Source organism: Rutidosis leptorrhynchoides, chromosome 4 (genome assembly GCF_046630445.1).
Source record: "Rutidosis leptorrhynchoides isolate AG116_Rl617_1_P2 chromosome 4, CSIRO_AGI_Rlap_v1, whole genome shotgun sequence".
NCBI classification, from domain to species: Eukaryota; Viridiplantae; Streptophyta; class Magnoliopsida; order Asterales; family Asteraceae; genus Rutidosis; species Rutidosis leptorrhynchoides.
Genome location: NC_092336.1, coordinates 632,694,075 through 632,766,163, shown reverse-complemented (window position 1 = coordinate 632,766,163; position 72,089 = coordinate 632,694,075). Strand labels below are relative to the sequence as shown.

General features: G+C 34.0%; 3 protein-coding genes across 4 annotated transcripts; 1 reads left to right on the top strand and 2 right to left on the bottom strand.

Moving 5' to 3' along the window:
• The first annotated feature begins 22,587 nt into the window (after positions 1-22,587).
• LOC139904250 (ABC transporter G family member 32) lies at positions 22,588-32,092 on the top strand. The gene is made up of 25 exons (XM_071886196.1): positions 22,588-22,648; positions 22,748-23,042; positions 23,665-23,785; positions 23,918-24,006; positions 24,090-24,174; positions 24,257-24,416; positions 24,517-24,593; positions 24,694-24,747; positions 24,863-24,953; positions 25,056-25,357; positions 25,431-25,712; positions 26,176-26,492; positions 26,561-26,721; positions 26,819-26,922; positions 27,057-27,213; positions 27,289-27,408; positions 27,891-27,982; positions 28,059-28,391; positions 28,582-28,872; positions 28,956-29,039; positions 29,329-29,462; positions 29,540-29,767; positions 30,316-30,487; positions 30,590-30,844; positions 31,591-32,092. Exons 2-25 carry the CDS (start codon positions 22,765-22,767, stop codon positions 31,861-31,863), a joined length of 4,260 nt encoding a protein of 1,419 aa, XP_071742297.1. The 5' UTR covers positions 22,588-22,648; positions 22,748-22,764; the 3' UTR covers positions 31,864-32,092.
• A 734-nt stretch (positions 32,093-32,826) lies between these two features.
• On the bottom strand, positions 32,827-38,095 carry LOC139904249 (sodium/pyruvate cotransporter BASS2, chloroplastic-like). Its single transcript, XM_071886195.1, has 13 exons — positions 37,898-38,095; positions 37,503-37,602; positions 36,654-36,783; positions 36,538-36,579; positions 36,338-36,451; positions 36,198-36,260; positions 35,722-35,849; positions 35,540-35,621; positions 35,389-35,440; positions 35,198-35,295; positions 34,290-34,448; positions 34,104-34,193; positions 32,827-33,153 (listed from the first exon to the last, which is right to left on the bottom strand). Exons 1-13 carry the CDS (start codon positions 37,995-37,997, stop codon positions 33,076-33,078), a joined length of 1,236 nt encoding a protein of 411 aa, XP_071742296.1. The 5' UTR covers positions 37,998-38,095; the 3' UTR covers positions 32,827-33,075.
• Positions 38,096-40,032: 1,937 nt separating this feature from the next.
• LOC139904248 (phospholipase SGR2-like) lies at positions 40,033-50,828 on the bottom strand. 2 transcript variants are annotated; one of them, XR_011778713.1, is made up of 22 exons: positions 50,362-50,828; positions 49,881-49,981; positions 49,526-49,711; positions 49,255-49,413; positions 48,726-48,797; positions 48,489-48,641; positions 47,986-48,036; positions 47,706-47,876; positions 47,445-47,594; positions 46,813-46,878; positions 46,347-46,703; positions 46,213-46,264; positions 45,666-45,784; positions 45,468-45,540; positions 45,078-45,180; positions 44,641-44,734; positions 44,326-44,388; positions 43,740-43,788; positions 43,458-43,567; positions 43,098-43,144; positions 42,501-43,005; positions 40,033-40,148 (listed from the first exon to the last, which is right to left on the bottom strand). XR_011778713.1 is itself a non-coding variant. In XM_071886194.1 (21 exons), exons 1-21 carry the CDS (start codon positions 50,555-50,557, stop codon positions 42,765-42,767), a joined length of 2,613 nt encoding a protein of 870 aa, XP_071742295.1. In that variant the 5' UTR covers positions 50,558-50,828; the 3' UTR covers positions 42,481-42,764. The 2 variants fall into 2 exon arrangements, 1 of the variants encoding a protein (XP_071742295.1); XM_071886194.1 differs by lacking the exon at positions 40,033-40,148 and having other exon boundaries at positions 42,481-43,005.
• Between the last annotated feature and the right edge of the window lie 21,261 nt (positions 50,829-72,089).

Sequence of the window (72,089 nt, the reverse complement as noted above, 5' to 3'; positions counted from 1 at the left end):
AAAGTCTCAAATGGGTCGCTAGCTATACACTTTGGAAGGCTAGGAATGATGTAGTGTTCAACAAGAAAGCGTGGAATGTTTCGTCTATCCTTACCTCCATTCAAACTACAAGTTTTGGTTGGATCTCTAAACGTTGAAAACAACTTTCCTTGGAATGAAATTAATGGTTAATCAACCCGGCTTCGTATGTTTCATCCACGTCATCTAGAACCGGGATTAGCTGATTTGCACAACTTTATCTACTAATTCAAAAGTCATGTATATAGTTTTTTCATGTCTAATGCTTGTATCACAATAGGGTAGTATAACCTCTCGTAGGTTTTTCTTTGTTTCCTTGTACTACTCTCCTTGGTTTCTTAATACAATTTTCGCTTTCAAAAAAAAAAAAAAAAAAAAAAAAAATTATATATATATATATATATATATATATATATATATATATATATATATACGATGAAACTACTGGTTTAAATTATAAGCTTACTAGCTATAAACTTTCTTTCCAACCACATTTACATTTACATTTACATTTACAATAAGTATATTAGCCAACACTTAGGAATAGTAATTGAGTTACATCATGATGACATCACCTATTTTGTCATTAGCTTTTTCCAGTTTTTTTCCTTCCGTTTTTTCTTTTTACTTACGAAACTCTGTTTGTCCGGCCTAACGAAGTAGGCTAACCGGCCACTTCCTAGTTTACAATTATCAGACAATTTCATCCAACTCCTGTACACAATTTTATTTTTTTTTATAATTAAAGTAGCAGCTTCCCAACAGACTATTGAATTCCCCCTACAAAGCTTGCCCACACGCATTCCTTTAATCGTCGAAGACATCCACATTTTCTTAGCCACTAATTGTCATGTTTTATCCACGTGTCATTTTAAGAACGCGAGGTTGATACAAGTCACCAATTGCAAAAGCACATTAACAAATATTTTTACTTATTTTAAACTGAACCGCCATTTCTAATTTTCTCGGCACATTAAATTTTGCTTATTTATTCCAGAAATGTAACGTTATCAATCCTGTTTTGTAGACGTAATTAGGATCTTAGATTAATCGTTATAACTAGATTAAAGGCGGAAATCACTAATCTAGGTTGAAAAGAATACTTTGACACTTCGGGTTCAATGAAACCAACAAACATTGATGAAATCGACGCCTAAGAGGGTGTATTCGGTTGGGGTTTGGTCAAGGACAACTACAGAATCGATAAAGGTCGGCCACAGGGTGTAGGGTTTGTAACCTATGAATGAAACCCGACACCCATATTTATATATGTCTACAGTGTCCATCGGTCGATGGTCTCTGACCTTCGGTCGATGGCCTTTGTCCCTCGGCCGATGGTCCCTACCATCGGTCGATGGTCTGAGCTGCCAACCATTCAGCTCTAAACCATTTCACGACATTGGTTAATTATATCAAACACATACATCAACCAATATTGTTCATACATGACTGAAATATAAACGACATTACAAATAAAAACCATTACAATATAGAACTTGAGATTATGCACCAACACCTGTTTTCTTTGAGCATAGTTATTCACATACGGAGTACTTTTTTTTACATATGTCAGCATAAAATAAGTACGAAATTGAAAGTTATCACATTGTAAACTAATCAAAATTTGTCTTAATAATTGAATACTCCAATATTTTAGTTGATTATATTAATAAATACTTATTTTCAGACACACACATACAAAAAAACTGAATCTAATTTAAGATCGAAAGAAGAACGCCAGTTGGCGAAGTGACGTTAAGCTTTCCTAACAGTACGAAAAGAGAGGTCGCGATTCTCAAATCATAAATTAGATGGTTACTTTCATTTAAGAATACACACCAAAAAATGCTAAATCTCTAATTTTTGATTTGTGATTTTATTGCAAGAAACACAATTTGTTCCTTCTGTATAATTTATGTATGATTTCATGAACTTTTTCTATAAATCTACTCATGTCTAATAAATATATTTGTACTGAATTTTCAAACGCATATAGTTACCACCTTACTTCTATTATAGTAATGTAATATTGAAACATTTGATTATAACGTACAAGTTTTGTCATTTCTATTAGTAAAAATGAAATTAGGATCCTTTAAAGTAATTTAATTACATGATAAGTAATGTTATAAATTTTGTGACTCGGAATTGTAGGGGCAATTAATATAATTTTTCATTTTTTCTTCTTCCTTAATTTCATCACTTATATGCAAATAATACGATATGTCATGTTACTTAAGAGAATTTCAATCCATAAAAATTATAAACATTGCATATAAACATAAATAGTGTATAATATACTTTCAAAACAATTTCGATTAGAGCATCCGGTGTTTGCCGTCTTCTTTCGGCGTCGCCCAAAATCGACGATGAGATCGACGGTCGGTCGACACCGACGGCGTTGATCTCGGGATCGGTTTCCAAGGTCGAGACGTGGACGGTGGGAAAACTAGCCGTTGTTGACTGTTTTTAAATTTTTAGCCGTTTGAAAGCGGCTATTTTCTTCTTCCTAATTTCATTTTATTCCTATATATATACATCTATATTTTACATACACTTCAAAACTACATTTCATTTCTAATTCATATTTTCTCATTCTATATCTTCAAATCCTATATTTTTAATCAAACATGAATCCCAACTCAAACAACCTAAAAAAAATCCAACTACATTTATAGCAAATCTAAAACGTACCGTCACAATTTTAATTGGTACGGATTTAACGAATGCATCCCGAAGTACCATCACAAACCCACGTACCACAAACTTAAATTTCACCCGAGGAGTACGCAAGTTACATGGAATGACAAAGGAAAAGGAGTATGCAAGCGAATATCAATCAACGAAATGTTCAATCACACGAACAATGATTCAGTCGATCCGTTGAAGACGATTCCTACACCAACATCCACAAGGGCAAAGGGAAAGAGAAAGGAAAAGGGTAAAGAAAAAGTTGGAGAAGGTGCGTCTAGGCGAAACACGCCCGCACATGTCACTCAAAACAATTGGAACAAATGGTACGAGTTACGATTGATGGAAAGTTGGATTATCGTTTTTGAAGATTCGGTGGACGGGAATAGGGATGGCAAAAACACCCGAACCCGGCGGGGAAAACCGAAACCCGACATAATTGGGTCGGATCTGGTCCGGGTCTACGGGTCTCGGGCAGGGTATGGGATTGATTTTTAAAAAATATTCGGGTTTGGGTTCGGGTCTGGGTTTAAATAAAGACCCGTCTACCCGGCACGTTTACCCGGCACGTATACCCGCATAATAATAATAATAATAATAATAATAATAATAATAATAATAATAATAATAATAATAATAACTAAAAATGAATAATAACAAAAATTAAATTAAAAAATATGTTGATTGCAAGGTCAATATGAATTTATATATTTATTTATCATCTATCAACTTCACATTTTCATCTGCATTCAAATCAAGAATCTGATTTATAAAAATATTTAAAAATTGATAGTGATAATAATTGGAAATAGGAAATAATATGTACTGTATAAATATACACATATAAATAAAGCATATAATTTATAGAGTTATAGATTGTATATGCTTTTGGTAATCTATTTATTTGCTAAAAAAAAAGTAAACGGGTAAACCCGTTTACCCGCTAGTTAGTAAACCCGTTTACCCATCGGGTATTTGGTCTGGGTTTGGGACTAGTTTTCCTTATCGTGTTCGGGTCCGGGATTACCTAAACCCGGCCCGATGCCATCCCTAGACGGGAACGCAAGGACGGGTACATATTATTTAATATTTACGTTTTGTATACATATACATATATATATATATATATATATATATATATATATATATATATATATATACACACACATTTATATTTATTTATTAAACTATATGTATATATATTATTACGTATATATATATATTTACGTATATGTATATATGTTATAGTAACATTTTAAAACGTTTATAGAACAAAGTTTTTGGCAAATGGTGTACCATGAGTATCACACACGGAGACCACCATTTACTCGAACAAAGGATGCTTTGTCATCCAAATGGACAAAGTTGAATGCCGATTGCAATAAATATAACGGTGTTGTGAAGCGTATGCTTAATGAAAGAAGGAATAGAGAGAATGATCTTGATTTTCGTGATAGGTGTGACGTAATGTATAGGATTGAAGAGCACAAAAATTTCACGAGTCATCGGGCGTGGACCTTTTTGAAAAACAAGTCAAAGTGGTTACATCCGGATCCGATTGTAATTGGTACCCGAAGCGAAATAAGAGACGTGAATCGATTGTTGAAGAAGTAATTTGTTTTATATATTATTATTATATAATTATTTAAATAACTAAATTAAATATTAAAACTTAATTAAAAAATAAAAAATAAAAAAGATACACTGTGGACACCTCCACCTTATACACTGTTAGTGAAAGGACCCGTTCATATACATTATAAACGATTCACAATAGTTGATTACATCGCGAGGTATTTGACCTCTATATGATACATTTTACAAACATTGCATTCGTTTTTAAAAGACAAACTTTCTTTACAACAAAAATTGACGGTATGCACACCATTTCATAATACATCCAACTATAATTGACTTAATAATAATCTTGATGAACTCAATGACTTGAATGCAACGTCTTTCAAAATATGCCATGAATGACTCCAAGTAATATCCTTAAAATGAGTTAATGCACAGCGGAAGATTTCTTTAATACCTGAGAATAAACATGCTTTAAAGTGTCAACCAAAAGGTTGGTGAGTTCATAGGTTTATCATAACAATCACTTCAATATATTAATAGACCACAAGATTTCCGTTTATAAATATATGTACACTCGTAAGTGTATAAAATTATTCTATAAGTTGTAGGTACCCGGTAACAAGCCTTAACGTTCATGTTTTACCCTCTGAAGTACATCAGATCAGGTGTGTTTAAAATAACCTCGAAGTACTAAAGCATCCCATAGTCAGGATGGGGTTTGTCAGGCCCAATAGATCTATCTTTAGGATTCGCGCCTGAAATATCCCGTTCTTATTGATTAAAAACGTTCCATATTAATTGATTTCGTTGCGAGGTTTTGACCTCTATATGAGACGTTTTTCAAAGACTGCATTCATTTTTAAAACAAACCATAACCTTTATTTCATAGATAAAGGTTTTAAAAAGCTTTACGTAGATTATCAAATAATGATAATCTAAAATATCCTGTTTACACACGACCATTACATAATGGTTTACAATACAAATATGTTACAACAAAATAAGTTTCTTGAATGCAGTTTTTACACAATATCATACAAGCATGGACTCCAAATCTCGTCCTTATTTAAGTATGCGATAGCGGAAGCTCTTAATAATCACCTGAGAATAAACATGCTTAAAACGTCAACAAAAATGTTGGTGAGTTATAGGTTTAACCTATATATATCAAATCATAATAATAGACCACAAGATTTCATATTTCAATACACATCCCATACATAGAGATAAAAATCATTCATATGGTGAACACCTGGTAACCGACATTAACAAGATGCATATATAAGAATATCCCCATCATTCCTGGACACCCTTCGGATATGATATAAATTTCGAAGTACTAAAGCATCCGGTACTTTGGATGGGGCTTGTTGGGCCCGATAGATCTATCTTTAGGATTCGCGTCAATTAGGGTGTCTGTTCCCTAATTCTTAGATTACCAGACTTAATAAAAAGGGGCATATTCGATTTCGATAATTCAACCATAGAATGTAGTTTCACGTACTTGTGTCTATTTTGTAAATCATTTATAAAACCTGCATGTATTCTCATCCCAAAAATATTAGATTTTAAAAGTGGGACTATAACTCACTTTCACAGATTTTTACTTCGTCGGGAAGTAAGACTTGGCCACTGGTTGATTCACGAACCTATAACAATATATACATATATATCAAAGTATGTTCAAAATATATTTACAACACTTTTAATATATTTTGATGTTTTAAGTTTATTAAGTCAGCTGTCCTCGTTAGTAACCTACAACTAGTTGTCCACAGTTAGATGTACAGAAATAAATCGATAAATATTATCTTGAATCAATCCACGACCCAGTGTATACGTATCTCAGTATTGATCACAACTCAAACTATATATATTTTGGAATCAACCTCAACCCTGTATAGCTAACTCCAACATTCACATATAGAGTGTCTATGGTTGTTCCGAAATATATATAGATGTGTTGACATGATAGGTCAAAACATTGTATACGTGTCTATGGTATCTCAAGATTACATAATATACAATACAAGTTGATTAAGTTATGGTTGGAATAGATTTGTTACCAATTTTCACGTAGCTAAAATGAGAAAAATTATCCAATCTTGTTTTACCCATAACTTCTTCATTTTAAATCCGTTTTGAGTGAATCAAATTGCTATGGTTTCATATTGAACTCTATTTTATGAATTATAAAAGAAAATTATAGGTTTATAGTCGGAAAAATAAGTTACAAGTCATTTTTGTAAAGGTAGTCATTTCAGTCGAAAGAACGACGTCTAGATGACCATTTTAGAAAACATACTTCCACTTTGAGTTTAACCATAATTTTTGGATATAGTTTCATGTTCATAATAAAAATCATTTTCTCAGAATAACAACTTTTAAATCAAGGTTTATCATAGTTTTTAATTAACTAACCCAAAACAGCCCGCGGTGTTACTACGACGACGTAAATCCGGTTTTACGGTGTTTTTCGTGTTTCCAGGTTTTAAATCATTAAGTTAGCATATCATATAGATATAGAACATGTGTTTAGTTGATTTTAAAAGTCAAGTTAGAAGGATTAACTTTTGTTTGCGAACAAGTTTAGAATTAACTAAACTATGTTCTAGTGATTACAAGTTTAAACCTTCGAATAAGATAGCTTTATATGTATGAATTGAATGATGTTATGAACATCATTACTACCTTAAGTTCCTTGGATAAACCTACTGGAAAATAAAAAAATGGATCTAGCTTCAATGGATCCTTGGATGGCTCGAAGTTCTTGAAGCAAAATCATGACACGAAAACAAGTTCAAGTAAGATCATCACTTGAAATAAGATTGTTATAGTTATAGAAATTGAACCAAAGTTTGAATATGATTATTACCTTGTATTAGAATGATAACCTACTGTAAGAAACAAAGATTTCTTGAGGTTGGATGATCACCTTACAAGATTGGAAGTGAGCTAGCAAACTTGAAAGTATTCTTGATTTTATGTAACTAGAACTTGTAAAATATATGAAGAACACTTAAAACTTGAAGATAGAACTTGAGAGAGATCAATTAGATGAAGAAAATTGAAGAATGAATGTGTTTGTAGGTGTTTTTGGTCGTTGGTGTATGGATTAGATATAAAGGATATGTAATTTTGTTTTCATGTAAATAAGTCATGAATGATTACTCATATTTTTGTAATTTTATGAGATATTTCATGCTAGTTGCCAAATGATGGTTCCCACATGTGTTAGGTGACTCACATGGGCTGATAAGAGCTGATCATTAGAGTGTATATACCAATAGTACATACATCTAAAAGCTGTGTATTGTACGAGTACGAATACGGGTGCATACGAGTAGAATTGTTGATGAAACTGAACGAGGATGTAATTGTAAGCATTTTTGTTAAGTAGAAGTATTTTGATAAGTGTCTTGAAGTCTTTCAAAAGTTTATGAATACATATTAAAACACTACATGTATATACATTTTAACTGAGTCGTTAAGTCATCGTTAGTCGTTACATGTAAATGTTGTTTTGAAACCTTTAGGTTAATGATCTTGTTGAATGTTGTTAACCCATTGTTTATTATAACAAATGAGATGTTAAATTGTTATATTATCATGATATTATGATATATAATATATCTCAGTATGATGTATATACAGTTAAATGTCGTTACAACGATAATCGTTACATATATGTCTCGTTTCGAAATCATTAAGTTAGTAGTCTTATTTTTACATATGTATTTCATTGTTAATACACTTAATAATATATTTACTTATCATTTAACATAATTAACCAAGTGTATCAATATCTTAATATGATTCATATGTACCTAGTAAGACGTTGTTATAACGATAATCGTTATATATATCGTTTTCGAGTTTCTTAAATTAATAGTCTCATTTTTATGTATATAACTCATTGTTAAAATACCTAATGAGATACATACTTATAATAAAAACATGTTAACTATATATATAACCATATAAATGTCATCGTATAGTTTTTACAAGTTTTAACGTTCGTGAATCACCGGTCAACTTGGGTGGTCATTTGTCTATATGACACATATTTCAATTAATCAAGTCTTAACAAGTTTGATTGCTTAACATGTTGGAAACATTTAATCATGTAAATATCAATCTCAATTAATATATATAAACATGGAAAAATTCTGGTCACTACAGTACCTACCTGTTAAATAAATTTCGTCCCGAAATTTTAAGCTGTTGAAGGTGTTGACGAATCTTCTGGAAATAGATGCGGGTATTTCTTCTTCATCTGATCTTCACGCTCCCAGGTGAACTCGGGTCCTCTACGAGCATTCCATCGAACCTTAACAATTGGTATCTTGTTTTGCTTAAGTCTTTTAACCTCACGATCCATTATTTCGACGGGTTCTTCGATGAATTGAAGTTTTTCGTTGATTTGGATTTCATCTAACGGAATAGTGAGATCTTCTTTAGCAAAACATTTCTTCAAATTCGAGACGTGGAAAGTGTTATGTACAGCAGCGAGTTGTTGAGGTAACTCAAGTCGGTAAGCTACTGGTCCGACACGATCAATAATCTTGAATGGTCCAATATACCTTGGATTTAATTTCCCTCGTTTACCAAATCGAACAACGCCTTTCCAAGGTGCAACTTTAAGCATGACCATCTCTCCAATTTCAAATTCTATATCTTTCCTTTTAATGTCAGCGTAGCTCTTTTGTCGACTTTGGGCGGTTTTCAACCGTTGTTGAATTTGAATGATCTTCTCGGTAGTTTCTTGTATAATCTCTGGACCCGTAATCTGTCTATCCCCCACTTCACTCCAACAAATCGGAGACCTGCACTTTCTACCATAAAGTGCTTCAAACGGCGCCATCTCAATACTTGAATAGTAGCTGTTGTTGTAGGAAAATTCTGCTAATGGTAGATGTCGATCCCAACTGTTTCCGAAATCAATAACACATGCTCGTAGCATGTCTTCAAGCGTTTGTATCGTCCTTTCGCTCTGCCCATCAGTTTGTGGATGATAGGCAGTACTCATGTCTAGACGAGTTTCTAATGCTTGCTGTAATGTCTTCCAGAATCTTGAAATAAATCTGCCATCCCTATCAGAGATAATAGAGATTGGTATTCCATGTCTGGAGATGACTTCCTTCAAATACAGTCGTGCTAACTTCTCCATCTTGTCATCTTCTCTTATTGGCAAGAAGTGTGCTGATTTGGTGAGACGATCAACTATTACCCAAATAGTATCAAAACCACTTGCAGTCCTTGGCAATTTAGTGATGAAATCCATGGTAATATTTTCCCATTTCCATTCCGGGATTTCGGGTTGTTGAAGTAGACCTGATGGTTTCTGATGCTCAGCTTTGACCTTAGAACACGTCAAACATTCTCCTACGTATTTAGCAACATCGGCTTTCATACCCGACCACCAAAAATGTTTCTTGAGATCCTTGTACATCTTCTCCGTTCCAGGATGTATTGAGTATCTGGTTTTATGAGCTTCTCTAAGTACCATTTCTCTCATATCTCCAAATTTTGGTACCCAAATCCTTTCAGCCCTATACCGGGTTCCGTCTTCCCGAATATTAAGATGTTTCTCCGATCCTTTGGGTATTTCATTCTTTAAATTTCCCTCTTTTAAAACTCCTTGTTGCGCCTCCTTTATTTGAGTAGTAAGGTTATTATGAATCATTATATTCATAGATTTTACTCGAATGGGTTCTCTGTCCTTCCTGCTCAAGGCATCGGCTACCACATTTGCCTTCCCCGGGTGGTAACGAATCTCAAAGTCGTAATCATTCAACAATTCAATCCACCTGCGCTGCCTCATATTCAGTTGTTTCTGATTAAATATGTGTTGAAGACTTTTGTGGTCGGTATATATAATACTTTTGACCCCATATAAGTAGTGCCTCCAAGTCTTTAATGCAAAAACAATCGCGCCTAATTCCAAATCATGCGTCGTATAATTTTGCTCGTGAATCTTCAATTCTCTAGACGCATAAGCAATCACCTTCGTCCGTTGCATTAATACACAACCGAGACCTTGCTTTGATGCGTCACAATAAATCACAAAATCATCATTCCCTTCAGGCAATGACAATATAGGTGCCGTAGTTAGCTTTTTCTTCAATAATTGAAACGCCTCCTCTTGTTCATCCTTCCATTCGAATTTCTTCCCTTTATGCGTTAATGCAGTCAAGGATTTTGCTATTTTGGAAAAATCTTGGATGAATCTTCTGTAGTAACCAGCCAATCCTAAAAATTGACGTATATACTTCGGAGTTTTTGGGGTTTCCCACTTTTCAACGGTTTCGATCTTTGCCGGGTCCACCTGGATACCTTCTTTGTTCACTATGTGACCGAGGAATTGAACTTCTTCCAACCAAAATGCACACTTTGAAAACTTAGCGTACAGTTTTTCTTTCCTCAATACTTCTAGCACTTTTCTCAAATGTTCTTCGTGCTCTTGATCATTCTTTGAGTAAATAAGTATGTCATCGATGAAAACAATGACAAACTTGTCAAGATATGGCCCACACACTCGGTTCATAAGGTCCATGAACACAGCTGGTGCGTTAGTCAATCCAAACGGCATAACCATAAACTCGTAATGACCATAACGCGTCCTAAAAGCAGTTTTTGGAATATCATCCTCCTTTACTCGAATTTGATGAGATCCAGAATGTAAATCGATCTTCGAATAAACCGACGAGCCTTGTAGTTGATCAAATAAGTCGTCAATTCTCGGCAGTGGATAACGGTTTTTGATGGTAAGTTTGTTCAACTCTCTGTAGTCAATACACAACCTAAATGTACCATCCTTCTTCTTGACAAACAAAACAGGAGCTCCCCACGGTGATGTGCTTGGTCGAATGAAACCACGCTCTAAAAGTTCTTGCAATTGGCTTTGCAGTTCTTTCATCTCGCTGGGTGCGAGTCTGTAAGGAGCACGAGCTATTGGTGCAGCTCCTGGTACAAGATCTATTTGAAATTCAACGGATCGATGTGGGGGTAATCCCGGTAATTCTTTCGGAAATACATCGGGAAATTCTTTTGCAATGGGAACATCATTGATGCTCTTTTCTTCAGTTTGTACTTTCTCGACATGTGCTAGAACAGCATAGCAACCTTTTCTTATTAGTTTTTGTGCCTTCAAATTACTAATAAGATGTAGCTTCGTGTTGCCCTTTTCTCCGTACACCATTAAGGGTTTTCCTTTTTCTCGTATAATGCGAATTGCATTTTTGTAACAAACGATCTCTGCTTTCACTTCTTTCAACCAGTCCATACCGATTATCACATCAAAACTCCCTAACTCTACTGGTATCAAATCAATATTAAATGTTTCGCTAACCAGTTTAATTTCTCGATTCCGACATATATTATCTGCTGAAATTAATTTACCATTTGCTAATTCGAGTAAAAATTTACTATCCAAAGGCGTCAATGGACAACTTAATTTAGCACAAAAATCTCTACTCATATAGCTTCTATCCGCACCCGAATCAAATAAAACGTAAGCAGATTTATTGTCAATAAGAAACGTACCCGTAACAAGCTCCGGGTCTTCCTGTGCCTCTGCCGCATTAATATTGAAAACTCTTCCGCGGCCTTGTCCATTCGTGTTCTCCTGGTTCGGGCAATTTCTAATAATGTGGCCCGGTTTTCCACATTTATAACAAACTACATTGGCATAACTTGCTCCGACACTACTTGCTCCGCCATTACTTGTTCCGACACCATTTGTTCCTTTCGTTCTATTAACCCCTGGTCCGTAGACCTCACACTTCGCCGCGCTATGACCATTTCTTTTACACTTGTTGCAAAATTTGGTGCAGAACCCCGAGTGATACTTTTCACACCTTTGGCATAGCTGCTTCTGATTGTTGTTGTTGTTGCGGTTATTATTGTTGTTGGGATGATTGTTGTAGTTGCTGCTGTTGTTGTTGTTGTTGTTGTTGGGCCGTTTGTTGTAGTTGCGATTGATGTTGCGATTGTTGGGATAATTGTTGCGATTATTGTTGTAATTGCTGTTGTTGTTGTATTGGTGATTCTTATCACCGTTTTCCTCCCATTTTCTTTTGACTTGCTTCACATTGGCCTCTTCAGCAGTCTGTTCTTTAATTCTTTCTTCAATCTGGTTCACTAGTTTGTGAGCCATTCTACATGCCTGTTGTATGGAGGCGGGCTCGTGTGAACTTATATCTTCTTGGATTCTTTCCGGTAATCCTTTCACAAACGCGTCGATCTTCTCTTCCTCATCTTCGAATGCTCCCGGACACAATAGGCACAATTCTGTGAATCTTCTTTCATACGTGGTAATATCTGGGTTCGTAACCCTCTAAGTTCTGTCTTGAGCTTATTGACCTCAGTTCTGGGACGGTACTTCTCGTTCATCAAGTGCTTGAATGCTGACCACGGTAGTGCGTACGCATCATCTTGTCCCACTTGCTCTAGATAGGTATTCCACCATGTTAACGCAGAACCTGTGAAGGTATGCGTAGCGTACTTCACTTTGTCCTCTTCAGTACACTTACTTATGGCAAACACCAATTCGACCTTCTCGGTCCACCGTTTCAATCCGATCGGTCCTTCGGTTCCATCAAATTCCAAAGGTTTGCAGGCAGTGAATTCTTTGTAGGTGCATCCTACACGATTTCCTGTACTGCCAGATCCAAGGTTATTGTTGGTATGTAGCACAGCCTGTACTGCGGCTATGTTTGAAGCTAGAAAAGTACGGAATTTCTCTTCATTCATATTCACGGTGTGTCGAGTAGTCGGTGCCATTTCCTTCAAAATAGTCAAATGGAACAAGTTAATCATACAGAATATTAAGAGTAGTTAATAGTATTTCGTAGCATAATATGAACTCATTTATAAAAGCTTTTTCTTCATATTAGCGTTTTATAAGTTTAAATTCGGGTAGTACCTACCCGTTAAGTTCATACTTAGTAGCTAATATACAATTCAAATACTACAATTCTATATGAAAAACTGATTATAATAATATTTCGCGTTCAAACTTTTATATAATATTTTACAAACTTACAATACCGCTTATTTTACATAAAGCATGAAATATAGCACACAATAACTTTGATACAAGATAGTTGTGAAGATAATTCTAGCTAGTACACAATTCGTTCAGCAAAGGCAATAAAGACACGTAATTCATACGTCCAGAAACAAGTCATGCATTCTGGTTTTACTAGGACTACTTCCCATCCTTGGTCTTGTGGAACATAACCGTTATGGCCGTTGATAAGACAGCGTGTTGTAACGTCGTCAAAGGGACGAGGGTTACGTAATGTCCAACAGTCCCGTAACAATCTAAAAACCTCATTTCTTACCCCAATTACAGACTCCGTCACTTGTGGAAACGTTTTGTTTAATAGTTGTAGCCCGATGTTCTTGTTCTCACTTTGGTGAGAAGCGAACATTACTAATCCGTAAGCATAACATGCTTCTTTATGTTGCATGTTAGCCGCTTTTTCTAAATCACGAAGTCCAATATTCGGATATATTGAGTCAAAATAATTTCTTAACCCGTTGCGTAAAATAGCATTTGGGTTCCCCGCAATATATGCGTCAAAGTAAACACATCGTAACTTATGGGTTTTCCAATGTGATATCCCCCATCTTTCAAACGAAAGTCGCTTATAAACCAAGACATTCTTGGAACGTTCTTCGAATGTCTTACAAACTGATCTCGCCTTAAATAGTTGTGCCGAGGAATTCTGGCCGACTCTAGACAAGATTTCATCAATCATGTCTCCGGGTAGGTCTCTTAAAATATTGGGTTGTCTATCCATTTTGTGTTTTTAAACTGTAAAATAGACAAGAGTTAGATTCATAAAAAAATACTTATTAATACAAGCAATTTTTACATATATCATAAAGCATAAGAACACTATATTACATATATTACACCACACGAATACAACTATCTTATTCCGACTCGCTCGTTTCTTCTTCTTCGGTTTTGGTTCGTTTTGCCAAGTTTCTAGGGATATATGATGTTCCCCTAATACGAGCCGTCGTTTTCCACATTGGTTTAGAAAAACCTGGTGGTTTAGAGGTTCCCGGGTCATTGTTACAACTTAAGGACTTCGGGGGTTGACGATACATATAAAGTTCATCGGGGTTGGAATTAGATTTCTCTATTTTTATGCCCTTTCCCTTATTATTTTCTTTTGCCTTTTTAAATTCAGTTGGGGTAATTTCTATAACATCATCGGAATTCTCGTCGGAATCCGATTCATCGGAGAATTGGTAATCCTCCCAATATTTTGCTTCCTTGGCGGAAACACCATTGACCATAATTAACCTTGGTCGGTTGGTTGAGGATTTTCTTTTACTTAACCGTTTTATTATTTCCCCCACCGGTTCTACTTCTTCATCCGGTTCCGATTCTTCTTCCGGTTCCGATTCTTCTTCCGGTTCCGACTCTTCTTCCGGTTCCTCTTCGGGAACTTGTGAATCAGTCCACGAATCATTCCAATTTACATTTGACTCTTCATTATTATTAGGTGAGTCAATGGGACTTGTTCTAGAGGTAGACATCTATCACATAATATCAAACGCGTTAAGAGATTAATATATCACATAATATTCAAATGTTAAAAATATATAGTTTCCAACAAAATTTGTTAAGCAATCATTTTTCAAGTAAACACGGTCGAAGTCCAGACTCACTAATGCATCCTAACAAACTCGATAAGACACACTAATGCAAAATTCTGGTTCTCTAAGACCAACGCTCTGATACCAACTGAAATGTCCCGTTCTTATTGATTAAAAACGTTCCATATTAATTGATTACGTTGCGAGGTTTTGACCTCTATATGAGACGTTTTTCAAAGACTGCATTCATTTTTAAAACAAACCATAACCTTTATTTCATAGATAAAGGTTTTAAAAAGCTTTACGTAGATTATCAAATAATGATAATCTAAAATATCCTGTTTACACACGACCATTACATAATGGTTTACAATACAAATATGTTACAACAAAATAAGTTTCTTGAATGCAGTTTTTACACAATATCATACAAGCATGGACTCCAAATCTCGTCCTTATTTAAGTATGCGATAGCGGAAGCTCTTAATAATCACCTGAGAATAAACATGCTTAAAACGTCAACAAAAATGTTGGTGAGTTATAGGTTTAACCTATATATATCAAATCATAATAATAGACCACAAGATTTCATATTTCAATACACATCCCATACATAGAGATAAAAATCATTCATATGGTGAACACCTGGTAACCGACATTAACAAGATGCATATATAAGAATATCCCCATCATTCCGGGACACCCTTCGGATATGATATAAATTTCGAAGTACTAAAGCATCCGGTACTTTGGATGGGGCTTGTTGGGCCCGATAGATCTATCTTTAGGATTCGCGTCAATTAGGGTGTCTGTTCCCTAATTCTTAGATTACCAGACTTAATAAAAAGGGGCATATTCGATTTCGATAATTCAACCATAGAATGTAGTTTCACGTACTTGTGTCTATTTTGTAAATCATTTATAAAACCTGCATGTATTCTCATCCCAAAAATATTAGATTTTAAAAGTGGGACTATAACTCACTTTCACAGATTTTTACTTCGTCGGGAAGTAAGACTTGGCCACTGGTTGATTCACGAACCTATAACAATATATACATATATATCAAAGTATGTTCAAAATATATTTACAACACTTTTAATATATTTTGATGTTTTAAGTTTATTAAGTCAGCTGTCCTCGTTAGTAATCTACAACTAGTTGTCCACAGTTAGATGTACAGAAATAAATCGATAAATATTATCTTGAATCAATCCACGACCCAGTGTATACGTATCTCAGTATTGATCACAACTCAAACTATATATATTTTGGAATCAACCTCAACCCTGTATAGCTAACTCCAACATTCACATATAGAGTGTCTATGGTTGTTCCGAAATATATATAGATGTGTCGACATGATAGGTCGAAACATTGTATACGTGTCTATGGTATCTCAAGATTACATAATATACAATACAAGTTGATTAAGTTATGGTTGGAATAGATTTGTTACCAATTTTCACGTAGCTAAAATGAGAAAAATTATCCAATCTTGTTTTACCCATAACTTCTTCATTTTAAATCCGTTTTGAGTGAATCAAATTGCTATGGTTTCATATTAAACTCTATTTTATGAATTCTAACAGAAAATTATAGGTTTATAGTCGGAAAAATAAGTTACAAGTCATTTTTGTAAAGGTAGTCATTTCATTCGAAAGAACGACGTCTAGATGACCATTTTAGAAAACATACTTCCACTTTGAGTTTAACCATAATTTTTGGATATAGTTTCATGTTCATAATAAAAATCATTTTCTCAGAATAATAACTTTTAAATCAAGGTTTATCATAGTTTTTAATTAACTAACCCAAAACAGCCCGCGGTGTTACTACGACGGCGTAAATCTGGTTTTACGGTGTTTTTCGTGTTTTCAGGTTTTAAATCATTAAGTTAGCATATAATATAGATATAGAACATGTGTTTAGTTGATTTTAAAAGTCAAGTTAGAAGGATTAACTTTTTTTTGCGAACAAGTTTAGAATTAACTAAACTATGTTCTAGTGATTACAAGTTTAAACCTTCGAATAAGATAGCTTTATATGTATGAATCGAATGATGTTATGAACATCATTACTACCTTAAGTTCCTTGGATAAACCTACTGGAAAAGAGAAAAATGGATCTAGCTTCAATGGATCCTTGGATGGCTCGAAGTTCTTGAAGCAAAATCATGACACGAAAACAAGTTCAAGTAAGATCATCACTTGAAATAAGATTGTTATAGTTATAGAAATTGAACCAAAGTTTGAATATGATTATTACCTTGTATTAGAATGATAACCTACTGTAAGAAACAAAGATTTCTTGAGGTTGGATGATCACCTTACAAGATTGGAAGTGAGCTAGCAAACTTGAAAGTATTCTTGATTTTATGTAACTAGAACTTGTAAAATATATGAAGAACACTTAGAACTTGAAGATAGAACTTGAGAGAGATCAATTAGATGAAGAAAATTGAAGAATGAAAGTGTTTGTAGGTGTTTTTGGTCGTTGGTGTATGGATTAGATATAAAGGATATGTAATTTTGTTTTCATGTAAATAAGTCATGAATGATTACTCATATTTTTGTAATTTTATGAGATATTTCATGCTAGTTGCCAAATGATGGTTCCCACATGTGTTAGGTGACTCACATGGGCTGCTAAGAGCTGATCATTGGAGTGTATATACCAATAGTACATACATCTAAAAGCTGTGTATTGTACGAGTACGAATACGGGTGCATACGAGTAGAATTGTTGATGAAACTGAACGAGGATGTAATTGTAAGCATTTTTGTTAAGTAGAAGTATTTTGATAAGTGTCTTGAAGTCTTTCAAAAGTGTATGAATACATATTAAAACACTACATGTATATACATTTTAACTGAGTCGTTAAGTCATCGTTAGTCGTTACATGTAAATGTTGTTTTGAAACCTTTAGGTTAATGATCTTGTTGAATGTTGTTAACCCATTGTTTATTATAACAAATGAGATGTTAAATTGTTATATTATCATGATATTATGATATATACTATATCTCAGTATGATGTATATACAGTTAAATGTCGTTACAACGATAATCGTTACATATATGTCTCGTTTCGAAATCATTAAGTTAGTAGTCTTATTTTTACATATGTATTTCATTGTTAATACACTTAATAATATATTTACTTATCATTTAACATAATTAACCAAGTGTATCAATATCTTAATATGATTCATATGTACCTAGTAAGACGTTGTTATAACGATAATCGTTATATATATCGTTTTCGAGTTTCTTAAATTAATAGTCTCATTTTTATGTATATAACTCATTGTTAAAATACCTAATGAGATACATACTTATAATAAAAACATGTTAACTATATATATAACCATATATATGTCATCGTATAGTTTTTACAAGTTTTAACGTTCGTGAATCACCGGTCAACTTGGGTGGTCATTTGTCTATATGACACATATTTCAATTAATCAAGTCTTAACAAGTTTGATTGCTTAACATGTTGGAAACATTTAATCATGTAAATATCAATCTCAATTAATATATATAAACATGGAAAAGTTCGGGTCACTACAGCGCCTACCGTACATAGACAAGTAGTTTAATGTTACCAAGCTAAGGGTATATTTCTGGTTTAAACCCACATAGAATTAGTTTTAGTACTTGTGCCTATTTCGTAAAACATTTATAAAACAGTGCATGTATTCTCAGCCCAAAAATATATATAAAAAGGGAATAATGAAACTCACCATACTGTATTTCGTAGTAAAAATACATATAACGTCATTTAACAAGTGCAAGGTTGGCCTCGGATTCACGAACCTATATTAATTATATATATTTATATGTTGGTCAATATTTGTCTAACAATTTTTGATCAAGTCATAGTGTACCACAATCCTAATGCTCGAGACTAATATGCAAAAGTCAATAAAAGTCAACTTGACCCAAAATAACTTCTAAAATTTATACGTGTTTATTATATAACTTAACTATAGTCGTTTTATATATTTAAATATATTTATTAGATTTTATAATAATAAAAGTCATTTATTAATAAAAATTTATATTAACGTTTATATATGATAAAATATACTTTTATATATCTTAAGTAGTAAAATTTATAAAGTTCACTTAATATCTTAAAACTATAGTGGTAAGTATTATTAATGTAATTATATTACGCGTGGTGAAAAATATCTTTGTATCCCCTATTTATTTGATAAAATAATATTGATCATAATAATAATAAGTAAAAGTTGTATTATTTTGTAATAATAATTATTATTATTCTATAAAAAAATAACAATATTTATATTTACTAAAAAAGTTATTATGATAAAATGATAATACTAACATAATAGTAATAATGATATTTTATAATAAAATGATATTTCTATTAAAATAATAACGACGATAGTAATAATAATCATTTTAACAATAATACTAAAATTCAGTTGACTATAACTTCAAATCCGTTCATCGAAACCATTCGATATCTAAATGAAAAGTTCTTAATTTTTCGCTAGCTTTCCAATGACATGCATATCATATACCCTATCTCAGTAGCATATGTATCTAATTCAGGATTCAACAAACCTATCTAAGGACAATATCGAATGTACAAGCATGCATAATCCTATATACTCGAGCACTAGTCATGGATACACTATTGATATATAAAAGTTAAGTTATGAGTGCTCACGTATCAATATTGAGATTCAATATTGCAGGAAAGTACGTAGACGCAACGGAGATGATAAACACTAGATTGACCTCACGAGCATACCCATGAACCATACCCATCACTTCCATAGCTATAACCCATAATTTCCTTAGCTTCGACTCATTCAAAAAACTATTTTGAAATCACTCGGACATCACTCCGTCGTAATATTTTATGTATACTAATAATATCTTGAAATAATACAGAGCAAATATATATATATATATATATATATATATATATATATATATATATATATATATATATATATAAATCGATTGAGAGAGTTTAGAGAAATATATTTTCAAGTTTCTATGAAATAATGAAACCTATTGAATTCTATTTATAATAGATTTTTGAATTATTAAAGTGAAATATTAAAGTATGAATTATTAAAGTGAATTATTAAAGTATGAATTATTAAAGTGAATTATTAAAGTATGAATTATTAAAGTTAAAGTAAAGTAAAAGTAAAGTAAAGGTAAAGTTAAAGTATAGTAAAAGTATAAAAACTATGTATGTATAATACGCGTATAAATATATATAATATTAATTTAAATCGTTATATATATTTAATGAAATAAAATATAAATATCGTTATATTTATTATACTGGTTAAGTAATGAGTTGTCAAAAGTGATTCTAGATATTTATAAAAGTTTAATAATAAAGTTTTTTTTAAACTGAAAACGTTTTTGTACGTTTGAAAATAGATTAATAGAATATTATGGAAACCAATTCTCCACTAGCTTTTGTCTAACTTTCGTAAATGACACTTTTTATTTTTATTTATAAATAGCTTTACAAATTATTCCGAATATCGTTAAGAGGAATAGATTTCTCAAATCATAGTGGACCTCTCAACAGAGACTTGTAATCATAATTCAATGTTTCTGATAATTCAATCATTTAATATATTTTTTTTAATTTCGTCGATAATCATATTGAAACAAATACGTTCATATAAAGCATTATACTTTTAAATACTTTGTTGACATTTTCAATTTATAACATATACACATATACATACATATTCATATATGTTCATTTAATGGTTCGTGAATCATTGGAATTTGATCGAGGTTTAAATGAATGTATAAACATAGTTTAAAATCCTTGAGATTTAACTTAACAAACATTGCTTATCGTGTCAGAATAATATAAAGATAAAGTTTAAATTTAGTCGGAAATTTCCGGGTCGTCACAGTTAGTCAATTTTAAAGTCCATTTTAGACATTAAAATAGACCTTGGTGCAAGGACACGAACACCCTGTTCTTTTATCATTCGCGAATTAAATGTGTAAACGAATATTTCACTTACCATATATTTGGAAACAACACATTTTTCATGATAAGTGTACGGAAAGAACTTATTTTTTTTTTTTTTAACATAAATATATGACATATCATGTATTCATATATACGTATAGAGAAACATAACAAGAAAGTATACTCACCATGTCTAACTTGTATCATAAAATAGGTTTCAACTATAAATACGCTATATATTTTCACATTACCATATTATTTATTACACACAACTTATGAATAGTACCGAGGGCATTTTCGGTTTTCCACCTTTTTACCCTAAAAAAAAGGCCCCCACACTTTGTTCAAAAATTAAAATCGACCCCCAAACAGGGGGTAAAGTGTCAAACCAATATTTTCATAAAAAATCTTAGATAAATTCCACTCAAATATTCAACGGGTCATATCTTCTCGCCCGCAACGAGTTAAATTTTTCCGACACCATCGTTAAGCTCGAAATAACTTTACGAACACAATGTCACTAACTATACGCAAAACGGAAGCTTTTTAAAAAACACTAAATATTTGAGTCCACCTTTCATACACTTTGATTTTTTCCTCACGGGCTCCGTAACTATTTTCATCTATTAACAACATATACGTATGGGTCTTATTATTTTTTTTTAAAATTATTTAGTAATTTTTTTGATATTACTCAGTAAATATTTCATTTTATAAATCATACGGAGTCTTAATATAAGCAAACGAGTTAATTGCGTTAAATTTTAAAAAGTCAACAACTCCATAGCAAAATGCGGAAATACACATATATTGTTAATTTAAGATAACATCTAAATCTTTGACGGGTTATACCTTTTCGTTCGACTCGAGTTGCGATTCAACGACATCATCGTTAGCGACGAAATAATTTTGCAAAATAAACGCAATAAAATACATTGGAAACCGAACCCTGACGCGAAGCGAGGGTTAAAAAACTAGTTTGTTCTAATGTAGACTATATACTAAATAAAATACAAGCATAGACTATATAATTTCAAAAAATATATACATTATTTATTAGTATCTTATTTATCGAGCTCGAACAAGCTCGCGAACCTAAACGAACTTTTCGATTAATATACATTATTTATTATCCTTTCATAATATACTGTATATTTTATAATTATTATATAATATCTATTAAATTAAATTTTATTAGATAATTACACTATATAATAAGTAAATTGTATTATTAATGGCTAAAGAATTTTCATTCAATAAATAAAATAAACATAAAATATTATTTTTATTGAATTAATGAGTCAAATCCGAGTCGAGCTTGAGCTTGATTAAATTCTAATGAGTCGGGCTCGAGCATGGTACGTTAAGCTCTAAACTATCCGAACTCAATCTCGAACTCGGTGAATTTAAATGAGTCGAGTTCGAGCCTACTCGGCTCGTTTACAATATATACTTATATTGTAGGAGTGTGATCAATTTATTTTTATTATGAAATTAAGTGGCGGAAATTATGACCGTCCTTTACTTTATTTGAAAAAGTATGGGAAAGTAATATCTATATCTATGTTTAAACATATATAGATAAATAGATATCTACGACCCAAATATTTTAGTGTAAGAATAACGTTTTGCTTAAAAACTGAAAAAAAAAGTTGATGAAAAAGAACAGAGAGAAAGCCCGCCATAAATGCTAAGCTCAACCACTAGACCCAAAATGTAAATGCAGCTATACATACAACACACTGTAAGTAAGTAAGTACGGTTCTATAATAAGCTTCTTTTTCCTGTGACCTTATTATTATTATAATTATATCATCCTGATAAGGTTTCGCCTCAAATCTAGGGTTTTATTATACTTCAATGTGGAATTATTCTGAAAATTTGTCGGCCAGATCGTCGTCATTTCGTGAAGACGGTGATGACGAAGAGGCGTTACGATGGGCGGCGATTGAGAGATTGCCGACGTATAATCGAGTCCGTAAAGGTGTATTTACGAGTATGATTGGTGATTCGAAGGAAGTAGTTGATGTTAATAAGCTTGAAATTGAGGAGCTGAAAGTTGTGTTAGATCGGTTGTTGAATTCTGCCGATGATGATTGGAAGCGGTTTTTCGATCGAATGCGACGTCGTTTTGATGCGTAATTCTCATTTTTGTATTTTATGTTATTATTACTTATTTAACGGCTTTATTTTTTTGATTTAGGGCATATATGTCAATTATCAGGAACGCATAAGTGCAAATTGCTCCGTATTAATTAAAATATAATTGTACTTATTAAATAATAATTCTTGTTTACAATTTACAATCTATTATGGTTATTGATTTTGATTAAAATTATTTATAATTTTTGAAATATTAACTTGTACCAATTTAATGAAAATTGTAACATGTACACCGTGTTTATCTTTAGATATATTTTATTAGTTAATTGGATTAATTGGATAGTGTTGAGATTGTTTATCTGAAGTTAAGTAACTGAAAATTATTATTTTTATAATTATTATTTTAATTAACAATGACAAAAGTTCAGATCTAAGACTTGCTAAAGCTTTAGTATGTGTTTATTTGAACTAATAAAAGTAATGGCGTTACTAAATAAATGTATGTTGCAAATGGTAAGGTCATTGTCATATATATAAATCAATCATATTCATTTGCTTTAATTTTTATTTTATTTTATAATATTTCAAGATAGAATCTAAGAACCATTTCTTCCTTTGTACACATTTTTAATATAAGTTTCGTACTTAAAATTGCAGGGTGGATTTGGAATTTCCAAAGATTGAAGTCAGATTTCAGAATTTGAAAGTAGAAACATTTTTTCATGTTGGTAGTAGAGCATTGCCAACCATTACCAATTTCATTGTTAACATGACTGAGGTACCTAATTTGCAGGATAAATAAATCATATTCTACAATCTATTTTGTTTCAAAAAATTCATATATTCATCAAGCAATAAAGCCCTTTAGTATTAGTATTCTTATTGGTTACTGTTATCAAAAATCGAATAGGCTTTCTTAAGACAATTAAGGATTTACAAGGGGAAGCGGAGAAAACTGACAATTTTGGATGATGTTAGTGGGATAATTAGGCCTTCAAGGTACAACATCTTTGCAACACATTGTTTTAGCAGTGAAACCAATTATTTATATAGTTAATATATACGATTACGGTTATATGCAGGATGACGCTGCTTCTTGGTCCTCCGAGTTCTGGAAAGACAACTCTGTTGTTGGCCTTGGCAGGCCGTCTTGACCCGCAGTTGCAGGTATGCAAACTTGTCTGTAATAATGTATTACTCGAATCATAGTTATGTTTATTCGTAAAACCTTACTTTAATGATTTTAAAGACGTCAGGAAATATCACTTACAATGGGCATGGTCTGAAGGAGTTTGTTCCTCAGAGAACATCAGCTTATGTTAGTCAACAAGATTGGCATATTGCAGAGATGACTGTTAAGGAAACTCTTGATTTATCTGCACGTTGTCAAGGTGTTGGATTTAAATACGGTAAGCTCTTGATGATTCTGCTTGTTTAGTATGTTATGTGCGTATGCGCTTTAGCGTTTTCTGGGTTCAAGAAGGATAAAATGATTGGTTCTCCTTGTAGATATGCTTATGGAACTTGCAAGAAGAGAAAAAATTGCTGGAATTAGGCCTGATGAAGATCTGGATATTTTTATGAAGGTACGAGATCATGAATATCCGGTCTATCCCTTTTACGGAAGTCAAATTGATGAGTTTTTTGCCCTTCATTATTTGGTTTAACAAATCGATATTTTTTTAGGCGTTAGCTTTAGGGGGACATGAGACATCTCTTGTGGTGGAGTATATTTTAAAGGTATCGGCTGACTATCTATTTATTTTATATAACTAAAGAAAAGATGAATTTGACAAAGATTTTTGGCTTGAATCTTTGATTATTTTTCTGAAATAAAAATTTTATTTTGACAAAGATTTTAGGCTTGGATACATGTGAAAATACCATGGTTGGAGATGAAATGCTTAGGGGCATCTCCGGGGGCCAAAAGAAACGGCTTACGACAGGTACAATTATAACAACCTTTTGATCATTATTTATCAGACGTCACGATGTTGAAAATTGTATGTGATTTGTAATCGACCTAACCGTGTAGTGTAACATGGTAGGTGAACTATTGGTGGGTCCATCTAGAGTTCTTCTCATGGATGAAATATCGAATGGCCTTGATAGTTCAACCACATATCAAATAATAAAGTATCTTAGGCATTCGACCCACGCACTTGATGGGACCACAATGATTTCTCTTCTTCAACCTGCTCCAGAGACGTACGATTTGTTTGATGATATAATTCTCATATGTGAAGGTCATATTGTATATCAAGGTCCACGAAGTGCCGCTCTTGATTTCTTCGCATATATGGGGTTTCACTGCCCGAAAAGAAAGAACGTTGCAGACTTCCTTCAAGAAGTAAGTTGTTACATGATTATAACATGAACGACTTAACATAGTTTTATTCATTAACATAGCTTACATGATGCAGGTTGTTTCTGAAAAGGATCAAGAACAATATTGGTCTGTTCCAGATCGATCTTACCGTTACATATCTGTCAAAAAGTTTGCAGAAGCATTTCGTTCATACCGAGTTGGAAAAAACCTAGTCGAGGAACTAAACATTCCATTTGATAAGCAGTACAATCATCCTGCAGCCTTATCCACTTCTCGTTACGGTGTCAAGATAGGAGAACTTCTTAGAACAAGCTTTAATTGGCAATTGCTTCTGATGCAACGAAACTCGTTTATCTACGTTTTTAAATTCATTCAGGTAATATCAAACTTTTATCTGAAAGTGTAGTAAACTAATTCTAAATTTCTATTATACGTATTCAATTGCAAAACTTCCTGTTTTATGTTTTAAAGTTTCATTTACTGCTATTTTATGTAGTCAGTCAAGTGCTACTTTATTCAAACCGGTGGCGTGTCATATAAGTTTCCATGGCAGGTGCCATTTCATAAAAACCGGTGCCATGTCATCAATTTCGGTGTCATGTTAGCAGTTTACAAGCTAAATACATACAATAAAAACTTTACAAGTCATCTCATCAGCCTACATAACTCACATTTGTGATATTGGGTATTATTCTTGTAAAAAAACTTTAGAAGTTGCATGCACTTTACATCCAACAGAACTGGAGATAAAGTTCAATACATTTTCAAATGCTTAACCCTTAAACTTACATTATCTATTGAACGTACGTTAATCCTAAGTACCATATGCTATTTTCCAGCTTCTGATGGTTGCAGTTATCACAATGAGTGTCTTCTTTCGGAGTACTTTACATCATAGAACGGTTGATGATGGAGGCTTATATCTCGGGGAACTCTATTTTTCTATGGTTATTCTTCTTTTTAACGGTTTCACAGAAGTTTCGTTGTTAGTTGCCAAGCTTCCGGTGATCTACAAGCATAGAGACTTGCATTTCTATCCTCCTTGGGTTTATACACTTCCATCTTGGGTTTTAAGTATCCCAACTTCACTCATTGAGTCGGGTATCTGGGTGGTAGTTTCGTACTATGTTGTTGGGCTCGATCCAAATATTATCAGGTACATTTATATACTGCATGATGCTTCACATAAACAGGTTTTAAAAGGTTGTTTTTATAAATCTCCAGGTTCTTAAAGCAGTTTCTACTATTTTTCTTCCTGCACCAAATGTCTATTAGTCTGTTTCGGTTAATGGGAGCATTGGGCCGTAATATGATTGTGGCTAATACCTTTGGATCTTTCGCAATGCTGATTGTCATGGCTCTTGGTGGATATGTAATTTCACGAGGTAAAATATAAATTCAATTTTTCTTGTGATGTCAATATTGATTGATGTTCATCATATATTATTCTAAAACTTAATTCCCCTTCCGGCCTTATTACAGATAGTATACCGAAATGGTGGATTTGGGGATTTTGGATTTCTCCTTTGATGTATGCTCAAAATGCAGCATCCGTGAATGAGTTTCTTGGGCACTCGTGGAATAAAGTAATCATCTTTCTTCATAACATACAATTAACTTATTCAGACGCTTAAAACTGTGCATTGAATATTAAATAAGTTAACATGTTTTCATCTGGGATAATTTCCGTACTTTATACTTTAAATTATGTTTTATGCAGAGAGACAACCAATCAACAGCAACTTTAGGCGAGAGGTTGCTAAAAACACGCAGTATTTTCCCTCAGACGTATTGGTATTGGATTGGTCTTGGTGCCTTGCTTGGATATACTATTTTGTTCAATGCTCTTTTCACCTTCTTCCTATCTTACCTTAATCGTAAGCTTATTTCTTCTTTCTATATGACAATCACTTCTTGATTTACAATAGTTTTGATAACTTCTGCTCTTTTAGCGTTGGGAAAGAGTCACGCTGTTGTTTCAGAAGAAAGTAAGGGCAAAGATGGAAAAAAGAATGCTGAAAGTGTTGTCATTCAGCTCAGAGAGTTTTTGGAGCATTCAGGCTCTTTCACTGGTAAGCAACCAAGCATTGCATTATGATAGAGGTGGCAAAATGGGTTGGCCGGGGTGGGTTTGGTAACTTTCCAAAGTGAGTAATTGTTTGTACTATCTGAAGTGGGCCGGGTTGATCATAAACACTTCCTGTCTTTTATTTTGTAAAAAATATTAACATCAAATAAGATTACGAGAGCACTTTTCTTTAAAAGATAACCTAGTTTTTAATATAGAATGGTATTAGAGGTTTTGTGGATTAAAAGTACACTCGGATGGCACTCAACCCATTTGACCCAATTCAACCTAATTCCTGATTATCTATATATTTTATATTCTATTCTACCCGTTTGACTCGCTAGAGCGTAAACAGAACCCAAATCAAGGCATGCATAATTATGAGTCGTAACTGCCACCTTTACTTCATAATGTGGGTCCTTCCTTTCTTTCTTTCACCGTCAAAATATAAGCTTCTAATCAAAACTGTGTATCATCATTCGCCAGGAAAGAATATCAATCAAAGAGGCATGGTTCTACCATTTCAGCCACTGTCCATGGCATTCAGTAATATCAATTACTATGTTGATATCCCTTTGGTATGTAAATTTCTGTGTTGTTTTTCAATGACTTCTTTTAATAACACTAGATAACATGGTCTGATTATATAATCAGGAACTGAAGCAACAAGGGGTTGCAGAAGATAGATTGCAGTTGCTGGTAAATGTTACTGGTGCATTCAGACCTGGTGTGCTTACTGCGTTAGTCGGGGTCAGTGGTGCTGGTAAGACAACCTTAATGGATGTTTTAGCTGGACGAAAAACGGGTGGAGTAATAGAAGGAAGTATTCATATTTCTGGATATCCAAAATCACAAGAAACATTTGCTAGAATATCTGGTTACTGTGAGCAGAACGACATTCATTCGCCTTGTTTGACTGTTCTAGAATCACTTCTCTTTTCAGCCTGGCTTCGTTTACCATCAGATGTCGATTATAAAACACAAAAGGTATAAGCTTTATACTTCATGTATGCAGATTCATCATGTAAAATGTGTGTCGTTTTATACAAATTGGCTTCATGAAAACATACCATTTTATAAATCAGTTGAATATTATCATTCATTTTAACACGTAAATTTGTACTTGAAGTACTGAATTGAAACGTAAATTTGTAATTTGGGCCTTGTTGTTTGGTAGATTTTTGTTGATGAGGTGATGGAACTTGTTGAGCTCACTACACTGAAAGGTGCACTGGTTGGTCTGCCTGGTGTTGATGGCTTGTCAACCGAGCAAAGAAAACGTCTAACTATAGCTGTTGAGTTAGTTGCCAACCCGTCTATTGTATTCATGGACGAGCCCACATCCGGACTTGATGCAAGGTCTGCAGCTATAGTGATGAGGACAGTGAGGAACATCGTGAACACGGGAAGAACGATCGTTTGCACGATTCACCAACCCAGCATTGACATTTTCGAGGCCTTTGATGAGGTTGGTCCCACAAACTTCTCTCAGTTCAACAAAGATATCAGTGATGCATTTATTAATGGAAATTAGTTAATTGTGAAATGCAGCTCCTATTTATGAAGCGAGGAGGGCAACTCATTTATGCAGGTCCACTTGGCCCCAGATCATGCAAACTTGTCGAGTATTTTGAGGTTTGGTTTTCCTTATACATACAAATCTGAATCTCTAATGCTGCAAAACTAAAAAACGACAGCTCAAAGGAAAACTTGTGTATCTAAAGTATATTTGTTATTGCATAAAAAACCTCCTGGACCATGTTATCTAAACAATAAAACATGGTAATGATATAAAGTTTTGGATGAAAAGCGTATAAATTCAAACTGACCCACCATGATCCATCAGCTAATTTTGCCTCCTCTTATTGATGTGCGATTTCTTATTGGCTTTATGAACTTAACTCGGTTAGATAATGCTACGTAGGCAATCGAAGGAGTTCGGAAAATAAAAGCTGGACATAATCCTGCAACTTGGATGTTAGATGTCACTTCACCATTAGAAGAAACCCGATTAGGTGTAGACTTCGCCGAAGTCTATAGACAATCCAAATTATTTCGGTATGTTTTGTTTATCATTGTATGCTTTTCACATTGATAAATATATTTATGTTTTCCATGTATTATTAATGTCTCAGACGCAATAGAGATTTGGTTGAAAGGCTAAAAAAACCTAGAATTGATTCAAAAGAATTGCATTTTCCAACCAAGTACTCGCGATCGTACATGGATCAGTTTGCTACTTGTCTTTGGAAGCAGTACCTTTCCTATTGGCGAAATCCACAGTACACTGCAGTTCGGTTTTTCTACACCTCTATCATATCACTGATGCTTGGAACTATATGTTGGAAATTTGGTTCAAAAAGGTGTGTGCCAAGTGCTAAAAATATAATAATATATCATATCTCTATAGTTGATGCTCAAAATATGAGCGGGTTGGGTAGTGGGTCGAGAGAGGTGATCTTAACAGGCGGGTCTGATATCATACACGCCCCTGGGCACTTATTCATACGTATGCCATTTTGAGTTTATTAAAAGTTTATGAATAAAATAGGATTACCAAATAAATCATATAGATCACTTAACATACTTTTTTTATACATCTTACAAAGCGACTTCAGAGGTTATTTACATTTTGAATACACTTCAGATAAAACACACCCAAATCAACCCATTTATGACCGTTTAAAAAAAATCAACCCGTTTATTCATTGGTTTGAAATGACCACCTCTGCTTAATAGCCATGCTTCAGATTTTTTGTTTGTGTGTGTATGTGTGTATGTTGTGTGCGTGTATCTATGTGTGTGTGCGCGCGCGTCTGTATATAACTTCATATGTGTGTGTTATCTCCTGTGGTATATCCATATTCTCTCCTTGTGGGTCTCATTTATTAAATTCCTTTTAAATTGTTAGGGAGAGTCAGCAGGATTTGTTTAACGCCATGGGATCAATGTACGTAGCAGTATTGTTTATAGGAATTACGAATGCCACCGCAGTCCAACCTGTTGTTTCTGTTGAAAGATTTGTTTCATACAGAGAGAGGGCTGCTGGTATGTATTCGGCTCTACCTTTCGCCTTTGCTCAGGTGATATTTCCTCTACATTTTATTCGTCCAGTAAAAAACCGTGCTATATGTATATGTTATGTTCTTAATGTGCTAAATATACTTTGTGGTTGGTGTTTGTAGGGTGCAATTGAGTTTCCTTATGTGTTGGCACAAGCTCTTATCTACAGTACCATATTCTACTTGCTAGCTGCATTTGAATGGACTACTTGGAAATTTATATGGTACATATACTTTATGTACGTAACGATGCTATACTTCACATTCTATGGGATGATGACAACTGCTGTAACACCTAATCACAATGTCGCTGCCATTATTGCTGCTCCATTTTACATGCTATGGAACCTCTTCAGTGGATTTATGATCCCTCATAAGGTAATCAACCTCAAACTTGCTCTTTAGTTACCGAGTCACCATATTTTATTAATGTAGTTAGGTTTTAGTCGAAACTACATTGTTGGTTGAAAATTGCTCAAGTTGGGTTCATTCTACTCACACACTTGTACATTAGCCTGCCCTAAGGGCATATGTTAAGAGCATTATTACATTTAAGACTCTAATTCTAATAATTTTCCCTATTACATACTCCATCCTTGGCAGTTTAATTATTGCCAAACAAAAAATACAGAGTTTCAGTTTTAGAACTATCTATCATTGCTTTGTACTTTTGATGCAATTTACAGTTTCCTCCTTAATTTTTACCTAACTTTTTGTCTTATATACATATATATGAACTTTCACTTTGGAAGAAAAGAAATACCGGACAATAAATATGGGACAGAGGGAGTATTATTCTTCCAAATCTACCCTTTATCTTGTCACTTTTAACAACTCAAAATAAGGGGCAAATATGGAAAATTATGAAAAACATAATACCATATTACTATTATGAAAAACATAATACCATATTACTAGTATTACTACGGATTATTCTTGGGATTTAAATATCACATGTAATAATGGTCTTGTCATGTCCTCTTAGGCACACATTAAATAATAATTCCAAATTAAATTAACAATGCTAAGATCACAAATTTTATCTAATTAATTATTGAGACATACATTCTACTCAAATCCTTTGATTTTATGAATGTAAAGGTGAATTTGTTATAATATTGCAGAGAATCCCAATCTGGTGGAGATGGTACTATTGGGCTAACCCTATAGCATGGACTCTTTATGGTCTTGTGGTATCCCAGTATGGTGATTTGAATAACCCGGTGATGTTATCGGATGGTGTTACGACTTTGCCGATAAAAGTATTAGTCAACAATGTATTCGGTTACAGACGAGATTTCCTAGGTGTTGCGGTATTTATGGTGTTCGGCTTCTGTTTCTTGTTTGCAGTCATCTTTGCTTTTGCCATCAAATCATTCGTCTTCCAAAAGAGATAAAAATAAGGAAACTGAAAGTCTGTTTGTATGCATTACGTTTGTGTATCATTTAAAGGTACTATCAAAATACTGTAGAAAATACTTCAAATTAAGGTTATATAGAGAAAATGTTGTAGAGGGCATGTAACATGTTAAGATTTATTTACATTTTTTTTCTTTTGGTTGAATAATAGCGACTGATGCTGGGAAGAAGATTGTGTAGTTGTAAAAAACTTACAAATATCTAAGTGTATGCTCTATATATAATTATTATTTTTTATAAAAAGTTATGTAATGTAATATGTACTTGGTTCACATGCTTACTCAGTTACTCGTTACAAATATCTAAGTGTATGCTCTATGACTCGAAGCTGCATCCATTTTGGCAAAGACTTTCCACATGGTGGGCTTAGCTTCTAAGGCAACCAGTACCACTCAACTATCAGCTCATTAGTAATTTGGCTTTAATTTCAATAACTCTGTTAAACGGCTACTAAATTTTTTTTAATTATAAGCTTACAACACATTTCTAGCTACCAAGTATAATTCGCCAAAAATACCTACCAAATTAAATTACTTGTTTATTGATGTTGTACTTTGATTGCCAAAAATGCACAATGTTATGGCTACGAGTGCGACATACAGATGTGAATAAATCTTGTAGTACAGGAACAAATACGTAGCAGAGGTATCATATATCATGTAGAAAATTAAATAAAATGGTGATTTATGAAAAACTGACGTGACAATGATAATAACTAATGTGATTTCCATAGTTTACAGATGCTTTTTATATGAGCTGATAAATGGTTTTGGGTTTGATTTCATGGGCACTGGAAAAACATTGAACATTTGTAATGGCTTACGCCTTACGGGGATTCAAGCCTCACTCGAGGCAGTAAGATATCATTCGTGTTGGTTGTACGTAGTACAGTATGTGTGTTAGACTGTAGGCTTGTCTAAAAAAAATTATAATAATAATAATAAATAAAAAATCTAATGACACTTCATATTAATCCGAAGTAATACAATACAAAGAGACACATTAACTAGCAAAATCCTTGCTCTTCCTGAATCAACTAAAACCGTCTTTACAACATTAAATAAACTATTACTGCAGAATATGCAAGCCATTGTCTGAATTCGACTATTTCCAGTATGGCAAAATTCGACCTAAAACATAGGATAGCAATTACTCGTACTAATAATAAAAACCAGAAAAGCTACAAGAATTTACTCCTTGAAATCATCTTTGTCATCAACAGGAATTGGTTGGTTCCTCCAATACACAGCTAAAGCACTTCCACCAAGCTGCATTCATCAAAATAGCAACGAGTGATTAATGTAGCATTTTGGTATGCATTTTAAAACTGATTATTATGTAAAAAAGAAATACTAGTAATCAGTTGTAACAAAATGTCATGCATGAAATTATTAATGTCCTTGCAATATCTGAAATTGTAACATTAAGATGATCAATCATTTGAATGTTCGGGATGTTATTATTATTGAAAGAATTACCAGACAAAAAGACCACAAATGACACCATTATATATATATATATATATATATATATATATATATATATATATATATATATAAATGAATGGAACAAAGGGTACCCAATTTTATCTGATTGCTCATTTCAGGTACCTACTTTTTTATGATAAATTAAAGGTATTGAAGTCTTTCCATCACCAAAAGAGGTTTTCTTTACCTTTTTAAAGCACCACTTGATAATTAATGTTTATTGAACAGTTGTGGAACTACAATTTTCTACTTTTAACTATCACTAAAATAACTATTTAACCTCTTCTTCAAACATCACATCACAAAAAAATGTTTTTTGAACATTAAAGAAACTTAGAATTTCAATTTGTTAAAAAAGAACCCTTTTGTGGTGATTAAAAGAAGTTGCACACCGTTAATTGACAAAAAAAAAAAAAAAAAAAAAAAAAAAAAATACTTGCGCTTCAAACTGAGCAATTTGATAAAGTTAGGGACTTAGGGTACCTTTTTATGCCATCTGGCCTCTTATATATTATTATTAATGTAATCATAGTTTCAAATTCAATAAAACAGTTTTGAGACAGCTGGTATGAAATTGATTTGATAAAACATTAAATAGATGTGCATTATGAAAAAAAAAAAATATTCTGAAGGCCGCAATCATAAAACTATTGCGGCCTTCAGAAATTTTTTTTTTTTTTTTTTCATAATGCACATACATTTAATGTATTCATGAAAGAGAAGTTTCATACCGCCATGCATACAACGCTAACAGCAGAAGGTACAGCTACAAGAGGGTTTGTAAAATGCTTTTGCGCAAGCAAAAAACCGAGTGCAGAGCTCTGTATAATAAAACCGGATAAACACAAATTTCGATCAACAAACAGCTAGAAGGTCTCGTTTTTCATTCAATAAAATAATATAGTAGTAAATGATACCTGCATCCCACATTCTATGGAGATCGTACGAGATGTAGACTCGCCAAATGATAATTTAGAAATTGCATAACCAATAAAAAATGCTGCCGCGTGAAGGGCGGCCACCGGAAGTAATAGTTGTAAACCTTGTGTTTTCAAAACATCAGCAACTTGCCCAATCTAAAAACAAAGATGTAAAGATCAAAGATAAAAGATATTATTAGAATGATACGTATTTATGTGTACCAGAAGTCTAAACAAGTAAGCAATACGGGACCTGTCTCTAAAAAGGGTAAACAAAAGAGGTTTTCCTTGCCCGGAGAGGGCGAGTTTTTTTAGTTTTTACTCAGATGTATGTGGCCTAACCGGGTTGTCCCATGACCGTTTCTGACCCGTTCCCTGACCACCCCAGGATTTGCTGCTAGTGAGGTTTAAACCTGAGACCTCTCAGGATATTAGGACGCAACACTAGGCCATCTTATCTTATGATAGTTTATAACATGTTTATTACATCTATATATGCATATTAGAGGTGATAAGTTTGACTTAGTAACACATGAATGGGTTGATTTAGATGAGTTATCTCTAACGGGTCAAATGGCTGAATGGGTGAAGCTAAATATATACCAAAAGTGTATTATTAATACGTAAAAAATCCAAAATCTTTCGTAAATTAGATTATAACTGAATTAACACAAATGTTGTAAATTTAGTTGACATAGTGAGATCTAGAGAATTTGGACAAAAGGCAGCCCAACTTCACCAGTTAAGACCAGAAGCTGGAATCTTGACCCATAACCCAATCTGCCACCTCGAGACAACGCACATAGAACGTGATTCAATGAGGGATTGAAGCACCCGTGTTACTTGGTCAGGTATTTAAGTTAGATGATATTGAAGACAACAGTAGATATCTCAAGCGGACTAACCGGACTTGCACAAAGAAGAGTCGTAAGGAGAACTCCAATCAAAGGTGTCACCGTAATGATTTTTGACGTGAATTTTGGTAGATATTCATTCATCAAAACTGCACCATGAAAGCCCACAACACTTAATGAGGGTGTTTGTGTGAAATTTCACACAAGTTACGAATTTAATCGAAGAAAACCATTTAAGTTACCTCCAAGTATTGTGGGTAGCAAAACAACCTGAAAAGTACTAAGGGCAAGTCCCTGAAACGATTTAAAGCAGAAAATAAATATAACTACACTAAAATTTTAAGACTTGGTAATTTTGTGTGTGTCAGTGTGTGTATATGGTTGACTACTTACTGCTGCATCAACCGGAACAAGTTGACCAGCTAAAAGTTTAGTGAGGAGCGGTGTCATGATAATTGCACCAATCGTTGAACATCTGTAGAGACCGACATAGATATTTCTTGTTAAGATGCTTTTTAATTATACAATTATGTAACTTTTCAGGTTGAAAGTTAAATAAGAAAATGAAATCTTACGTTGTCATGAGAACAGAAAGTGCTACATTTCCTTTAGATATATAAGTTGCAACGTTTGATGCTTGGCCCCCGGGGCAACACGAAACGAGAATCAAACCAGTTGCAAGTGGAGCGGATAACTTTAGAGTCTGTCGATTAAAAATCAAGTTTTAAAGTCAATAACAAAACAGATAACACTATCAATTGTACAAAAAGTAAATATCACATAAAATGGACACAATTGTTATTCTTGTACTAATATTTTTTTTAAAAAATCCAAAATCCAAAATTCATGTCCTTTAAATTCAAGCCAGAAACGTCACTATTGTTCTTTTTGAACCTTAATTCAGTAGATTGAAAATTAAATTTGTTTAGAACGACTTCAAATTCGTTTTACTCTATAATTTGGATTATCTATACTTAAAAAAAAATAAAAAAAAAATCATACTTAGAGCACTAACTAATATAAAGAAATAAAATCATACATAGTCACATACCATTGCAATGAAGAATCCTAACATGGGTTTGATCAAGTATTGGGCAAGAAACCCTACACCTACCTGAAAACCCAAAACGTATTTGTCTTAAATATAAATAAGAGACTTGCAGGAACAAAACAAAATAAAAAAATGCGTACAGTCCATGGATTCCGTAAGCAACGTCTGAAATCCTCAAATGTTAGTGTCAACCCCATAGAAAGCATGAGAAAACCCAAACCAACAGTAAAAAGGTCTGTTTGTAACCAAGTAACCTGCATTTTGAATCAAAATGATCTAGTCAAGTCTCGTTTTTATAATTTTTAATATGAGAAAATGCACCGCACGAGGTAACACTTACAGCGGAAGGCTTGTAAATCCCAACAACTGTACCTATAATAACCTGTTGATTACATCAGAATTGATTAGTACAGTTGAAAATACGGGAAATGTGATAAACGTACTGTTTTTACATACCCATAACGGAAAAAGGGTTGTCAATGTTTCAATAACTTTTTCATATGTTGTCATGCCACTCGAGGAATCGACATTGGCAGGAACATCTCCTGGTACATTCGTTGCTGCTTGACAAACAATTTTTGAGCTCCTAACCACAAAATTAAATGAATTTGGTAGTTCAACTAAGACCAATTATATTCAAATGAAACATAAAAATAAAGAATCATACCAAAAAAGGGTACAACACTGTTATATTTACTTACATAGCCATTTTAAATCTCACCTCCTTGCAAAATCAGAATTTACCGAACACTCGGAACCACCAAAAATGATAGTTACAACTTTAAGCATCAAAAGCTTATCTGACTACCGCCTTTCATTACCACACACTCTCAATTCAAATAATCAATAAAAAAAATACTTGGGTGTAGCCATATGATAGCACTTACTTTCAAAAAAGTACAGTTATGAGCAACCCATATGTTGATTAACTTAACATTAAACTTTAGAATTTGTTCTCACATTTCCATTCTGCAACAAGTTTAGCAGATAAATAATACTTATGACTTGGTGCTTATGTGGTTCACATGAGTACATCGGTCATGTTGGAACAAATTTGAAAGTTTAAGGGATAATAAAAAAGTAGGCTGTGCATATAGGAATAGGAACTACACTACATTGCAATCATATAGCTTAAACCCTAAATAGCATGAAAACCAGTATACAATTGTGATTTTGCTTACTTTATTTGGTCACACCTAAAATTTAGGTACTCCATACTCTCATAAACAATAAAAAGCATAAACTAGTTGAGCTGATTGCCATATTAATAACAATAACAATATCCATAAACCACATACACAATACCTCGAGTTCAAAGATTGAAGAATTGATGAGCAGAATCTATTATTGTCAAGAGCCAAAGGCCTGTTCACATCTCCAATTGAAGTAACCCCACTTCTAAAAGCTGCAAATTTTCACTAAAGTTTACAACTTTGTGCAGTATCTTTTTTTTTTTTTTTTTAGCAGTATACAAACTAAATAGATGAAAGCCAACAGTTCACGAAAAAGTGAAAGGCTGGAAGAATACAACAATAGGGCCAAGCTGGGCTTACACTAGCAAAATATACCCACTTGACCAATTCATAATAAGAGAATAACCCAATTCATATGTATGAATAACCAATGTACTTTTCAGAAGCAAACAAGATAAAAGAAAACCCAATTCAATAATTAGCATAAAAATATGTAAGAATACATACAAATATGATTATGAATTCCTCTTAATCTGGGTCTATGAAGAACAGCATCATGTGATAGAAAGTTACAATCTTTAGCAACAATTCTTGAAATAGACGCCATTAAAGACCGATAAAATTGGGTGAGAGTGAAATTGGGTATTGTATAGTAGTGTAAGCATTAATTGAGCATGAGTTTTGTTTCAAAATTGGATTGGAGGGGTGTGAGATGGGTCCAGATAGAGGATCGTGGAAACCAAAGGAACCACACACCAGATTTTAAGCCAATCCAAAGTGTCGTACGAAATGTTGTTATCAATTTGGATAATTTTTCATGGTACAAGTTGTTATACATAGTGTACTACTGTATTAGCATTTCGAACATTTTTGAAGGTTTGACATGTTGGCATATGAAAAGTATGTAATTTGACCAAATCGGTGCTCGGGTCATTGGGCATTTATTATTTCTCTTTATTTAAATGTCCCGATACGGTGATCAATGATCTTGAAAAGATTCGTGCTTCGTTTTTTTTGGGAAGCACGAATGATCAAAGAAGGATGCATTGGATTAGTTGGGATCAAGTTTTAGCCTCTAAAGAAAATGGTGGCCTCTCGATTGGGAGTATTAGAGCTTTTAACCACACTTTATTGTTGAAGTGGGTTTGGGGTTTTGTCACGGCCAAGGATTCTATGTGGGTTTCGTTCATTAAGTCGATATATGGTCTTGATGGAAACATCAATGGTAATGCTAGTGGCTCTGGTGTTTGGTCCTCGATCATAAAAACTTTTTATAAGTTACGTCTGGAAGGTTCATTGCCATCTAACACTCTCCGAGTTAAAGTAGGGAATGGAAACTCTATTCGTTTTTGGAAAGATAACTGGAAAGGGGACGAGACTCTTGCTTTAAAGTTCAATCGCATCATGCATCTTGAATCAAATCCAGATTGTCTTCTAAGTCAGCGTCTAATTAACGATGTGTGGAGTTGGTCTTGGATGAGAGATATTGGGCGTCGGAATTATGCGCTCCTTGGGAAACTGTTGGATCACCTCGGTCAAGTTGAAACTCGAGATTTTTCGGATTCTTGGGAGTGGTTTTGTCAGACGATGGTTTCTTCAAGGTTAGCGACACTCGTGCTTATCTGGATGAATGTAGGCTTCCCTCGGTTGACATTGTTACTAGATGGATTAAAGAAATTCCAAGGAAAATAAACATACTTCTTTGGCGTCTCGCTTGGGATAGGTTGCCTACAAGGCTTAATTTCTCTAAGCGTGGTATTGAGATCAATGATATCGGATGTCTTACTTGTGTCTGTCCAATTGAATCCGTGGACCATGTTTTTTTCGATTGCCCTCTTGCTGTGGAGTTATGGCGTAAGGTGCGGCTATGGGTCGAGTTAGACATCCCGGTGTTTCGAAGGTGGGAAGATTGGCTTCTTTGGTTTGATGCGGCTCATCTATCAACAGTCTCGAAGATGCGTCTTTTCGTGATCGTTGGTGCCTTGCTTTGGCACATTTGGAGATACAGAAATAGTGTTCTTTTCGGGCCTCCTAGTATGAAAAGATGTCCTTTTTTATTCCAATAGGAATTTTTCTTTTATTTGGATTGTTAGCCGAAGTAAATGTAATCCTTCATGAAACTTGTGGCTTTTTAAGCCTCTGTAAGCTTTTTGGTTTGACCCCCTCTCTAGTGTCTTGCTAGGGGGTGTGGCGGTTTAATAATATTTAAGCTGTTCCAAAAAAAATGTAATTTGACATGTCGGCTTAATATACTCGTAGTTGTTAGTTTTTTTTGGACAGCGATGGGGATCTCCGAGGGGTACTAAACCACATGTTGCGATCATCTCCCCGAAATCTCGTTTTTAGAAGGCAACCGAGACGAGATGTCCATCTCCCAAGATTTCCCGGTCAACGGGGTCAAATTTGATCAAAACCACGATTTCTCGAATTTTCTTGCTTATTTATTGGATTTTCGTGGATTTTCTCGTAAGATCTCGTAATTCTCAGATTTTCTCACTCATTTCTCTGATTTTATTGTAAAATCTCGAAATAATGTATATAAATATACATATATTTATTCATATATATAAATTTATACTTTAAACATTAAAAAGTCAACGTAAGTCAACGTCCGAGATCTCTCCAAGATTTTTTCGAGATGCCGAGATCTCCCCAACATCCCCGAGTTCCGAGTTTTCCAACCTTGTGCGTTGATACAGATGCATTATGACCGCTGCTACAATCTATCGTTACCTAGTCATACCTTCCCCAAAGCAACCTATTTTAGAACCAGGAAGAAGGAAATAAAACAAAAAAGAAAACAAGAAATGAGAGACTGATACACAAACACCTTTTGTAGCACCAGGAAAAGAATATATGTACAATAATGGGTAGAACTCTAAATATAACGGCGACTGCTACTAGGGTTTTGCGAAACCGATCGGTTAGTCGTGGAACAGCGGATGCGGCTTCTAAAAGTGGAGAAGTGTCTTCATCTGATTCTGATGGGGATCGTTCATCTCAGATTATGGATGATGTCGTACATTCCAATCTGATGGTAGATGAAGTTGATCAGCCAAATAAGAACGAGGGAGATGTGCCAATTGATCAACCTGGGAAGGATAATCGTGATTCAGAGGGGATGATTCTGAAAACCTATAGTTCTAGAAAGAGGAAGGGTAAAGTGAACCAGCTGATTGATGTTGGGGATGGTCCGTCTAAAGAAAAGAAGAGTGCTCAATTTGTTCCTTATGCTGGTGATTCTTCTATTCCTGCTAATGAAAAAATACTCCCTGAAGTAATTAAAAAACGCAAGGGTAACAGGAAGAAATGTGGGTATGGTAAGAATTCTGCTGTAACTGATCATTCTATTGATGATATTGTAGTTAGTAACGATGATATTATTGCTAAATCTATTGGTGAAACAATTGTTGTTGCTAAACCGACTGTTTCTGCTAGTCCTGTTGTATTCTTTAAGAGTTCAAAAGATGGTAGTTATAATGAGGTTGATGTAAACCTAGTGGCTGCTGCTGAGAATGCTGTTAAGTTATTTAAGAATGATGGTATTAGAGAGTCAATTGTTGTTCCTGATGATTTCTCCCAATTTACATTGGGTGGCAATGTAACATTAATGAATACGCAGGATAATAATAGCGGTGATAAAGATAATATTGTTTCTGGGATTAAATCTATAACAATGGAAGGGGTTGAGACTAGTGATGGGCAAGGCAATACAAATACTAAAACCCCAAGAGCATGGGTAAATCCAAACATCACTTTTGCTGACTTCTTAAAACAAAACAAAGATGAAGAAGAATTAAAAATGGAGTTCATTCCTCCTGTTTTAATGTCTAATGGTCAAAAGAGAGTAGTTTTCTTCGCTGAGGAGGTTAAGAAGGGCGGTAGTCCATTTTCTCTTCAATTATATGGGTATTTTATTGGAACTTCTATGGATTATAGGATTGTTAATACCCATCTAAGGAGAATGTGGCGGAGGTATGACCTTAAAGAAATCGTCAAAACAGCTGCAGGATTTTATTTATGCAATTTTAAAAATGAAAAGGGTATGAAGGAGGTTCTTGAGAGTGGTCCATGGTTAGTTAATAATGTTCCTTTTTTCGTGAATCAGTGGGAACCTGGGGTTTGGTTTGAAAAAATTGAACCTGAAAAAGTTCCAATTTGGATTTGCATTCACAATATACCCATTGAACTATGGAGTGGCAGAAGTATAGGTAAACTTGTTAGTGGTATTGGTAGGTCTATTTTGATGGACAAAGTTACTTTAGAGAGATGTTTGAGTAAAAGTGGAAGACTAGGTTTTGCTAGAGTTTTGACTGAAGTCAATGCAGCTGATGACCTTCCTAGCTTTGTCGAATTTTCCTATCCTGTGATTGGTTCTTTTCCAGCCAAAGTGGGTAAACTTGAGGTGACTTATCAATGGAAACCGCCTTTATGCACTCATTGCAAAGTGTTTGGGCACTCTTTTAATACTTGTAAAATTAGGCCTAAAACAGAAGATGAAGTATCTGCACAAGTGTTAAAAGACGCTTTGAAAATCAACAATGATGGTGAAACAGTTGATTTAAATAACCAGTGTGTTGAGGACGGCTCTAAAGTTGTTGGTAAGAAAGGAAGGGTATTTCATAAGTTGAATTTTGAAATAATAAAAGTCAATGGCAGTCAACAGAAGCAAAAGGTATCAAGCAAAATGCAGTTAAGAATAATTATGGTATTAAAGACAATATTGCTGTGGAGGAAACAGATTGGAATGTGGAGTCCCAGAAAAATCGAAATCATAATGTTTTAAGGAAAAGAGATAAAGGGAAGGGCATTGATGGTGAAGGTAATAATAAGACATATTTCAAAGATAGAATTGAAACAAACAATCCTTTTTATGTATTAGTAGATGATGAGGGTAATGGTGATTGATGTTAAGTTCGATAATACTGCTCCGAAATCAGGGTATTCTACATCTTGTTAGTCTCTTACTTTATATCTAGTATAGGTCCTCGAGTTTCGCTCAAATTAGTGTTACTCATGTTGTAATTCTCTTTGTATCATTTCCTTATCAATAAAATTATCTTGATTTTCAAAAAAAAAAAAAAAGAACTCTAAATCATCTTTTACATACCGTACAATTTCATTTTCCACAAAATACAGTTTGACAATTTAATCATCATACTTGTATTTTCCTTGCAAACAAATCGGTGTTGTAGGGAATTTCAACAAGAAGGCCACAGTTTGAAAGAACGAATGCTTTTGGACAAAAGGTTACATGGGTATGATGGTTAATTCACATTTACGTTACGAAACTTGACCAAACCCGCTCATTCATGCAAACTATGATGTTTCTATGGCATTCTTGCAAGAACAACCGTTGCTCTTCGGAGAAAAGTCAAGGACCAATGAAGCTTTTTGCTCTCCTCGTAAACTTTTTCACGAATTTAGTGTTTGAAAAAGTCAACGGGAGCTCTTCCTCAGCTGCTGCTTCATTATCATACCACCTATTCCAGTCACCAGTTTCTTGATTCAATTCATCCTCCATGTATTTATCTGGAGTTTCGGGTTCATCTGGTATGTCTTTATATAGATGTTTCAGTATGAATAATGCAGTATCCAAGTCTTTCCAATAAGATCTGCACCATTTCTCAGTCAAACGGTGCATTTGCGTGTTATAAAACTTTAATATTTATAAGATGGCAAAATACGACAAGCAGTTTATACTTACGTATGTGCTCCCACGGCGGATATGTACTGATGCTGGAATGTTTTATCCTGCATCAATTAATTTAAAGAGAGGGTGAATTTCAAAAATCTTCTATTGTTCTGAACCATGTAAAGCAACACTTTCAAATATGCTTCTCAAAAAATCATATTGTAACATAACTTATTGTCAACAAAAAACGGGTAACCTACCCGACCCATTGGTAGTCCGCTGGACCCACATGAACCACGGATAAAGACACACTGGGAAGGGAACCTAGGCTCCCATTGTAGGGACTAATTTATATAACATAATTTATAGCCTAGGTTACTTATTCATTTATTTACTTAAAGTTTTCATTCAAAGAATAGTAAGGATAGATACTTGTAGAACATGATCAATCCGCCCATCTTCACTCCCCGTTAACTTCTCGAGCATTATTGAACCATACGATCTTTCCACTACTTCGGGATCTTCTGATGTCTCAGCTGAGCCTAAACAAGATTCAGGTGTACAGATTAATACTTGGTTCAAAACAAGAAAATGTATAGATAAACCCATTTGTATATTATTGTGTCAAAACTGAAATTTTTAAGACAAGCCTATTGTCCCTCAAGCAGCCATTTAAGAAACGAGATGGGTCAGGAATATGTATAATCTAAGTACCTGCAACAACATCACCATCCTTCGCTTGACATAATGCCAGTACTTTGCCCTACAATCGGTAAGCCAGTGTAGAACATTTTTATTAGCCATTTGACAAGAGTAAAAAAATAACGAGTATTTTGATACGATAATCTTGTAGCATGAATCACATTGAAGTAGAATGAAACGATACAAATGAATGGTTGTGATGTCTATTATACGAATGCTTGTTTTTCAAACATAACATAGTCACTGAATTTTTACAAGTGGTTTGACATTTTGAACTGAGCAATCAAGTGAAATGCCCAAGACATAGTACTTCCCATAAATATTACTATTTTTTCATAATTTGCGCACATGTAAATATATAATGCCACAAAAGTTCATTTTAAGTGGCATCTTTTGTATGAAGTTGAAAAAACCTACAAAAATGGTTGTGTTCTTTTGCAAGTTTCTAGAGAACCATGATACATTTGTAACAAAAGATCAAGTATGATGGTTCATAAAAGTCAATAACTCATAACTTGGCATGCATAAGTTGAACAAAATCTAGGTGACAACTACAAAACAGTATGCTGTTCTTATTTCAACAAAACATTATACAGACCTTTACTGAGCTCATACGATTCATTACCACTTGAGAACTTGACGAAACATCTTCAACGAATTCCTGAACCATCATATAAGATCAATATCATATGGAGTAGTATTACAATAATAATCTCTTTAAGTATTTTAGTTAAAAAGATTTCCAAGGTTATATGCATTAAAGATAGATTTTGGACGACTTTCCACCTGCTTGACGCTTTCCATTTTGAGCAAATTTATTCATTTGACCCAAAAGAGTTCTAGCTTGGCCGAATCGACCCATTTCATAAGTGAATGAATCAAAATTTATTAACGCATACAAGTGATAGCCTACCTGAAACCCGATATGCAGCCTCTTTCCACCTTTATGATAAGGAATAATGACTGGACGCGTGTTCACATAATCTTTACAAACAAGTGGTTCTACTCTGTGGAAGGACGCTTTAATTCACATTAGTTGTCAAACCAAACGGGTTATATAAGTACTGATATCATCTCTTATTATAGATGGAAAAATGGGTGAGTCAGTCAGGTAACGGTCTTTAAGGGTTCTGGATTTCATGTAAAACACGTGAATTTTCAGACAAATCAGGTGTAGTTGACTGAAAACAATACAAGTAGTGCATCAGATATGACTAGCAAAATTAACTTATTTGAATGTAATCAATCTTTTTTAATAGATTCATTCAACCAGCTTTTAAAGCCATTTACTACTCACCCATTTGACCCATAACCCAAATCGACCCTACTAGTAACTAAGTAAATTGATACCTATATGCCACTGGATCAAAAGGATGAAATATGTTGAACATCTGCCGACATGATGGCATCTCTTCAATAATATTTTCATTGTTCCAATAATCTCTTCCTTCCCCTAATGAAAATATAGAAAATCCATCTCGTAAACAAATTAACAGTACCAAAACTGTATGAGAAAAGAATTGGATGGAAAGATGATAATAAAGGTGTAAAAATGGATTTGTAAGGAAACAAGAACATAAACAAATGCAAGCGGGTTACTCATACATGTACTTTCCATTAATTGACAAAAGAAGACAGAAAAAAACTTATGCTTTTAACTTCCCATCATAGAGGGTAGTAATATAAGACCGGTCAATAGAAAAACTATAAAATAAGTTACCCAAGACGACAAGTATTTACCGATTCCTATACGGACATTTCGAAGGGAAAGAAAAACTCCAAGAGGAGACCCAACCGCAAAGAATGTATCAACCTGACAAATTGATTTCAGATACGGAGTATTAGATATCTTCAACCCGTTCCAGCATACATATACATATTACATATTACATATATAATTTAAAAAGGGATTTCAAATTTTTTGTGTGTGGATATTACCTTGAATTCCAATTTTGTGTAGTTTATAAGAGGCGTGTAACTCTTCAGTGTATCATTTTTGAAAGATGCACCTTTGGTAACACTTTCGTTTTTCACTGTTGTGACTTCGTCTTTATCTCCTGTGTGTTCGAAATGAACGTCAATATACGGTAAACTGATAAACCGGCCCATTAGATGGCGAAAGTGAATGGCTGGGCAAAGGGTCCCAAATGGGTCACTTTTGGAAACGATGAAAGTGAGTCAGATTACTTTACTATCACGATGAGATTATAATTCTTTAAGTAGAACGTATAAGCGGTTTAGTTTTATACATTATATAGACAGTTTATGTATCTTAATACCCTCTAAACACCCAAACCATTACCATTCAATCAAAAAATTTAGAACTCACACACCTAACCCTTTTAGAAACAAGTATAACCCGAAACAGACCGTTTACTCTTAAACAAAGGGCTTAATTTGTCTCCTATATACGGTTATACCACCTTTAAATTTTCAAAACTAATTACTTGTCACTCCATCAGGTCAAGGGAACCTCTAAATGTACCTTCAGCTTTTTGCTCTTCTAGTTCCTTAATTCTAGCATTCAAAATGTCAATCTGCAAGAACATATATGCTATTAATTAAGATTAAGATAATAATAATATAATCACATAAATGAGAAGTAGAAAACTTTGTTACCTCTTCTCTCAGTGATTTAATTGTGGTATTTTCATCATGCAGAGAATTATCATCATTAATTTGATTAGCGGTTGTATCTAAAGCTTCACTATCCCTTTCTGCACAGTCATCTAAACCATTGTCCTTCTCGGTAAGCGATTCGTTTGGACTATGGCCAGACCCATGATCCACAATTGCATTAAAATCATTGACCCGTGAATTTGCCGAAGATGATTTCATGTCATTTGGTGTACAACTTTCATACTTAATCTTATTTTTGTAAATCCATTCCATAGGAAATGGGCTAGTTAAAGTCTCTTGATGACAAAGGATGTCATAAGAGAGGACACTTCCTAAGGAATGGCCATATAAAGAAACCTGTGCCCGCAAACATCAAATAAATAACTTTAATATGCGTACTAAATTTTTCAATATATAATAAATAGAATTATGAAGTTTAAATCAAATATAATCGCTAAACACTCACCTTTCCATCATAACCAGGATTCCTCTTGAGGAACTTTAAAAATAACTTATTTAACTGAGTCGAAACCTGCCCAAACGTCCAATGTACACTTAGTAAACGATTACATCATATAATTTAATGGGTTTGAATTTGCAGTTTATAAGCTAATTACTACAAGTCAAAATCGCAGTAATCAGTTTTTGACATTTGAAGGTCAGATGATAAATCTCATGCCACTTGTAAGAAAATGGATTATCCAAAGGGTTGCATAAATTACCTGCTTAACAGCTAGACAGTTTCTCTGATATCACATAACATCTTCTAAACACCAAAGAAAATATAATTAATTACAATATGCTATTCTTGGTCATTTTATTTATTAATGTCTAAGATAATTGGAACTGGCCAAACACCGAAACGTATGATTAACTATAACTGTTACTCCGTACAATGTTAAAGAGCTGAAGCAGATCCAAGCATTATCTTCTACAGCAAGTTTTATACTGTAATAGCTAATCATTTCATATCACGTAACTGATTTCATTAAACACACTCAAACACCCCACAACACATGTCTAATTACATTATTAAATTAAATATATTTGTTAAGCTAAACAATTTCCAAAAGTTGACCATGCATACATTGAACATACCGAGTCAATAATATCCTGGCAGTAGATAGGGCTCATGTAGTATAATACATCGTGAACTGTAGCACTTAACGTTACCCGCAACCCACGTACACCAGGTAATGTACATTTTTCTACAGCAGATTCACCACTAAGCTTTAAATTTTTCCGCCACTGCCAGTACAAGATCGACCAATTACATCAAGAATAAGGACTTAATATAATCATACAAAATTTAATGAGTTTACAAATGCTATGATCAAGTGAACGTAACATAATCACTACCTGACATGGAATGAAAAGAATTCGCTGTGTTCTTCGTTGATAAGATGTGAGATGTTGTTCAGCAAGGCAAGAAGTAATGTGACGGAAAATGCCGACATCATCAATCAAATTGGCTTTCTGCAACCTTTGACCAATACCATGGACCATGAACACAAGATGCCTAACTGGAACCTTTATATTTTCATGATTAAAAAAATTTAAGAATCAATTTTTACTTTAAAAAAATAGATTGTACAGCTTCAGTCTCAATTATATGTATACTCAAATAATATACTTCTACCTGTGAACAGTAATTATCCATATCTTCCTCCTTCTGTTGACGTAACTCATCCTAACAAAAACAATTATCAGTTAAGATGCCAACTTTATCCATAAACTTTAGCATTAAGTGCCTGAGATTGTATTGAAACTACCCAATTTGAACTTTCTACCATTTATATCAAGCTTTCAATTATTGCTACTGTCTTTATTTGACTTCTTATATTCCACTTACATGAAAACGGTTTCCATGCATTGGCAACTTTTATGGCTGACAAGTAAGTGAAAGATACTGGCCTACTGGGTTACCATATGACAAAATTATCAAACACATAAAATAGAAATTATTAACTCCTAAAATAGAAAATTTAAAGTTACATACTTGCAATATATGTTGGGGGAAGTTTGATAAAATTTTAAACATTTGAACATAATAAAATTTATTTATTACTCTCATGAATGAATTCTTTATATTTATAAGGTACAAAATCAATTTTCTGAAAACACAGTAGATGTTTGAAATACCTGAGTTGGCTTTGGTGAAAGAGATGGAGCATAACCACGCCTTAACCTAATGCCGGTCCCACCTAATTTAACAATGCTTGAAAATCCTGATGCGCCAACATATAGCCAAGCTTCCCATGTGTCATCCTCTCCAGTAAAAAGAGCATGCAGCCCCTGCAGCCAAACAAACAAGATGCAAATATGAAAGATGACACCACTCATAGACCTAGAAAGTAAACTGGCAGAATGGAAACATACAGGAGTAGATCCTTGCATGTCAACTCGGGCTGCAAATAATCCTGACGGTTGAAATGTTCTGCGACGCCAGACCTAACACAGCCAAATTAAAGCAATATAACCAAAGAAAAGATAAATGTGGTCAATTCATACAGAATTTGCAAAGTGGGCAACGAGCTAAGAGGTCAAACGGCTAATCTTTTTACAGACTAGGTCATGTGGCAGATGGGTTGCTTGAAACACTTATTGACCAAATTTTTTAATTATTTATAAACTAGAGTGCCAAATATGTTTAGAGAAACAGTCTTATTTCCAAATTCCAAATATGATGATCTAACTTATTATATCTTAATATAACTATTTAGGATGTTTTATGTGTTATATGAACAGTTACTCTCGATGTTTGATCTGTTCTCATTTTAAACATTTCCATTAGATTTAATTAGATTAGATAGTAAATAGTAAATAAATAACCCATATCAACCTATTTACAAGTATTCGGGTTGAAATTGCCACCACTATAAGCGTACATGGTTTATGAGTGAGTTACCCTGCCATGATAAGCAAACTCTAATTGTTCAGAAACATCTTCACGGAGTGGAAGCCAATCCAGACTCCCACCTTTACGAGCAAACCAATGGCCTCTTAAAACACGCCGATTATCTCCGTCCCAATAAACCGGGAAACAATGTCTCCTTACCAAGTCTACCTACCATTAAAACGAACAAAAACTGTCAACATAAGAATCATAAGACCAAGTGTTTGGTGTGAGAATACGGGTTTGTTGGTGTTCATGTATGTTTTGACAAACGAATTGATACCTCATACAAGCCTCCTTTAACAGGTACACCAACTCTTTCTTCGTCATCTAAATATGTTTGTGAATTATCGGAAATAAATGGCTTTAGCAGTGGTTCAGAGTTAGATATCGAAGCGGGTGACCCTTTTGGACCTTCACTACATTCAGCATATTCTTTCCACCAAATAGAAAGCAGTTCCTCTTCTTGCTGCATTTTGTACATCAACAAAAGCCTCAGGCATTGATCCATGTATAAAAGATTCATACATTCGTAGCAAAACAAATAAATCCGGCATTTTACTAACTGGGTCTACGACAATTCGGCAAGTGATTTAGAAAAATGACTTGATAACTTAAAAAAACACAGATGATATAACCTGCAAAAATGAAGCCTCTATTGCAAGAGAATCTCTCATACCAAATCGAAAATAATCACTCTTCTCTACTATTTCTGCACGCGGGACAGCAGCAGCTACCTCTGTAATTATGCAAAGGAAGCAATATTGGTATCAATACGACAATCAACAAAAAAGTGTTCTAAACATTTAAGTTTGTTAATGTTGCCCAATGAAGCACACCACCCGGGTTCAATTCCTGGCTATGCCAAATTATTCAAATGGGAGTGTGAGTGTGACTAGAGGATGCGCATAATATGCAATTCAGGTCTCGCGCTCGGGGACTTGATTACCCGAGCTTTTACCTTCTATGGAAGCAAATGTGCTCGTTTAGGGTTTCCTAGCTTACCCCAAAAATGGATGGTTTTTATGACACTAATTGGTTTAACATGATTTATAACTTATTAGGGTTTTAGGAACCATTTTTTAAGGTGTGAAATATGAATAAAAACACCAACAGTACCATTTTTCTCCATTGGAACCTTACGAAAGTACCACCTAACATCTCCCCCATCGTAAGGGCTTTTAGTATGTGCAAGATACTTATTTCTGCCCTCACATCGTTGTATTTCATCAGCCAATCTTCGTATATTAGACGGCGTATTTCGTAACATATTACCACAATCTTTCCCCTCTTCAGCCCCATCGTTTTCCCCCATTGAAAAGATAATAAATTTCGTTCAGGCAATTGATCAAACAGGTGGTGTGCAATACCAAAAAATGAACATCAAATTGTAATGCAAATTTTTTTTTTAAATCGAGTTTCGTGTTTGATTGGACGTAGAAAACGTGACGTGATGAGATTTACAAACAAATGATGCTTTTCAATATCGGATTACAAGAAATTGGAGGAAAATCATTAAATTGAATCTACGAGAAATATTTAAGGGGAGAGTCTTGCGTGGGATGCAAACGATTATAATGCAGGTTGCACTGATTATCGTGGGTACTTGCACCGTTGCACGTACGCTATCATCAAGGTTTAATCGAGTTACGTAATTAATATTAATATATTAATATATTAATATTAATATTAATATTAATATTAATATTAAAAATATTAATACGGAACGGAGTAGTTACTTCTCTGACATCCAAGCCAAAAATAACATCGTCATAGATAGATGGTTTCTAGCAGTTTTTGTTAGGTTATTGTTTGTAGCCTTAAGCACCCGATATGGCTATTATTACGAAATTTATATTTCAACAATAATTTCTAATATTTCGACATGCTATTTTTCATGATTTTCTATATTCTCATCAAAATTTGAGTTATTAAAAGTGAGTTAAAATCTCTTGAATCCAATAATTTACTTGAAATTCAACGGACCAATGTGTCGCGAAAAAAAAATTTAATTTTTTTTTAATTTTCTTTTTCAAATTTAGCATTTCAAATCCAATCACATGTGATTGTAAAATTTCAATCACATGTGATTGTAAAACACAATCACATGTGCTTCTACATGTCAAATCCAATCACATTTGATTGAAAAAAAATCAATTTTTTTTTTCAAAAAAAATTCAACTAGAAATTGACTTTAATTCGGTGATTTGATCAAGTATGTTAGCGTTTCGTGATCATATCTTCAAAATTTTAGACTTTAATTCGGTGATTTGATCAAGTTTTGATCAAAAACTTGGTGTTTAAAGGTTTTAGCACAAATTTACTGGAATTCGTCATTTTACTAAAAAAAAATCAATCATATGTGATTGGATTTGACATGCAGAATCACATGTGATTGAGTTTTACAATAACATGTGATTGGCATGCAGAATCACATGTGATTTATTGCATGTCAAATCCAATCATATGTGATTGAAAAAAAAATTTCGAAATTTTTTTTAATTTTTTTTTTTTCAATCACACCTGATTATCGCGCCACGTGTCGCACTCTGATTGATCCTTTTAATTTCAACTTAAAAGTTGGTTTCATTTGAATATTCCTCTATTAAAAGTAATAAAATAGAGGGTAAATTTGGGGGGTGGGGAAATATATGTAATAAATAACTTTAAATATAATAATGTTTTTATTGTATGCCTTAGACACATTAGACAAACTCTCATAAAATATTTATAGTTTTTCGCAGAAAAAACAAATTACGAACTTCTCCTAATAAACTTGTTGAATTCTTACGCTGTGTTACCGAGTTTAATTTCAGAAACGTAAACGGGAAAAATGTACAAAGTTTTCTCTGTTCGCACTATTTGAGAGAGCAAGTAATCCGACACCATATTCTAATATACGTAGTCCAACATGATTAGTCATGCTATTTTCAACCCTTTCTTGAGAAATAATAATAAAAATGAATAGTTTTGCCGAGATTTATTTTGGAAAGATAAAATAGGAAGAGGACAAAAGATCTATATGTCTATCTCTACTATATATATATAATAAGAAAAACATAATAAAGTCCTTCGAAACTAAAAAATGCAATCTTAGTCATCCATTATTGAAATTAGACTAAATACTGACCATGAAATTAGACAAATCATCTTAATGAAGTCATTAAGAAAAAATAGCACCAACTAGACTATTTTGCCCCTAAAATCAAGAAAACTGACGGGATACTTTTCAAAAAATAGGGGTTTCCTTTGTTTTACACCAAAAGAACCCTAAAAACCTCTCAACCCAACATTCACGAACAAATCACACAAAAAACCTAATTCCCTCTAAAACACACAGGACTAGCATCAAAATCAAAACCGATAATCAATCCTTCCTTCACCTAAATCGAATTCGCATTCCGAATAGCACAAGAAGAAGATACGTTTTGATTTTGATCTCAAATAAACAATCTCCTACAGTCGACTATTACGTGAAACCAGGTAAACACATTTATAATATTCATTGTGCTAAAAATCATTATCATCATTTTTATTTTTATTTTTGAGAAATTTTTGTTATTAAAAGTTTTTATTATGAATAAAGTTTGATCTATTGTGATGGAATTGTGATTGAAAAATTACATTTTTTCAAGAGTAAAAATCCAAAAGCGGTACATAATCAATTGTGATCTTATAAATTTTGTTTGTTTTTTTCAAATCATTAGTGATTTATAGCAGGTGGTTCATGAAGTGCTCAACAAGTGTTTTAAGACTTGTGAAGACTTAAACCAGTCACAAACCAGTGGGTAACCAGTCCTGCTTTTTTGCCATTTTTAAGTTGGAACAAATGCCTAAGAAAACCACTTCTTGTTGATTGACAATTTGCTACAGAATGTGAATATTACCTACTTTTTATCCATTTTTAATTTGTGATTATAACCTCGTCTTTAATTTGGAAAGGATGGTATTAGTTTTAGTTAACTATTCAGATATTTATATACATGATTCAACAAGTTAATTAATGTTAATAACGATAACGTTGTTTAATGAAGTTTAGTCGCTAATACATTCTTTTCATACAGAAAACAAGTTTATATATAATGTACATGTTGATATTCGGCCATGGATCGAGGCGTAAATCATCTAAATAAGTTTTTTTCAAGTTATTAAAAAAAACTTCATGCTAATTGAACTGTTTGGTTCCCAGGTTCCACCACTACACCGTGGCTTTTAATAACAGTGGGTCATATTCCAACTGATATCACCATTGTGTCTTTTTCTCTCATCTTCCTTCCTGTAACATCCCGTTTTCCCGTACATATTTAAAGGTACAAACTAAATTATTAGCACGATTAAACATGTTTGTTTATGTGATTAAATGAGCAAGTGTTAGTTTTTGAGTAAATGTATAATTATATTTATATACGTGAATGCGTGCGTATGAGTATTTATAACGTGTCGAGATGGAGTTGAGTCGTGCGAGACTTAAGGTTGAAACTAGGCGTGCATAGGAGGTGTGAATGAGGTGTGCTAGTTGTTTGAATCATCGTTTTGTGTTAAATGGTCGAAGTGACCTGGCTCAGGCAAACGCCGCGCCGCGGCAAATGGGTCCTCGCCGCGGCATATCAAGCTAACCAGGATCAGGAAGTGGGTTAAGGAGGGCTTATTTTCCCTTTATGTGTCGCGCCGCGATGATTAAGTCCGCGCCGCGACAGTTCTGCTGAACTGGTGTCGGACTTAGCTCAAATTAAGGGATTTTAAGGGGCAAAATGGTAAATTGACATGTGGATCTGATGGGAGCATTAACTCTCCATCACATATTCATTTATTTCATTTCCTTTTCCATTTTCTTTCCAATTTCTCTCCCAAAACACAAAACCCACTTAGTTTAATCTTGAGATTTGGAGTTGGAGATTTGTGAATCAAACCTAGGAGCGAGATTTAAAGTTGTTCTCCTTGTTACTAGCTACGAGAAGATAGTCTTGGTAAGTTCTAACTTTATGTTTTAAGTTTTAATTGGTTAAAGGCTAGGGTTTGGGTTACTAGAGATTTGTATGACCCATTTGAGGGTAAAATGGGTGAGTTTGGGTTATGTTGTTGTAATGAAACCCTAATAGCCACAATCTAGGGGTTTTGGCCTTGTGATTTGGAGTTGTAAGTGCCAAATGGTGTTGTTAGTCACTAATGCACTTTAAGATTTATGAAAGAAGTGTAAATGGGTAAGTTTGACTTGATTGTGAATCTAAGAAATATAAAATGGGTCAAAATGTACTAGTTGACCTAATTAGATGAAATGGGTATGGATTGCCCTAAGTTTTGTGTTAATTGAAGTTAATAGACTTTAATTCACTAGTCTTAGTGATTAAAGTCGAGTCTTGGCCATTTATGGGCGGTTGTGAGTAGTTGAGTCATTTAATGCAAATTGGGTCATTAAATGCTCAAGTGGGAGTATTGTGGTTAATCCCACTAGTTGTGAAATTGAATGTGCACTTAATGATTTAGGTACATTGCATTGAAGCTCGGAAGTGCTAAATCATCATCCTTATGATAAGGTGAGTGGAATAATTATACGTTCATGTATATGGCGTGTTTATTTGTGAATGTTATGGTATGAACCATGTGCCGGTAGTGCCATAACATGTATGTGACGGATATAGGATGTGAACCACGTGCCGGTAGCATCGAGTGTGAACCACGTGCCGGTAGCACTATAAAATGAGGCGTGAACCACGTGCTGGTAGCGTCAAAGTGTGAACCATGTGCCGGTAGCACTATAAAAGAGTGAGACTCAAATGCGTATGGTGTGAACCACGTGCCGGTAGCACCATAGCGTTATGGTTAACCATATTGTGTTGTGATTGTTTAGCATTATATATATATATATATATATATATATATATATATATATATATATATATATATATATATATATATATATATATATATATATATATATATATATATATATGGTGTTGAGTATATGCTAATGAGATTTGGTGTCAATGTACGACTTGTTGGTATTTCGGGTATGATTGACTTGCTATGTGAGTTACATGTTCGTGCGAGGTATTTGGCATTTGTGATTGCAAATAGATGGGTTATATATATGTATGTATAACTATTGCATTCACTAAGCATTGCTTACCCTCTCGTTGTTTACCATTTTTATAGGTTCCGGCTTGGACAAGGGTAAGGGCATACGGTTGGATTAGTTGTCTCCCGTTTGTGTTGACAGGGGGTGCTTTTGGGATAGCTTTTGAAGTGGCTTAACGTTTTGGGTAGTTTAGCCCCAAACTATGCTCGAGTGTCGTTTGGATTATAAACTATCATTGTAGTGGGTCAAACTTGTATTAAACTTAATTAATGGCCTTCGAGCCTTTTGTAAACATTTAAATGGTTGTACGTTTAAATGGAACTTGTGGAATGGTTTACATATTTAATTGGCGCGTAAATGTGTATTGTATAAAAAAAAATATTTTATCGTATGGAATACGGGTTGGGTTGTTTCAAGTGGTATCAGAGCATCAAGTGGTATCAGAGCATGGTCTAAGGGATTTAGGCGACTTGAGATAGGTGCCTAGACTTGAACGTTATTGTGTGAGCACTTTATGTGGGACTTGTAGGACTTTGGGTCTAATCGGGAATTGTTAGTGCTTTGGTTTATGTAAACTAACCTTGTGCTAATTGATTTGTGTTGTGTTTAGCAAGCATCGAGCGAGATGGACGTTGTACTAGCAAGTTAATGCGACGTGCTCGCGTAACAATGATTAGCTACCATTGTTACGGGTGCAAATCGTGTCAAACAAGTAATGTACGACGATTGTCGAGCAAGATGGAGTAGTGTGGTGTACATGTATATACTTACATGTTATGTCTTTTCGTTCTTTGTTTAATCTTTTCTGTTTTATAGAATGAAGACGAGAAATGGACACGATAATGATAACGGTGGTACGAGTGAGGATGTTGAACTCACGGCCAAGGTTGAGGCCATCTTTAAAAAGTTAAAGAAGGATTTTCTTGACGATGTCCGAAAGGTCTTCCAAGAGTCGGTCGATGGACAAGTGACCGAAATGATCAATGATCGAATGAAAGCCGCAATAGAGGAGGCTTTAGAGGCTAGAAACATTTATCCTCGAGGCGAAGGGGGTGAAGGTAATGGTGGGGGTGGAAGGCGGGACTTCCACTACAAGAATTTCAAGGATACTCAACCTCCGATGTTTAATGGAGTGAGGGATCCATTGAAAAGCACTTGTTGGATTTCCGATATCGAGGGAGCTTTCCGTACCGCAGAATGTCCTCCCGAGAAGAAGACGAGGTATGGGTCTAGCATGTTACGTGAAGAAGGCAAGTTGTGGTGGGACGATAAAATCAATTTGTATGGTGAAGAGCAATGTATGAGCTTGACATGGGAGGAGTTTAAGAAGGAATTTTTTCAAGAATACCTAACTTCTTCCGACCTTGATAGAATCCGGGACGAGTTGCATCATTTGCAACAAGGTTCAATGGACTTGGTTACTCTCAAGTCTACCTTTTTGGCAAAGACTCGCTTTTGCCCGGAATATGTTGGTGACGATCACAAGCTAATGAAAGATTTATACCGTACCTTGAACGATGAGTTAAAGGGTAAGATTAGTCGGGGAATGTCTAAGACTTTTGAAGAGCTATTCGAGTTGGCTCGGGGTTTTGAACCGGAGGTTCCGAGGAAGAGTGATTTCACTTTTTCTAAAAGAAAGTTTGAAGGTTCGAGTCATTCGAACTTTTCAAATAAAAAGAACAAGAAAGGCTCCGAAAGCTTAAATAGTGTGAAGAAGGGTGCTTCCGGAGGTTTCGGTCCCACGTGTTTTAATTGTAAACAAAGGGGACACATGGCCCGTGATTGTACAAATGGCCCGAACAAATTTACTTTCTATAACTGTGGTAAAGAAGGACACCGAAAGTCGGAGTGTCCCGATTTGAACAACGATAATGTTAAAAGGCTAGAGAAGGCGGCGGGTACGGCTCGAGGTCGAAACTATTTGATGACTAACGACGAAGCCAAGTAATCCAACGAAGTTGCCTCAGGTACCTTCTTGGTTAATTCTAATCCGGCAAGGATTCTTTTTGATAGCGGTGCAAATTTGTCGTTTGTGTCTCCAAAATTTGTGCCTAAACTTGATAGACCGTTAGCTAAGTTAAGTCGTCCGGTAGAATTCGAAATAGCGGACGACAAGACGGTGCTAGTGGTTGATGTGTGTAAGAATTGTGATGCCGTTTTTGGTGCCGAAAACTTTAAAATTGATCTCATCCCTATGACTTTGGGCGATTTTGATATCGTTGTTGGTATGGATTGGCTCGATCGAAATAGAGCCGATATTGCATGCCATGAAAAGTTTATTCGTGTGAAGACCCCTAGTGGGGGAGAGTTAATTATTCACGGTGATAAACGAAGAAGACTTGTGCCGATATGTTCTTTTGCACGGGCACGTCGTTTTCTTGATAGCGGTGGCGTGGCTTTTCTTGCCCATGTTGTTGATACTCGTGATGAGCCGCCACCTATTCATGAAATTCCGATAGTTAGGGAATTCGAAGACGTTTTTCCGGACGAGTTATCGGGTGTTCCGGCGGAAAGACAAGTTGAATTTCGTATTGAGTTGGTTCCGGGAGCTACTCCCATTGCTAAAACTCCTTATCGTATAGCACCAACGGAAATGCAAGAGTTGTTAAATCAAACCCAAGAGTTGCTTGAGAAGGGTTTTATTCGACCGAGTGCTTCGCCGTGGGGCGCTCCGGTTTTATTCGTAAAGAAGAAGGATGGTAGTATGCGGATGTGCATCGATTATCGGGAGTTGAATAAAGTGACGATCAAGAATCGTTATCCATTGCCTCGGATTGACGATTTGTTTGACCAACTCCAAGGTGCGATGTATTTCTCGAAGATTGACCTACGGTCCGGCTATCACCAAATGCGGGTCCGTGAGGAAGATATCGAGAAAACGGCTTTTCGAACGCGTTATGGGCATTTTGAGTTTGTAGTTATGCCTTTCGGTCTTACGAATGCACCGGCGGCATTCATGGATCTTATGAACCGAGTGTGCCAACCTATGTTGGACAAGTCGGTAATAGTGTTCATTGACGACATACTAGTCTACTCGAAAAGAATGAACGAACATGAACGTCATTTGCGTGAAGTATTGAAGACGCTATGAAAGGAGAAGTTGTATGCAAAGTTCTCCAAATGTGAATTTTGGCTAAGGGAAGTTCAATTCCTTGGTCATATTGTGAACGAAAATGGTATTCAAGTGGATCCGGGGAAGATAGAGACGGTGAAGAGTTGGAGACAACCGACTACGCCTACGGAGGTCCAAAGTTTTCTCGGATTGGCCGGTTATTATCGTCGGTTTATCCAAGACTTTTCTAAGATCGCTTCTTCGTTGACGAAATTGACGAGGAAGAACGCGAGGTTTGTTTGGGAGAACGAGCAAGAAGTTGCTTTTCAATTGTTAAAGGAGAAGTTATGTCAAGCTCCGGTGTTAGTGTTGCCGGAAGGAGTGGAAGACATGACGGTTTATTGTGATGCTTCGTTAAATGGAATCGGGTGTGTTCTAATGCAAAGAGGTAAGGTCATCGCTTATGCCTCTCGACAATTAAAAGAACACGAGACGAGATATCCGACTCATGATCTTGAGTTGGCGGCGGTTGTGCATGCGTTGAAAATTTGGCGCTATTACTTGTATGGTGTCAAGTGTACGATTTATTCGGATCATAAGAGTTTGAAACATCTCTTTAATCAACGAGATTTGAATTATCGTCAACGTAGGTGGATGGATGTGGTAAAAGACTATGATTGTGAGATACTTTATCATCCGGGCAAGGCGAATGTGGTCGCGGATGCGTTAAGTCGAAAGAGTCATCACCCGGCGTTACGATTGGGATTGTTACGTATGATTATTACTAACGATTTTCTTGAAAAACTCGGCGTGATTCAAATAGAGGCTTACGTTCACAACAAGCATGCGGAGCGAATTGTGGGACAATTGGAGTTCATTACTATGGGCTCGCGTGGTTTGCTGTCTTTTCAAGGAAGAGTGTGGGTGCCTAAGATGGGTGATCACCGACAAGTGCTACTCGATGAAGCACATAAGTCAAAATATTCCATTCATCCGGGCGCGACGAAAATGTATCTTGATTTAAGGAAAGATTATTGGTGGCCGGGCATGAAACGTGATGTTGTGAAGTATGTTGAGCAATGCATCACGTGTTTGCAAGTTAAAGCCGAGCACCAAAAGCCGTATGGTAAGTTACAACCGTTAGAAATCCCGAAATGGAAATGGGAGCACATTACCATGGATTTCATCACAAAGTTACCTAAAACGGCAAGAACCCAATTTGATTTGATTTGGGTTATAGTAGATCGATTGACAAAAAGCGCTTTGTTCCTTCCCATTAAGGAAGCGATATCGTCGGATACCTTGGCTAAGTTGTTTATCAAGGAAGTCATCTCTTGACACGGCGTTCCTATATCGATTGTTTCGGATCTAGATACTCGTTTTACATCTCGATTTTGGGAAAAGTTTCATGAGGATATGGGTACACAATTGAAATTGAGCACGGCGTATCATCCTCAAACGGACGGTCAAACCGAACGTACGAATCAAACTTTGGAAGATATGTTACGCGCGTGCATTATCGATTTTGGTGGTAGTTGGGACGAGCACTTACCTTTGGTGGAATTCTCGTACAATAATAGTTATCATACTAGTATTGGAATGCCACCTTATGAGATGCTTTATGGGCGTAGGTGTCGAACCCCGATTTGTTGGGGTGAAGTGGGACAAAAGGAGATCGGGAGTACCGATTTGGTTTTAGAGACGAATAGCAAGATTGATGTGATTCGAGAGCATTTGAAAAAGGCTCAAGATAGGCAAAAATCTTATGCCGATAAACGTAGACGAACGATCGAATTTCAAGAAGGTGACATGGTGATGCATAAAGTTTTGCCATGGAAGGGTATTATTCGGTTTCGGAAACGAGGAAAGTTAGCTCCTCGGTTTATTGGGCCGTTTAAGGTTTTAGCTCGTATTGGTGAGGTCGCGTATCGTGTGGAATTACCCGAAGAGCTTGCGGGGACCATAATACATTTCATGTTTCCCAACTCCGTAAGTGTCTTGCGGATGATTCATCTTGGGTGCCATTAGATGAGATTGAGCTAAATAATAAGTTAGAGTATATCGAGGAACCGATTGCCATACTTGATGAGAAGGTCAAAAGATTGAGACATAAAGAGGTAAGGACTTTTAAAGTTCAATGGCGTCGTAGTAAGGGTTCCGAGTTCACTTGGGAGCCCGAAGAGTTTGTGTTGGTTTATCTTCCTTCTTGTCATGCGGCTTGGATAGCGAGGAAGCGCTCCGAATCAAGTGGGGGAGAGTTGTAACATCCCGTTTTTCCCGTACATATTTAAAGGTACAAACTAAATTATTAGCACGATTATACATGTTCGTTTATGTGATTAAATGAGCCAAAGTGTTAGTTTTTGAGTAAATGTATAATTATATTTATATACGTGAATGCGTGCGTATGAGTATTTATAACGTGTCGAGATGGAGTTGAGTCGTGCGAGACTTAAGGTTGAACCTAGGCGTGCATAGGAGGTGTGAATGAGGTGTGCTAGTTGTTTGAACCATCGTTTTGTGTTAAATGGTCGAAGTGACCAGGCTCAGGAAAACGCCGCGCCGCGGTAAATGGGTCCGCGCCGCGGCATATCAAGCGAACCAGGATAAGGAAGTGGGTTAAGGAGGGCCTATTTTCCCTTTATGTGTCGCGCCGCGACGATTAAGTCCGCGCCGCGACAGTTCTGCTGAACTGGTGTCGGACTTAGCTCAAATTAAGGGATTTTAAGGGGCAAAATGGTAAATTGACATGTGGATTTGATGGGAGCATTAACTCTCCACCACATATTCATTTATTTCATTTCCTTTTCCATTTTCTTTCCAATTTCTCTCCCAAAACACAAAACCCACTTAGTTTAATCTTGAGATTTGGAGTTGGAGATTTGTGAATCAAACCTAGGAGCGAGATTTAAAGTTATTCTCCTTGTTACTAGCTACGAGAAGATAGTCTTGGTAAGTTCTAACTTTATGTTTTAAGTTTTAATTGGTTAAAGGCTAGGGTTTGGGTTACTAGAGATTTGTATGACCCATTTGAGGGTAAAATGGGTGAGTTTGGGTTATGTTGTTGTAATGAAACCCTAATAGCCACAATCTAGGGTTTTGGCCTTGTGATTTGGAGTTGTAAGTGCCAAATGGTGTTGTTAGTCACTAATGCACTTTAAGATTTATGAAAGAAGTGTAAATGGGTAAGTTTGACTTGATTGTGAATCTAAGAAATATAAAATGGGTCAAAATGTACTAGTTGACCTAATTAGATGAAATGGGTATGGATTGCCCTAAGTTTTGTGTTAATTGAAGTTAATAGACTTTAATTCACTAGTCTTAGTGATTAAAGTCGAGTCTTGGCCATTTATGGGCGGTTGTGAGTAGTTGAGTCATTTAATGCAAATTGGGTCATTAAATGCTCAAGTGGGAGTATTGTGGTTAATCCCACTAGTTGTGAAATTGAATGTGCACTTAATGATTTAGGTACATTGCGTTGAAGCTCGGAAGTGCTAAATCATCATCCTTGTGATAAGGTGAGTGGAATAATTATACATTCATGTATATGGCGTGTTTATTTGTGAATGTTATGGTACGAACCATGTGCCAGTAGTGCCATAACATGTATGTGACGGATATAGGATGTGAACTACGTGCCGGTAGCATCGAGTGTGAACCACGTGCCGGTAGCACTATAAAATGAGGCGTGAACCACGTGCCGGTAGCGTCAAAGTGTGAACCATGTGCCGGTAGCACTATAAAAGAGTGAGACTCAAATGCGTATGGTGTGAACCACGTGCCGGTAGCACCATAGCGTTATGGTTAACCATATTATGTTGTGATCGTTTAGCATTATATATATATATGGTGTTGAGTATATGCTAATGAGATTTGGTGTCAATGTACGACTTGTTGGTATTTCGGGTATGATTGACTTGCTATGTGAGTTACATGTTCGTGCGAGGTATTTGGTATTTGTGATTGTAAATAGATGGGTTATATATATGTATGTATAACTATTGCATTCACTAAGCATTGCTTACCCTCTCATTGTTTACCATTTTTATAGGTTCCGGCTTGGACAAGGGTAAGGGCATACGGTTGGATTAGTTGTCTCCCGTTTGTGTTGACAGGGGGTGCTTTTGGGATAGCTTTTGAAGTGGCTTAACGTTTTGGGTAGTTTAGCCCCAAACTATGCTCGAGTGTCGTTTGGATTATAAACTATCATTGTAGTGGGTCAAACTTGTATTAAACTTAATTAATGGCCTTCGAGCCTTTTGTAAAAATTTAAATGGTTGTACGTTTAAATGGAACTTGTGGAATGGTTTACATATTTAATTGGCGCGTAAATGTGTATTGTATATATAAAAAAAATTTATCGTATGGAATACGGGTTGGGTTGTTTCACTTCCCATTATACATTATATAAACAGGAATGTGTGTGTGTGTGTATATATATATATATATATATATATATATATATATATATATATATATATATATATATATATATATATATATATATATATATATATATATATATATTTCGACTTCCCAAATTATTACGAATTCAACACCAATTTAGTTGGCCATTCATGGAACAGACCGAAATCAAACACTATTCGAGCGCATATAACTTGCATAACATGTTACACTTAAAAGGTATTCTCTATTTAGGCTATTCGGGAGGTAAAGTATGACCCCATATAGCTTGCATAACATGTTACATTTGTATAACATATTGTACAATATTTATATAATAATTGTATTTTAATTTTAATTTTAAAAAAAAATCAAGAGGTATTTGTTATTGTTAATAATTATTATTAAAAATATAATACTCAATTTTTAAGTAAACTTTATTATTATTATTATTATTATTTATAATTAATTATAATTATTCAAATATGAATTCTCTTTACGAGAGTAATTATGTTACATATGTATGTGAAATACATGTCTCAATAAAAGGTTCTAATGTAGGCATTTATGACAAGGAAAATAGTAATTGTGGTGAAAATTTGAAGATGGTGGTAAAAACGACGAGAAATTTCTTAGTCGAGATCCATGGTTCCACGGATCATTAAACTAAATGACTTTAACATTTATATAACAATCCTCAAATTTCCATGCTTAAAATGACTATTTTACCCCTAGAATTTCTGCATGCTTATTAATATTGAAATTAATAAGTAATTACTCTATTTTAATACAACGTTGACTAAATATTTATTTTTGGGCAACACATTTTATTAATTAAAGTTTATATTATTTATATAATTAATTTTATTTAATATTACAAATATTAAAATTAATGTGTGACTACGTGTTAGTACATTCCTTCGTGTAACGATTTTATTCCGGTAAATCATCTCGATTTTTGTGATGACCCAGAAATTTCCGACCAAATTTAAACTTAATCTTTATATGTTTCCGACACGATAAGCAAAGTCTGTAATGTTGAGTCTCGAAAACTTTGGAACAGTTACATGGATGGATTTGCCCCTTTGACCTATGCCCGACGATTCACGAACAATTGTGTATATTTAAAAATGTTAAATAATAATAATAATTTAGTAATATTAGAATGAATATATATATATATATATATATATATATATATATATATATATATATATATATATATATATATATATATATGTATATATATATATGTATATATATTTATGTATATATATATATATATATATATGATGTAAAACTATATATGTATGATTCTTATCAATAATTATTATTATATGGTAATATATAAAAACGTATGAATATTTAATATTTAATATATAATATCGTATAAAACTTATAATTAAATGTAAATTACAAGTTAAAAATATATTTTTTATAATTGCTTTTATTAGTAATATCAATATCTGTAGTATTAATATTAGTATATAAAAATGGAAATATGTAAATTATTATATCTTAAATTATAAGTTGTATTATTATTAGACATTATTATTACGTTATCAATAACAAGTATTATTATTATTATAGTTATCCTTATTATTATTATTATTATTATTATTATTATTATTATTATTATTATTATTATTATTATTATTATTATTATTATTATTATTATTATAAAATAATACAATTGATTATTATCATTAATAATATTATTATTATCATCATCATTATTATTAATTATTATCAAACTTATCTTTTATTAAAACTTTCATTATTGTATCAGTATTAATATTTCTCTTTATTATTTTACAATTGTTAGTATTAGTATTCTTATTATTGATAACATTATCAATATTATCATTATTATTTAATATTACTATGAATATTATTATTAGTAATTATTATTATGTAAGACCCTAATATTTATTGTACGAAAGTGTAATTATGCTACATAGAGTGCAGGAAGTATTGTGTAATTAAACGAAGGTCAGAATCTGCCCAGACTGTTGTGCGCGCCGCACACAGTTATGGGTGCGCGCCGCGTACCTTGCCAGCGACAGAATTCAGCCTTTTCTAATTTTGAGTTTAATGAAGGGCAATTTGGTCTTTTCACTTGAGGCCGGATCTCAGGTCTTATCAGCTGGGTTAGATCCACTTTTGGATCATATTTCACATCCACAAACACTCTCAAGTATCTTAGAGAGAGAGGCAGATTTCTAGAGAGAGATTTGGGGTTTTGGTGAAGAAGGAGTTCGAATTGATCAAAAGCTCGGGTTTTAAAGTTGTTCACCTCGTTCCTAGCTACGTTTTGGTTATTGTGGTAAGTTCTAACTCTGAATTTCATTGTTTGATTTGATATTCAAAGTTAGGGTTTGAACTTGATTTGTAGAGAAACCCATTTAAAACTCTTGAAGTGGGTTTAGTGATACTAGTAATCGGGTTTATCGTTGTTGTTGGTGGATTTTGGGTCGGTGAACAAATTGGCCATGATTAGGACTTGTATTTGGGTTTAATCACTAGGTTTAGTGATTATAAAAGTATTGGAACCCATTTGTGTGTTTGAAAAACTAATTTTGATTTGAGTCAAAATTAGGGTTTTGGTGTCAAATTGGGTAAGACACGTGTTTAACACTTGTGTTCAGGTTTAATCGATGTGTTAGGACCATTTTCACTCGTGTTAGTGAATATTGGTTAGTTTGGGTGCGGTTTGTGCTTGTAAGTGCAAATGGGTCGAATTTGCACTAAGTGTCGAATTGAGTTGGTTTGTAAATCCACTCTAAGTGTGTTGTTGAATTTGTGATAATGGAATAGGTACTTTCCATTGACGAGTTGCGGATTACTTGGAAGCATTCATCAAGGCGACAAGGTGAGTGTTAATATCCTATGTGCATATGTATGTGTAGGATGGGTGCGGGTCGGGTGAAGTGGTTCTCGATTATTGAAAGGACCCGTCCTAATCCACCTGGACGAAGTCATCAACATTTGGTCCCATTGCGATGATCGGCTCCAAGTAATGTCCTTATATTGAGCAAATGCACAGCGGAAGACTTAATTCGTACCTGAGAATAAACATGCTTTAAAGTGTCAACCAAAAGGTTGGTGAGTTCATAGGTTTATCATAACAATCATTTCAATATGTTAATAGACCACAAGATTTAATAATCATAAACATAATACACTCGCAAGTGTATGTAAAGCATTCTAAGTGGTTGAGCACTTGGTAACCATACTTAACATTTAATCAACGTCGCATATTCCCTTTATTATGAAATCTCACTACACCGTACCAAGTGTAGTCACCAAAACGAAGTACTGTGCAACCGTTGAATACTGGTCGTCCAGTCCGGTTGGGGTTGTCAGGCCCGATAGATCTATCAACAGGATTCGCGTTTACAATACCCATGTAAATAGTAGTTACCAAGCTACAGGGAAATATGCCAGTGGTACAACTCAACGTAGAATATATTTTTAAGTACTTGTGTCTATTTTGTAAACATTTATAAAAGCAGCGCATGTATTCTCAGCCCAAAAATATATATTGCAAAAGCAATTAAAAAGGGAGCAAATGAAACTCACTTTTGCCTTGAAGGTATTTAATTCGACTTGGGCTCCGATAGATATCACGAACCTAACCATATATATAATATATCAACATATTTTCTTTTTAAGTAATCGTTACATATATATATATACTTTTAATATTTTCTTAGTCCGTAGTTAGCAGTCCGATGTTAGTGGTCCACAATTAATTGCTTAAATAAAATAAATAAAGACCCCATCGTATTCGTATTGATCAGAATTAATCTCGACCCATGGTACCATGTTGTCAAATCACGTGTTGCGTACATAAAGTACCGTGTTGTCAAATGACGTGTTGCGTACAATCATGAGGTCTTATGATTAATCTTCTTGTGTTGTTTACGGGTGGTCCTAAAATATATAAAATCAAATCATAAGTAATTATATATAAAATATCATATTAATTAGAAAAGATATGATTAATTTACTTTTTCTCCAAATATTTTCGTAGCTAAACTAGCTTCCGATACCCAATCTTGTTTTAGTCGTAGTTTCTTCATTACAACTCCGTTTTTGTTGGTTCAACTTGCCACTTCCTTGGATCGAGTCAAATTTTAAGAATATGAACTGAAAATACCTTAGTTTGTATTCAAAATCATAGGTTATAGGTCAAACTTTGGTGAAACTTATGAAAGTGATCATTTTCCATCATAAAAACAATATTTAATGATCATTTTTCTAAAAATACTTACACTTTGAGTTAAACCATGAAATTTTTATGTGTTAACATATTCATAAGAAATATCATTTTTCCAGAACATGAACTTCCAATTCAAAGTTCAAGATGGTTTTTAATTATCCAACCCAAAACAGCCCCCGGTTGCACTCTGACGACGTAGATTCAGTTTTTAAGATGTTCTTTGTAAAACCAAGTTATATTTTGTTAAGTTAGCATATCATTATGATATATTACAGGTCTTAAAGTGTTTTAAAATTCAAGTTAGAAGGATCTATTTAGTTTGCGAACAAGTTTGAAATCATTCAAACTATGTTCTTGTTGTTAAAATTTTATACCACAAAATAAGATAGCTATATGAATATGAATTGAATAAGATTATGAACAAGGTTACTACCTCAAGTTACTTGGACAAAGTTACTGCAAAAGATAAGAAATAATCTTGGAATCAAAGAGTGGTGGAGTTAGATCAAAAGGTTGGAAGTAAACTTCTTCAAATAGGTGGTTATTTTGATATGTTCTTGAAAGAGTTTTCTTATGGTGTTTAAGGCTTGTAATTGAAGCTAAATGATGGGGAAAATGCTTGGAGATGATCAAGTATGAAGTTAGGAGTATTTTGAGAGAGAAATTAGGGTGTAGGTATGAGAAAATGGAGTTAAGAAATGGTGTTCATTTATAAAAACGTTTTTAGTTTATAAAGAAAGAAAAGGATTCCTAATTTTGTTTTCTTACTAATAATTCATACTACTTGACAAATCCTAGTTACCTCATATCTAGGGCAGTAATAATGTTGATTAGGATGTTAATTTGATGTGTATATACCAATAGTAATTACATATAGAAGCTGGGTATGATACGAGTGCATATACCCTACATATACATATAGAAATCTTGAGGAAACGGAATGAGAATTCAAATATAGCTATCTTTTGTGAATATACTTATATTGTTTTATGTATTTAAGTCCTTAAACAGTGATTAAATACATTATATATACGATACATGTATAAGCATTATAGATTATAAGTATATATATCAAAGAATGTTACGTATAGTTATCGTTTTAAAAACTTAAGTTAGTAGTTTCAAAATATACTTATAACTCATTGTCATTAGTACACAATGAGATGTTAAACCATCCTTAGATCATGTTAAATATATATAAATACATATATATACACAAACGTATAATTATCGTATGTTATATAGTTCGTGATATCATCGGTCATATTGGTGTGATGACCCGGAAATTTCTGATCAAATTTAAACTTAATCTTTGTATGATTAACATTTCTGACGCGATAAGCAAAGTCTGTAAAACTGAATCTAAAATTTTTTGAACTACTTTCATATATTCAAATACCTTTCGGTTGTTTTCGACGATTCGCGAACAATTATATGTAAATAGATACATATATACTATAACTTGAAAAGGTAACAATGTATTAATTGTTTGATACCGTACATTAAACTTATTGGTTTAAATATCTATTTGAATATATATGATAAGTTGAAATATTTATTATTAAAATTTATTTATAAATAACTTCCAATGTGTATTTAAAAACTGATTTATGTATATTAAAAAGATATATACATATATATATAATTTCAAGTTATTTAGTAAACGATAGTAACATTCGTTTATTGATTCGATTGATATTTAGATAAGTTAACTAAAACATTTAAGATGAACCAGTAAAACACTAATTTGCTACAGTATTTTCAAATTGCTACAGTACCCAAAATGCTACAGTGTTTTCGAAAATCACTATTTGCTACAGTGAATTGCTACAGTAACTTTGCTACAGTAAAACACTATTTTAAAATGTATTTTAACAAATAGCGAGACGATGATTTATAGATGTAAATGACCAAAACACTCAAATGTATAAGTTATATTTTGAGTGATATAATTTAGGGATAATTTAAGGCTATATTTTGACTAAGGTACGTGTCCCAAAATGTAATGTACAAGTCTTCTCAGCGTACGAAGGGACATTCGAAAAACCGGAACCGGGACATAAGTCGAGTGACGACGTACGACTTATCGAAACAAAAATTACAAATCAACTATGCACGAGAATAAAATATAATATATAATTAATTAATTTAAATTATATATTATATATATTATAAAAATATGTCGACGAGCTAGTTGCCAAAACATTGTGAGCTGGAAAAGTTTCCCATGCGATCGCATGGGAATTACACTGCCCAGCCATGCGATCGCATGGCAGTGGAAATCAGGCCAGGTCTATAAAGCTCGCAAGTTTTGTTCGAATATATTTATTTTTTTTCTCAAAATCTCTCTGTCTCTCATATATATATATATATATATATATATATATATATATATATATATATATATATATATATATATATTATTAAGATTAATATTATTATTATTAATCTTATTATTTTTATTAGTAATATTATTAGTATTATACATAAAATACTACGACGAGGTTATGTCCAAACGATTTCAAAACAAGTTTACGAGCAAGCTAGAGTTAAGGAAATTATAGGTTATTGCCAAGGAGGTTATGGGTAATGTTCGGGGGTATATTTGTGAATCAAACCTAGTGTTTATCATCTCCGTTACATCTACGTACTTTTCTACAATATTAAATCTCAATATTGATACGTTGAGATCTATGGTTATTCGATACTCTGAGTTTCGATCACATTACGATGAACGACTTTATATGCTGATAAGGTGAGTTTCATTGATCCCTTTTTAATTGCTTTTGCAATATATATTTTTGGACTGAGAATACATGCACTTTATTTTAAACGCAATGGATACAAGTACATACTAAATTCTACACTGAGTTTAAACCGAAAATCCCTTAACTTTGGTAACTGTTAACTGCCAGTTATAAGAACTGGTGGGCGCGAGTAGTAGTATATGGATCCATAGGGCTTGATATCCCCGTCCGAGCTAGAGCACTAGCCTTTTAACGGACGTATGCTATTTGAGAAGCGTACACGTTGGTTTGCGTGTATTATTAAGATGATTATACAAAGGGTACGAATTATATATACGTTAAGTTTAGTTACCAAGGTGCTCAATTTTCGTAGAATATTTTGATAAACGTTTCTGGATGAAACAACTGAAATCTTGTGATCCATCTTTATATATAGATTATACGAAACATTAAAACTATGAACTCACCAACCTTTGTGTTGACACTTGTTAGCATGTTTATTCTCAGGTTTCCTAGAAGTCTTCCGCTGTTTGCTTATATGTTAGACAAGCTATGTGCATGGAGTCTTACATGGCATATTTATCAAGGAAACATTGCATTCACCAAATCATTACCATGTATCTTATTTTGACTGCATTGTCAATGGAAGTACTATTGTAAACTTATTTACGGTAATTGTCTATATGTAAAAAATCATCAGATGTCGAAAACCTTTGATTTAAATATTCATTTATGGTGTGCCTTTTCAAAAGAATGCAATGTTTACAAAACGTATCATATAGAGGTCAAATACCTCGCAATGAAATCGATGAATGACGTGTTCGTCCATATGGATTTGGACCGATCGTCACAGTTGGACGGTCAAACGTTGTGTAAAACTCTTTTCAAAAACACAAGTCTCAACAATTTGGATTGCTTATCATGTTGGTATGGTTTAATTTATATAAATATTAATCTCATAAGTATAATTTGGTCAGAAAATTCTGGGTCATTACAGTACCTACCCGTTAAAGAAATTTCGTCCCCGAAATTTGATAGAGGTTGTTATGGATAACAATAAGAAGGTTTTCATGACAAATATAAGGTGATAATGGAGTTTTATCATCATTGAGTAATGTAGATAAAACGATTCGATTATGCGAAGAATATAAATGAGACTATCGTAAAAGAGTGAGATGAGTAAAATATATTCGTCTTACCCGATGACGTAGTTATGATTAATTTCCGGGATTTAAGGGATTTAAAGAGAATCTTACGTAATAAGATTTGGTTCTTTGGTGATTAAGGAAATCAGGATCTTCTTTGATTATATGCAATAATCTGTTTCGATTACTCTGTCGGATATTTCACTATAAATTCACCCCTTCGTTTCCTTATTTTCCACGAGTCACACCTTCTATTCTTTCTCCCTTGATTCTTACTTTAAAGCATTCATCAATATGCTCCATCCAGTCCTGATTCTTGATATACTCCTAACTTTTATATCTGTCATTCTTCTTTTTCATCTACCACCAGAAGAATCTATTTACTTCTACTATACTCTTGTGTTTATAGTGTTTCTAATTCTCCCGTGTCTCTATATTGCTATCTGCATCGATATACATGGATTGTAATTTCGGGGTTATTATCGGAGTTTATATTCTTCATTATTTTTCGAAGCTTCATACTTTCGTTTTCTCTTCCCGACTTCGAGTCAAGCGAGTAATGGTCCGGAATTCGTAGATATGAAATTCAGAATGAACATAGCTAATGCTCTAAGAAGAAAATGGTAATAGAACGATTTTGATTTGTTAAATTACCAGAATACCCTGTAGAAGACCGAGTCATCCAGAAAAATATTCTCTTGATATGTTTAGAGATCAGATAGAATGTAAGAGTCGTGTAAATGGCACATGATGACGGTACTGTGAATCATCATGCTTCATTAGAAACTCAGCATGACTTACTGTAATATAATGACGTTGATCAAGTGTCATTATATTATAATAATCCATGCTTCAGTTCCCAACACTACTTTAAAACATTCATATTTTAAACTCGAAGGTTTCAGAATTTAGAAACTAACACAGTTTCTTTTATGTTGCAGATATTACGTAGAGATAAATGATCTCAGATAAGAATAGTTGTGAAAATATCGCCAGAAATATGGAGGATATTTATAATAGAACATACGAGAATATCTTAGAATTTCTAATATCAATGGATGATGAAGAAGATTTGTCTGTGAAGGTTTAGAATGAGAAATAAGATGTTTGCTAACGATTTCAGCAGGCACAGAATCATTTGGATTCTTTGAAGGCAAACTTATTCTTTGTGATTTGTCCACGGCTTTCTTCATAGTTT

Bases quoted from the DNA above. Each gene is read 5' to 3' on its own strand.
- LOC139904250 (XM_071886196.1), top strand. From the start codon at position 22,765: ATGTGGAATTATTCTGAAAATTTGTCGGCCAGATCGTCGTCATTTCGT. The intron at 24,748-24,862 runs GTATCGGCTGAC...ATTTTGACAAAG, and splicing joins TGGTGGAGTATATTTTAAAG to ATTTTAGGCTTGGATACATG. The intron at 28,873-28,955 runs GTTGGTCCCACA...TGTGAAATGCAG, and splicing joins TTTTCGAGGCCTTTGATGAG to CTCCTATTTATGAAGCGAGG.
- LOC139904249 (XM_071886195.1), bottom strand. From the start codon at position 37,997: ATGGCGTCTATTTCAAGAATTGTTGCTAAAGATTGTAACTTTCTATCA. The intron at 37,603-37,897 runs GTATGTATTCTT...GAAAATTTGCAG, and splicing joins AGGAATTCATAATCATATTT to CTTTTAGAAGTGGGGTTACT. The intron at 36,452-36,537 runs GTAAGTGTTACC...TTCAAAATGCAG, and splicing joins GGATTTACAAGCCTTCCGCT to GTTACTTGGTTACAAACAGA.
- LOC139904248 (XM_071886194.1), bottom strand. From the start codon at position 50,557: ATGGGGGAAAACGATGGGGCTGAAGAGGGGAAAGATTGTGGTAATATG. The intron at 46,265-46,346 runs GTAACAAAGTTT...ATGTTCTTGCAG, and splicing joins TTAAATCACTGAGAGAAGAG to ATTGACATTTTGAATGCTAG. The intron at 45,541-45,665 runs GTAATATCCACA...TCAATTTGTCAG, and splicing joins ACACAAAATTGGAATTCAAG to GTTGATACATTCTTTGCGGT.